This window comes from Salvelinus sp. IW2-2015, linkage group LG36, assembly GCF_002910315.2.
Source record: "Salvelinus sp. IW2-2015 linkage group LG36, ASM291031v2, whole genome shotgun sequence".
Classification (NCBI taxonomy): Eukaryota; Metazoa; Chordata; class Actinopteri; order Salmoniformes; family Salmonidae; genus Salvelinus; species Salvelinus sp. IW2-2015.
In genome coordinates this window covers 15,272,493-15,344,581 of record NC_036875.1, presented here as the reverse complement: position 1 = coordinate 15,344,581, position 72,089 = coordinate 15,272,493, and the positions used below count along the sequence as shown (strand labels likewise).

The following is a 72,089-nucleotide window of genomic DNA, read 5'->3' as shown; positions in this document are numbered from 1 at the left end:
ATTTCCTACTCATATTGTTGACTACAACATGTCTCCACACGCCTAGGTCTAGTCTATTTATTAATGGATTCAAGATAAGGTTGTTTTATTCGATAATAAGTGTGGTATTAAAAGTAGAATTGAATGAAATGCGTTTATAAAAGGCCACATTTTCCCGGATCCGAGGCTACTCAAAATGTTCCCCATGTGTGCAACTTCTGTAAGTGCCTCTACTCTAATGCTCTATGCCACTATGCAAATGTAATGATATGCATGCAATGCTTAATTATAAAGGTACTTTTTCCCTCAAGCGTTCTGGTAGCTCAGAGCTCCCCAGGTCACACCCCGATCATGCTCACTTTTTGATCCGGCACCTCCTGATTTACAAATGAAGCACTGGATATTGTGGACCACAAGTTGTATAATTGCCATGGTAACACTTGCTCTATTATAGGACAGTCCATTTTAGAAACAATTTCAAACTCTCTGCCATAAACCAACAGAGTAGCCTTCAATATGTTTTTACAATGCTCCTATTCTCTAAGGGAAAACGGGACGAGGACTCGCCCATTTACAACTTTTCCAACAACTCTAGTGTAGTAGCCCAAATACTTGTAAATGAGCATCAGTTCCATATGTTTGTGTGAACTATCAACTTGATTTAGGAGCACTCTGCAGTCGTCTTCCCTGGACCAAAGTGCTGGTCATCTGGTTGCTATTGATGCTCAATCGACCTTCTGGAGCTCCTGCAGTCTTGGCCTATAGCCTCTAGCTGTTTATACAGATGGTGAGATGGGGAGTGAGGATAAAAGCCACATACTTCCTTCTTTCATTTTGATTTCTGAAGGGTTTTTCTGAAGGGTTTGAGGGGAAGATATAGATAGGACTAGACACATTTACACAGTTTTCATTGATTTGTGTGCATGATGGTCGAACAACGTTTTGTGAATAGTCCGATGTCAGAATTTGAGTAAGAGTACTTTCAGTTGCTACTATACAGTAGGCTAAAATGACTCTTTCTTCTACCACCTGATTCCAGAACAAAAATTGGCTTGCCAGCGCTTATGGGCCTGGGATATGTTGCCAACTGAAAAGGTAAGTTGCAATCCCTTCCCTCTTAAAGTCAGCCATAGGCAGGCCCTTGAAACATCTTTCAAGGACTGTGGTGCCCAAACTCTAAACTTCTTCCTCTCCCTAAAACTCAGGAGGTTACAGTAATCCCTTCATGTGTTTTTAAGGACCAGGGTGTACTGAAGCTTCCCTGTGGCAGTTCGGAAATACCAATGGCTATTCAGGTAGAAAAAAAGCAGAAAATTCTTATTACATTGACCTTGACCTTGACCTTGTTCAGAAATACATCATGAGAGACGAAGTTGGGAAACTAACTTACTCGACAACATCTCTCCATTGCACTCTGTTCTGGAATATCTTTTCATTCTTGTTCGGGATGCCGAAACTTTTGGTGTCTGCTTCAAGCTCCCGTCTCCAGGTGTTTTATGGGTGCCCTCTCTTCCATTTCCCTGTTTGGAAAAGGGACCCTTAATTAATTAACTCTCTCATCATAGACTCCCCTTGTAGAGACCAGTGATATCTCTGGGAAGTCCACAAGTATACCCGTGTACGTCAATTTGATGTTATAAAGACCTAGAAGAAAGCATACCGACATTTCACTCTTTGGGAATAAGATTTTAAACATAACAACGCTTACTATAATCATAGACATTAATGGACATTTCTCTTTGACTGAGCCCCTCTTTGCGAAATAGAATGAACCCCAATCTGAAAATCACAGAATGTCGAGTTGCATCCCCAAAGAGCTAAGCAAGGCAGTCTGTTTCATATTAGGTCTTTGATCGTATCTCTTTGTCTTGGAGGGAAATAAACCACTTTTGATGTAGCATACGAGTGAGAAGTCAAGCTTCATATTTTCTAATGGTTCCTTCACGTCCCCCATAACAATGTCAGGAGCATGACTGACTGTATGTAGGGACAAGCCTGCTTTCTCCAGTTTGTTGCAACGACCTTTGGTCTACACAATGATTATATAGAACAAAGACTACCAGTACAACTGAAGGTATGTCATTTTACTTTGAATGATGGCTATAGAAATATATAGTCCCAGCTAAAAGTTTGGACACACCTATTCATTCAAGGGTTTTTCTTTATTTTTATTATTTTCTACATTGTAGAATAATAGTGAAGATATCAACACTATGAAATAACACATATGGAATCATGTAGTAATCAAAAAAGTGCTAAACAAATCAAAATATATTTGAGATTTGAGATTCTTCAAAGTAGCCACCCTTTGCCTTGATGACAGCTTTGCACACTCTTGGCATTCTTTCAACCAGGTTCACCTTGAATGCTTTTCCAACAATTTTGTAAGAGTTCCCACATATGCTGAGCACTTGTTGGCTGCTTTTCCTTCACTCTGCGGTCCAACTCATCCAAAAGCGTCTCAATTGGGTTGAGGCCGGGTGATTGTGGAGGCCAGGTCATCTGATGTAGCACTCTCCTTCTTGATCAAACAGCCTTTACACACCCTGGAGGTGTGTTGGGTCATTGTCCTGTTGAAAAACTAATAATAGTCCCACGAAGCGCAAATCATATGGGATGGCATATCACTGCAGAATTATGTTTTAGCCATGCTGGTTAAGTGTGCCTTGAATTCTAAATAAATTACTTACAGTGTCACCAGCAAAGGACCCCCACACCATCACACCTCCTTCTCCATGCTTCACGGTGGGAACCACACTTATCATCCATTCACCTACTCTGCATCTCACAAAGACACGGTGGTTGGAAGCATAAATTCAATTCAAAATTGGACTCATCAGACCAAAGGACAGATTTCCACTGGTCTAATGTCCATTGCTCGTGTTTCTTGGCCCAAGCAAGTCTCTTCCTCTTATTGGTGTCCTTTAGTAGTGCTTTCTTTGCAGAAATTCGACCATGAAGGCCTGACTCACACAGTCTCCTCTGAACAGTTAATGTTGAGATGTGTCAGTTACTTGAACTCTGTGAAGCATTTATTTGGGCTGCAATTTCTGAGGCTGGTAACTCTAATGAACGTATCCTCTGCAGCAGAGGTAACTCTGGGTCTTCCTTTCCAGTGGCAGTCCTCATGAGAGACAGTTTCATCATAGCGTTTTCAATGTTCTGGAAATGTTCCATATTGACTGACCTTCATTTCTTAAAGTAATAATGGACTGTCATTTCTCTTTACTTATTTGAGCTGTTCTTGCCATACTATGGACTGGATCTTTTAACAAATAGAGCTATCTTCAGTATACCACCCCATACCTGTCACAACACAATATTGGCTCAAACACATTAAGGAAATAAATACATTCCAGGTGTTACCTCGTTACCTCATGAAGCTGGTTGAGAGAATGCCAAGAGTGTGCAAAGCTGTCATCAAGGCAAAGGGTGGCTACATTAAATAATCTAAAATCTCAAATATATTTTGATTTCTTTAACACTTTCTTGTTACTACATGATTCCATATGTTTTATTTCATAGTTGTAATGTCTTCACTATTATTATACAATGTAGAAAATAGTACAAATAAAGAAAACCTCTTGAATGAGTAGGTTTGTCCAAACTTTTGACTGGCACTGTAGCCCTGAGGTGAAATCAGTTTAACTAATGATGAAAGGTGTTTTTGGGGTCATCTGGGTTCACTTAGTCACAGTGACACAAGCTGAGGCAATGTGGTTTATCAGGCATAGTGTTGCTGCATGTTGTGGCATGATGGTGAGCATGCTGTTGAACTCTAACCTTGCATGTGAAGGCTATCCAATTGACTCCACACACTATATCTCTATGACATACAATATTGATGGTCCTCAGCCTGCCTTAAACATCCACTCTAATCATTATGCACCCATATCTATGCCAAATCAACATGTATGTATTACAGAGAGAGCTGGGCTCCCTGATCCCATGTTGTGGAGGGTTGTTAAGGCCTTTTGTTATCCCTAGCTGCTCTCCTTTCGCTTGTTGATTGAGGTCGCCTCTGACAATAACATCAATGAGTATACGGACTCAGTCATGGGGTTCATCAGCTCGGCCCAACGTAATTACATCCGGTCGGATTTCGGGGGATATGGAAGAATACAAAAGGACAAGCTACGACGTGAGACAAGTGGCAAGGATTACAAACCATCACGGACTACAAAGGGAAAACCAATTGCGCGACGAACACCGATGCTTCTTTCCGAGACGAACAAAACACTTTCTATGCTCACTTCTTTCTATGCTCACTTTGAGGTAATCAACATCAACCCTCCTACGAGGGCCCCCGCTGATGTAGAGGAATGTGAGCTCTCAATCTCTTTGGCCAACGCGAGTAAGACTTCAAGCGTGTGAATACTCGCAAAGCAGCCGGCCTAGGCGGTATCCCCAGCCGAGTCCTCAGAGCATGTTCAGACCAACTGGCTGGAATGTTCACAGACATATTCAACTTCTCCCTGTCCCAGTCTGTGATCCCCACATGCTTTAAGATGTCCATCATTTTCCCTGTACCTGAGCAAATTGGGGAAACCTGCCTATCGCCCTGTAGCACTCACTTCTGTCATCATGAAGTGATTCGATAGGCAGGTCAAGGACCACATCAGCTCCACCTTACCTGACACCATGGACCCACTCCAATTTGCATACGGGCCCTATAGATCCACAGATGACGCAATCGCCATTTCTTTACACACTGCCTTATCCCACCTGGACAAGAGGAACACCTATGTGAGAATGCTGTTCATCGACTACAGCTCAGCGGGTCAACACCATAGTGCCTTCCAAGCTCGACACTAAGCTCAAGGCCCTGAGTATGAACACCTCCCTCTGCAACTAGATCCAGGACTTCCTGACAGGCAGCAGACCCCAGGTGGTGAGGGTAGGCAACAGCAACTCCGCCACGCTGACCGTCAGGGGTGCGTGCTCAGCCCCCTCCTGTAGGGGAGTACGCCCCTATTGTCATTAATGGGGCTGCAGTGGATAGGGTCAAAAGCTTCAATTTCCTCGGCACACACATCACAGATGACCTGATATGCTCCAATCACACCTCCGTGGTGAAGAAGGCACAACAGCGCCTCTTCTGACTCAGGCGACCGAAGAAATTTGACATGGGCTCTCGAGTCCTCAAAGAATTGTACATCTGCACAATTGAGAACATCTTGACTGGCTGCATCACCGCCTGGTGCGGCAACTGCACTGCCCTTAACCGGAAGACTCTACAGAGGGTGGTGCGGCCCAATATATCACTGGGTGCGAGCTCCTTTCCCTAAAGGACTTCTACTCCAGGAAGTGTCTGAGGAAGGCCGAAAGATCATCAAGGATTCCAGTCACCCGAGCCACGGACTGTTCACTCTGTTACCCTCTGGCAAGCGATATCGGATCACCGGGTCTCAGACCAACAGGCTCAGAGACAACTACCACCACCAGGCCATCAGACTGTTGAACAGCTGTCATTAAGATGTTGTAGATGTTGGCTCTAAGTGCCTTTCTTCAAAGTCTGACGTGTCCATCCCCCTACCTGTTAACAGTGATGGATTGATCACCCTCAGCGGGTCGTAAAAACCAGATGCATCTGGTTTTAAGGGGAAATGAAAAGATAGCTTTCGACGCGACTTCCGCTTTGAGACGTTAACAAGTCGACCCTCCATCTTAACTCCTCCTCCACATTTACTGGATTGGTTGAACAGTGCAGAAGAGAACCTCCAACAGTTTTTTTATGCTCGTCAGGCCAGAAAGAATGAAATACTGCCTCGTTAGGATATGGATAGATTTTATTTTATGTTTGGGTGACAACAACAGACTCACCTCTGCTTCTGCACATTAGAAGCCACGGTTCAAGTCCCCAATGCAGCTCTCTCTTTCTCCCGCTAAAATAGGAATTTGTCTGTGAGCTGTGAAGAGAACAATTAAAAAAAAAAAAAAAAAAAAAGGTCAGAAAAAACACATACGAATACATACAGTACAGATAATCACGTCGCAAACAAGATAAGAAAATGCAATTAGCTGGCAAATGCTCTACTCACCCCGGTCACTGAGCACCTGTCTGGCATACCAGACTCTGGCGTGGAGTAGTGAGTAGGGATTATTACTGGGGTTGGAGGGCGCCAGAGGAATCTGCCCGCACTAACGCCATGCCAACATGTCAACATGCCAACAGCCTCACAGCACGGCTTAGGGGCAGGCGCCGAGTGACAGCGAAACCACACCGCAGAACATAGCCTGGCACCATGCCACCATCGTCACTATGTCAATGCGAGGCATGTCTGTATGCGACTGCCTCCATAATTTATAGTTGTATTCCAGATTTACTGTAGCTGCAGTTGTGTGTAAGCATACAATGGTCTTGACTGACATAGCACCTATGTTTGTTTTCAAGGCAAATTATTGTTAATTAAAGGGCTGGTTCCAGGATGTCTACACCATAGAAATAGAACAGTTGGAATAGACAAAGCCTCTCAGACCATTCCAATTAGACTGCACCCTCATGGGTACTCTCAATATGGTTGACATGGTATTTATATTTTTATGATATACGCTGACACAATATTAGGCTCATATCTACTCTATGGGAGGTTGTGACTTACTGGCTACATGACTAGGGGGCACAAGACTGTCTGTAACTTGGAAACACTGGTGCAGATTAATATAGCTCGCCATCTTGTGGCAGAAAAGGAGCAAATAAAAGTATTGTGCAGAGCCACATGCTGTTTCACTTGCTAACAGTTGCAACCTGTACTGTTAGGCCTGCATGTAATGCTCTGCCTGTTTGTGTGACCTGGTGTTGTCGTCTATGTCAATGTTGTCTGTAAATGTTTATTATAAATATTGATTTGTCTTTTTAATTCAGTTCTCAAGATGCTAGACTTGAATAAGTGAACTGAACTGAGGTATCATGACCAATTTGTTGTATTGGACTGGTCTTCTCACACAAGTCAAAACCCCAAAACATGACCAAAGATTCAAAACAATGATAAGAAGTTATTGTTTCTGGCACGAGAACTGTCTCAAGATGAGGAACTGGCAACCAATCCAACTTGTAGTGCACTACAACTTCTCATCTGACATTTGTCACAACACACCATACTCTGTTCACAGACCCTAAACTCTGTGAACCTGGTTTATTTTAAAAACAGTTTAATATCTGTCTACAATTGTATCTACAGGGAGAAGCCTTTGCTGAATATGTGCTATGATCTCTGGTTCTGAGAAAAAGCTGAGAAGATTCTTATCTGAGCACTGAAACCGAAACTGTTATGATATGACAAGATGTGTTTGTGTAACAGAGTAAGTCACTCTCACCACCCTTCCTTTTTTCTCACTTTTAGAAAAACATGTTCATGTTTATAGTCCTGAATAACTCCAGTTCAATCGAGTACAGACTTAACTGGATGACAACAGAGACAGAATGCAATATGAATGTTATTGAATAGTTTGACATAGTCCTCGTCTCTGAGGAATGCTCCTCAGAGCCCGATGCTGATGACAGGTTGCCCTGTGCTGTGCAGCCATTACTCTGCTTGTGACAAAGTTGGTGTGCTACACGGTGGTGACCTGCAGCTTGTGTTTGTGTTTGTGCTTGCCATCTTATTGTTTTTAGTGTTTGTTTTCATGGGATTTTTTTAATCAACTACTTGATCGTCAGTCTTTAATCATGGCAACTAAGTTGTAGAGCTATGGACTGATCCTGATACTTTTAAGCATATTTGAAAGCACAAATGGACTCAGCTATGGAAACGCTGTGGGCAGCGGTATCCAGTATTATTGCATGGAGTTCCTGCAATAAACTTCCCTTTAGACTACTCTGCTAATCAACGGCTCAAGGAAAGCGGACGAGCTGATGGCTAACCTGCGCTACGCTACCTGCACGAGTACTAGGACTCCTGCATCCTGACAATCACTGAGAGCTGGCTGGACGATCGAGTGCCTAACAGCGAAGTGGAGCCGACTTGTTTTAACTATGATCAGACAGGATCGAGACTCTGCTACTACTGGGAAACATCACAATGATGGTGTCTGTTTACTTATCAGGGAACAGTGGTGCAAATCAATCATGGTAGGAGAGCACCTTTGCGCTCCAGACGTGGAACTGCTGTCTGTGTCCCTACGATCCTTTTACCTGCCCTGTTGTTTATATACAAGCAAACACAGCCAAAGCTTTGAATGAAATCTTTGATCTATCTCAAAAACTAGACTATCTCTCCTGATGCTCCCAAACGAATCCTCTGGGACTTTAACAGTTGCTCATTACGCAATACTTTATGTACATATGAAATGCCCCACGAGAAAAAATACATCACAAGACTTTTGCTATGGAAATATACCAAATGCATACTCTCCCACTATAAAGCTCACGCTGGGAGGCTCGGACCATAATGTTGCGTATCTACTACCAACTTACCAAAGACTCCTTGAAAGAGAGAAAGCTGTTGTTAATACTGTGCAGGTTTGGAACGAGGGTAGCATCACCCTTTTACAGGGTTGTTTTGACTGTACAATGTGAGACATTCTTGAGGAGACATCTTCTGATATAAATGAATTTCAAGCTACAGTATATGAAATTTTATGTGGATTTAGTAGTGCCCACCAAGACCAGCAAAATATTTCCTAATAATAAACCATGGGTGTCTAAAACATTGAAAGTGGTGCTAAATAAGAAAAAGTTAGTCATACAGAGGGTAATCCACAGGTAATGAAGGACCTACAAAAGAGGTTAAAAGACAGATCCAGATAGACAAAGATGCGTACGAACTCAGGGTTGAAAAGGTTCTCTCATCAGGCAATTCTAGAGTTGCCTGGCAGGGAATTAAAACCATGGCAAGTGCCCCCCCACAAGGGCGGGGCACTTACAAACACCTAGAGGGAGGTAAATGCCATGCTAAGGTCTTATTTGTTGATTTCTCCTCAGCTCTTAATACCATCCAGCCCTCCACCTTGGCCCAGAGACTAATAGACAATTTCTTATTGGATGGATGCTGTGGATCCTTGATTTCCTTAGCAACAGGACACAGCAGGTCAAGGTGGGACAGTGGATGTCAGCCAAGCGCACCACTAGCGTGGGATCTCCTCAAGGCTGTGTGCTTTCTCCACTGTGTTGTACGTCTTGTACACTAATGACTGTAAAAGCTCCGACCCTAGTAGACACCTGGTAAAGTTTGCAAACAACACAGCACTAGTCAGTTTACTCCAGGATGATGAGGAGGTGCATGGGCCAGTTTTGGAAGACTTTTTGACGTGGTGTGACGACTCTCAGTGCTCAATACCAAAAAGCCCAAAGAGATACACATTGATTTTAGGAAAAATGTAACATCTCCCCCACCTATTTTTGTTAAAGACAAGACATAGAGGTAGTGAAGGAGTATAAATACCATTTGCTGGTACCGAAATGCTAATGTCTTTCATAGAAATATTGTAAGAAAAATTGTTAGCTCTGCTAATAAGGTTCTAGGGGTCAAGCAGAAAGTTCTGGAGGTCATTAATGATATAAGAGCCTTCACAAAAGCCCACAAGGTACTAATGGTCCCCAGACATCCACTTTACCAGGAGTTTGAGCTACTGCCCTCGGGGTGACTTTACAGGGTACCAGAGCACAACATTGATAGAGTGTTCTGTTTTGTATAGTGTTCAGATTAACCATTGATCGCTCATGAATTCCACTTTTCTACCAGTATTTATTGTCTGTATAGTCCTTTGTCTGTCTTAAATCATGTGTTGTTATGTATGGACAGATCCACAACCAAAATGTCCCCATTATCTTATCTTACAGGGGGAATGGAAGCTTGTTGTGTGCAACAGTTTGGGGAAATTGAATGCAAGCATAACAATAATTTTGGACCTTGTTAAAACATGTCTAGCCTATATACCAATGGGTAACAGGGTTGATGTGTTGTGCTCGACACACTCAGTTTTCCAACACAAAACAACAGAAAATTGCCAAAAAGAGTACAACCGGGGCCTCTCGAGTGGCGCAGTGGTCTAAGGCACTGCATTGCAGTGCTAACTGTGCCCCTAGAGATTCTGGGTTCGAGGCCAGGCTCTGTCGCAGCGACCGAGAGACCCATGGGGTGGCGCACAATTGGCCCAGTGTTGTCCGGGTTAGGGGAGGGTTTGGCTGGCAGGGATGTCCTTGTCCCATCATCCACTAGTGACTCCTGTGGCGGGCTGGGCGCAATGTATGCTGATACGGTCACCAGGTGTACGGTGTTTCCTCTGACACATTGGTGCTTCTGGGTTAAGTGGGCATTGTGTCAAGAAGCAGTGTGGCTTGGTTGAGTTGTGTTTCGGAGGACGCACAGCTCTTGACCTTCGCCTCTCCTGAGTCTGTACGGGAGTTGCAGTGATGAGAAAAGACCGTAACTACTGATTGGGGAGAAAAAGGGGTAGCTCACCTGCTACACTATGATTCTGTATATTTCTTTAAAAAATATTGTATTAAAGTCAGTTCACGTAAACAGGGTTGACCTCAAATGAATCGTCTCATGAAATAAATAATTATCTTCAGAAATGACTTTGTCAATGCAACAAAATAACTGGGGCTTTACAATGACGGGGAAATGTTAAGGTCTTCCTTTAGAAGTTGGACAAACATGACATGGCGAAATGGGGTTTTTCAGAGAAAAAAACGAATTGAATTTAATGAAAACACACTACTCTTACGGAAAAACCATATGATTTCACATGTGGAAGATCACATGATTTCACATGTGATGATATTACTGGCTAGGAAAAACTCCCTAGAAAGGCAGGAACCTAGGAAGAAACCTAGAGAGGAACCTGGGCCTGAGGGGTGGCCAGTCCTCTTCTGACTGTGCCGGGTGGAGATTATAGGAGTACAGTACATGGCTAATGAAAGCCAGATTTCACAGGCCATGCCCTGCAGACAAAAATGTGTAGTTATGATACACAGTGCTTTTATGGACTAAGGAGTTTTTGTGGATAAAATAGAAACTGAATGGAGCTAAGCACAGGCAAATTCCTAGAGGAAACCTGGTTCAGTCTGCTTTTCACCAGACACTGGAAGATGAATTCACCTTTCAAACGGACAATAACATAAACCCAAGGCCAAATCTAGACTGGAGTTGTTTACCAAGAAGACAGGGAACGTTGCTGAGTGGCCGAGTTACAGTTTTGACTTAAATCTACTTGAAAATCTATGGCAAGACCTTAAAATGGCTGTCTAGCAATGATCCTCAACCAATTTGACAGAGATTGAAGAACTTTGAAAAGAACAATGGGCAAATGTTGCACAATCCAAGTGTGAAAAGCTCTTAGAGACTTACCCAGAAAGACTCACAGCTGTCATCGCTACCAAAGGTGCTTCTACAAGTATTGACTCAGGGGTGTGAATACTTATGTAAATATCATATTTCTGTATTTCATTTTCAATAAATTTGCTTCTTTTTTTAAAACATGTTTTCACTTTGTCATTATGGGGTATTGTGTGTATATGTGTGAGAAAGAAAATATATTTAATCCATTTTGAATTCAGGCTGTAACACAACAAAATGTGGAAAAAGTCAAGGAGTATGAATCATTTCTGAAGGCACTGTGTTTTCATGGGAATATAACCACAAAATGTATTTTTATGTGCACTACGTCATCATGCACAACCATTTATCCGCATCAAATCAATTGGAAGGAAACACATCTCTGGTGGGAAAATGTGCATATTGTTTTAATGCAGTTTTGAGAATATTTTCATGAAAATCTGTCACCAATTAGATGGAATCCTAGCCAGTGTATGTCAAAGTGTGTCAGAAAACACTGTATATTAAATCCCCATAACAATCTGTCTGTTTAAGTTAGAAATATCCACCGCATCTCAATCCACCTCATCTGTCGATGTCGGCCTTCGCATCTTTGGTGGAAGGTTTGCAAAGCTACAGAAGTGTTTGTCAGACCAGGAGACATCCCAAAAATCGATCTGGCCCCTCAATGGAAACATCTGACCCCTCTGTGGAAAGATGAGACTCTCACAAACACTATGATGTTCTCTGTTTTGCTCTAGGACATCCACAAGCTATTTAATAAATGAATGGAAGTATACACTGAGTTGTACAAAACATTAAGGACACCTGCTTTCCATGACATAGTGACCAGGTGAATCCTTGTGAAAGCCATGATCCCTTATTGATGTCACTTTTTAAATCCACTTCAATCAGTGTAGATGGAGGATATGGAAACAGGTTAAAGAAGGATTTTTAAGCATTGAGACAAGACATGGATTGTCTATGTGTGCCATTCATTAGGTGAATGGGCAAGACAAACATTTAAGTGCCTATGAACGGGGTATGGTAGTAGATGCCAGGCGCACTGGTTTGTGTGAAGAACTGCAACATTGCTGGGTTTTTCACGCTCAACAGTTTCCCGTATGTATTAAGAATGGTCCAGGAAGCTGTCCTTAATGTTTTGTGCACTCAGTATATCGACGTAGTTTAGTTCCAAAAAAGGGGGTTAAATATGGATTTAAAAAATATAGGATATAGGACAGACAATTCAAAACAAAAACTATTATGTTTGGAGGAAAAAGGGGGAGGCTTGCAAGCCGAAGAACACCATCCCAACCGTGAAGCACGGGGGTGGTAGCATCATGTAGTGGGGGTACTTTGCTGCAGGAGGGATTGGTGCACTTCACAAAATAAATGGCATCATGAGGGAGGAAAATTATGTGGATATATTGAAGCAACATCTCAAGACATCAGTCGGGAAGTTAAAGCTTGATCGCAAATGGGTCTTCCAAATAGACAATGACCCCAAGCATTCTTCCAAAGTTGTGGCAAAATGGCTTAAGGACAACAAAATCAAGGTATTGGAGTGGCCATCACAAAGCCCTGACCTCAATCCTATAGAAAATTTGTGGACAGAACTGAAAAGCGTGTGCGAGCAAGGAGGCTTACAAACCTGACTCAGTTACACCAGCTCTGTCAGGAGGAATGGGCCATAATTCACACAACTTATTGTGGGAAGCTTGTGGAAGACTACCCAAAATGTTTGACCCAAGTTAAACAATTTAAAAGCAATGCTACCAAATACTAATTGAGTGTATGTAAACTTCTGACCAACTGGGAATTTCACATTCTTAAAATAACGTGGTGATCCTAACTGACCTAAGACAGGGAATTTTTACTTGGATTAAATGTCAGGAATTGTGAAAAACTGAGTTTAAATGTATTTGGCTAAGGTGTATGTAAACTTTCCACTTCAACTGTATATGATCCTTGGTATGACCAGCTTAAAACAATTCCATATATTCGCTTAGTAGAACCCCCCACCCCAGGCTTAGACTCTGGGGGGTTAACAATTACAAGCATATCAATAACATGATGCAGCCACCACTATGCTTGAGAATATGGAGATGGTACTTAGTAATGTGTTGCATTGAATTGGCTCCAAACACAACACTTAGTATTCAGGACATATTGCTTTTATTTGCCACCTTTTGTCAGCTTTACTTTAGTGCCTTATTACAAACAGGATGCATGTTTTGGAATATTTTTTATTCTGTACAGGCTTACTTATTTGCACTCTGTCATTTAGGTTAGTATTGTGAAGTAACTACAATGTTTTTGATCCATCCTCAGTTTTCTCTTATCACAGCCATTAAACTTTGTAACTGTTTTAAAGTCACAATTAGCATCATGGAGAAATCCCTGACAAACCGCATGAAGAGCAGGGCCAACCTTCCTCTCTGGCCACTGAGTTAGGAAGGACGCCTGTATCTTTGTAATGAGTGGGTGTATTGATGCACCATCCAAAGTGTAATTAATAACTTTCCCATGCTCAAATAGATATTCAATGTCTGCTTTTCTTTTTTACCCATCTACCTATAACATTTTGGGAAAGACCCAGATGCAGACAGTGTCGAAGTAACAGAAGTTTATTACTAGAACAGGGGGTGTTGGAGAACCTGTCAGACGTTGAGCATTTGTTCTTGGGCAGAGCGGGAGAAGACGAGGATGTCGCCGAGGTAGACGGAGACGAACCAGTTCAACATGTCGCAGAGAACATCATTAAACCGAGCCTGGAACACAGCTGGGGCGTTGGTAAGGCCAAATGGCATGACCAGATACTCGTAGTGACCGCTGGCAGTGTTGAAGGCAGTCTTCCACTCATCCCCCTCTCGTATCCGCACCAGGTGGTAGGCGTTCCATAGGTCCAGCTTGGAGAACACGGTGGCCCCCTGGAGCGGCTCAAAGGCTGAGGAGATGACTGGTAGCAGGTAGCGGTTCTTCACCGTGATGTTGTTGAGGCCCCGGTAGTCGATGCACGGGTGCAGGGTTTTGTCCTTCTCCACAAAGAACCCTGCGCCGGCGGGGAGGCAGAAGGACGGATGAACCCTGCATCTAGGGAGTCCTCAATGTAGGTCTCCGTAGCCTTGGTCTCCGGACCCGACAGAGAGTACAGTCGTCCCTTGGGTGGAGTGGTGCCTGGGAGAAGGTCAATCCCGCAGTCATAGGGTCGGTGCGGTGGAAGAGAAGTGGCCCGGGCCTTACTGAATACCACCCGGAGGTCCTGGTACTCCGTGGGAATGGCGGAGAGGTCCGTGGCAACTTCCAAGCCCACAGGAAGACGTCTGCGCTGACTTCAGACGATGGGCATGGCAGAACAATATATACAATATATATATATCAATGATGTCGCTCTTGCTGCTGGTGATTCTCTGATCCACCTCTGCGCAGATGACACCATTCTGTATACATCTGGCCATTCTTTGGACACCTCGAAACGAGCTTCAACGCCATACAACACTCCTTCTGTGGCCTCGAACTGCTTTAAATTCTAGTAAAACTAAGTGCATGCTCTTCAACTGATTGCACCCTCCTGCCCGACTAGCATCACTACTTTGGACGGTTCTGACCAAGAATATGTGGACAACTACAAATACCTAGGTGTCTGGTTAGACTGTAAACTCTCCTTCCAGACTCACATTAAGCATCTCCAATCCAAAATTAAATCTAGAATGGGCTTCCTATTTCGTAACAAAGCTTCCTTCACTCATGCCACCAAACATACCCTCATAAAACTGACTATCCTACCGATCGTTGACTTCTGTGATGTCAGTTACAAAATAGCCCCCAACACTCTACTCACCAAATGGATGTAGTCTATCACAGTGCCATCCGTTTTATCACCAAAGCCCCATATACTACCCACCACCGCGACCTCTACACTCTCGTTGGCTGGCGCTCACTATAGAGCGCCCGTCCAGTGCTCTAACATTCAAGGGAATGGAGAGGGGCTGAGTGGGGATGCCCAGCTCGGATGCCAGGATAGCGTCCAAAAAACTATCATCGGCTCCAGAGTATTCGCCCCTTCTTGATGAGCCTGGTTTTTTAATGGGCAGGTAGATACGAAATGTCCCGTAGCTCCACAATATAGGCAGCTCTGGGTGTGGAGTCGGCGTAAGCGCTCAGCCGGAGTCAATCTAGCCCTGCCCAGGTGCCTGGACTCCAAAGGAGGCGAGTCGGCAGCCCTCTGTGATTCCCGAGAGAACTCGGAAATGTAGACTGGGATCACCGGGATTCTTCGGAGACGAGGTGGGAATCGAGCGCAAATGAGGGCGACAGGGCACAGATTCCCTCTCCCTCCTACGTTCTCGAAGCCGCCCATCGATCCGGATGGTCAAGGCTATGAGGGAGTCAAGGTCCATGGCATGGCCCCAGGCTGCAAGCTCATATTTGACCACCTCCGATAATCCGTGAAGGAACATGTCAAACAATGCTTCCGGGTTCCAGGCACTCTCAGCCGCCAACGTGCGAAAATCCATTGCGTAGTCTGCTACACTACGGAAGTCTTGGTATAGCTGGAGCAGTTTACGAGCAGCCTCTCACCCAGACAACGTAGAATCAAACACCTTCCGAACTTCCGCAATGAACTTCTCTGGACTAAGGCAGATGGCGGACTGTTGCTCCAACACCGCCGTAGGCCAGGCGGGTGCCCCTTCCCGAACATCAGCGTTATGACGTACGCTATCCTCATGCGGTCTGAGGGGAACGAAACGAGGGAGCACTGGGAGAGAAAAGCCCGGCAGGTTCCGGAATCTCCAGCATAGCGCTCCGGAGGAGGTAAGCGGGGATCTCTGGACACTGGAATAGGCTGGGAGATTACGGGTGTGACCAGCTGCCCAGTGGGGAATCCGCGGAATTGCTCCAGCAAAGTCTCAAACGCCTGGTCATGGCGTTCTGCCAGGGTATCGAGTCCCTCCATAAGACATTGCAGTAATTCCTCGTGTCCAATGGTGGCTCCTTGCAAGGAGACAGCATTGTGGAGCTGGTCTGAGTGCTGGGTCAGTCATGGACAGTTTGTACTATCACGTTTTAGGAAAGACCCAGATGCAGACAGTGTCGAAGTAACAAAAGTTTATTACTAGAACAGGGGGCAGGAAAAACGACAGGTCAAGGACAGGCAGAGGTCAGTAATCCAGATTATAGTCCAAAAGGTATAGAACGGCAGGCAGTCTCAGGGTCAGGGCAGGCAGAGGTCAATAATCCAGTGTGGTGGGACAAGGTACAGGACGGCAGGGAGGTTCAGGGCAGGCAGAATGGTCAAAACCAGGAAAATAGAAAACAGGAACTTTAGAAAAGACAGGAGCAAGGGGAAACGCTGGTAGGCTTGACAAACAAAACAAACTGGAAACCGACAGAGAACACAGGTATAAATACACAAGGGATAATGAGGGGAGATGGGAGACACCTGGTGGGGGGTGGAGACAAGCACAAAGACAGGTGAAACAGATCAGGGTGTGACACTACCAATAGGTGCCCTTCTTTGCGAGGCATTGGAAAATCTCCCTGGCCTTTGCGACTGAATCTCTGTTTGAAATTCCCTGCTCGACTGAGGGCCCTTACAAATAAATGTATGTGTAGTGTATAGAGATGAGGTAGTCATTCAAAAATCATGTTAAACACTATTATTGCACACAGAGTGATTCCGTGCAACTTATTATGTGACTTAATTAAACTCATTTTTACTCCTGAATTTATTTAGGCTTACCATAACAAAGGGGTTGAATACTTATTTACTGAATCAAGACATTTCATATTTTCATTTAATTCATTAATTAGTATACAATACAGATCACGGTCATAAATGGAGTCATTTCGCTCACATAACCACTTCCCTCTGTTTTGATAGATAAGACATTCATTATCAGATCATCACTTGACAAATATCAACATTTTCTAGCTCATATCAACTTGTCTTTTTTTACATTGACAAAGTTCTGAACACCATTACTTGAGCTGGTGGATCCGAATGTAAGTTAATCTATGTTTTTAAATGTGTTCATCTTATTTATGAATACAATCTTATTTTCTCTATTTCTACGTCACACGTCTGGTGACAAAGTAAAAGTTGGAAGATGAAGATTTATTTAACACACAATAGGCCTTGACATACATGTATGTTGTTTATATTTAGCAAGCATTGAAGCAACACATGAAAAACATTGGATTGGACCTATACTGTACAATAGAATCATCCACCCCCCCACCCTCTACTTCAGACCACCCACCCTACACACGCACACAAACACATACAGTGATTCCTTCTTTTAAAGTTGTGTCATACTGCGGCACACCCTGCGTGCTGCTGTAGCATTTTGTGGCATGTCATTTAATTCTCAGCCATTTCTTCTTTTACATTTACATTTAAGTCATTTAGCAGACGCTCTTATCCAGAGCGACTTACAAATTGGAAAGTTCATACATATTCATCCTGGTCCCCCCGTGGGGAATGAACCCACAACCCTGGCGTTGCAAGCGCCATGCTCTACCAACTGAGCCACACGGGACCTTTTACTGCAAGTTATTGCTAGTTTGACCACCAGAGGGCATCTTTGAGAACCATTTGATAGTATTCCGTATTGGCATTACCAGAGAATTTAAAACATTTTTTGTAGTAACATATGGGATTGATTTAAGAAATTTGGCTTAATTAATTTGATTAATATTCTGGTGTTTCCATTCAGAGAAAAATTGTCAGTTTGTAAATTCAGAACGTTTCGCTCTCGGAGAGCACACTGGACGTTCGGGCCGAGGAGTAGGGTTGATTTGAGCGATCTGGCCTTACAACGGCAGTCAAGCATCCAAGCTAACGTTGGCTAGCTACTTCCAGAGACAAATGAGACCACGCTGACCATTTTACTCACCCTAGCAGAGCTGGTAAGGCCGTCGTTTTGAAGTATTCGCAAAAAAACAGGCCTTATTTTAGTGCATTTTTCACCCTGCCAGCTCCTATTAGTTCTATTGAGCACCGTGGCAATAACTCGCCTTCCGAACGTTCTATTCCCAGCTTATTTTTTCAACGTCACAATGCCTGCTTCGCTATTTCTGGCAGTGAGACCTGCTCATGTTGTTTTATAAATGTAAACAACAAAATAAATGTAAACAACAAAAATAATATTCAAACTCTGCGGTCTTCCCATATTTTCCTATGGGGGAAATATAGGCATGTCTGTCTATTTCGTCAAATATCTCGCAATGTGTATATTTCGATTTTTTAAAAGTCGGTGTAACCGGTGTGAAATGGCTAGCTAGTTAGCGGGGTGCACGCTAATCGCGTTTCAATCAGTGACGTCACTCGCTCTGAGACCTGGAAGTAGTTGTTCCCCTTGCTCTGCAAGCGCTGCGGCTCTGTGGAACGATGGGTGACCTTGCTTCGAGGGTGGCTGTTGTCTATGTGTGCAGAGGGTCCCTGGTTTGAGCCCAGGTAGGGGCGAGGAGAGGGACGGAAGCAAAACTGTTACACAGGCACCATTTTAATCAGGAGAATCTCCTCTTTGTAATTATGCAAGTCTGGGCAGCGAGCTCGTTTGTCATCGATCGCTAGACCAGAAATAGTCAGAAGTTTTGACTTTTTCATTACGCAGACATAAGCACAGTTGATACCATCGAGGATGTTTACTTTCTATACAAGTCGTTTTTTTCCAGTTTCACCCGACGAACAGATTGTAGTGGTAAAATAAAAAGGGATACATTTTTTATGGAATTCTAAGCATCACTCCAGTCAAAACAGGCTCTGCGAACGTTCGATTCCATTAATTTGCTATGGGCTTACGCTAGTGTTCCAGTTTAGCCAACGTTCTTCAGCCGTTTTTCAGCCTTGGGTAAATGTTGATTCGTTCTATTGTCCAGCCTATAGATAGCCAGAGCGAAGTTATGAAAGCACCCGAATGTCCATTGAGAAAGCACAACGACGGCAAAACATTTAGCTAAGCTAAGAATGATGAGAATAATCAAGTCAATAAACGTTGGGTAGTTAGGTAGCCCATAGTTAATATACTGGCACGTTTGATGTATAACTACTAACGTTAGGTAGCTAGCTAACATAACGGGTACATATTGCTGTAATGATATGCTATGTTGTTCGTAAGGACAGCGTAGCTACCAAATTGTCAGCCAGTGTAAGGTAACTTATTTGAAAAGTCATTATTTTATTACATTGAGTAGCAAGCTACTCCTTGGTCGTTAGGGCAAATCTGGTCTGTGATAGGAGTTTTTTTTCACACCTAGCTCGGCTATTAGACTATTCTTTAGTAAAGGTTGAATAGTCTATTGTTCAGCTATTAGCCCTCCTCCCCAACTTGCAACAAATTGCTGTTCCCATCTCATTCCTTTCCCTCTTCCACGCGTCATCATTCTGCTCCTGTGTGACTCGCTTGTGGGCGTGCTGGCAGGATATGGCAGCATCTTAGGTTGTGCGTCAAGAATTCTGCATACAGTAGCACGTTTGTATGAAGGTGTGGTTATTCACAGGCAAATTGTCATATGCTATGGAGGTACATTTGTGTCTTTTTGTCGAGAGCAAAACCTTTTTTGTTGTTCTGAAAACAACTTTTTTCCGACACATAGGAAGTCAAAGCGCACACCTACGAAGATGGCATCTCAGGTAAGCAGCACTGGGCTGTATTGACATATCCTAAAAATGACATCTGCTGCTTTAGATTGAACGGTCATATCTCAGTTATTGTTTTCATATCTATAAAAAATAAGCTGTTTTCTTTACTTTCAGAGTGCTAGCTGACCAAGGGGTTGAACATTTAGATATTGTCAGATGGCCTGTTCCTCGGACATTGAACGTGGAAGCTTTATTGCTGGTAAAAGTGTCCATAACCAGAGGTAATTAAACTGTTCTGTGTTCTTTTCTCCATCTGTCTGTCTTGTTGTACATGGAACCTGTCTCACATGCATAAATATTTTTTTTTTTACTTAAGATGTCAGCTGCTAATTTTCAGATTTACGACACATAAACACAGCCATTTTCACTGGACCATCTGTTGCTGCCAAGTCATGATTTCCCTGGGGGTTAGCCTTGCAATAACCAAGTGGTGAGACACTGTCACGCTCGTCGTAACGTTGAAGAGAGGAGGACCAAGGCGCAGCGTGAAATGAATACATACTTGATTTATTTAACGAAGACGAAAATGAAGAACACTTGACAAACTAATACAAAACAATAAACGACGAACGTGAAGCTAATGAAAACTAGTGCTGACACAAACACTACACATAGACAATAACCCACAACCCACAATACAAAACAGGCTACCTAAATATGGTTCCCAATCAGAGACAACGCAAGACACCTGTCTCTGATTGAGAACCATATCAGGCCAAACACATAGAAATAGACAAACCAGACATACAACATAGAATGCCCACACAGATCACACCCTGACCAACCAAAACATAAAACATACAAAGCAAACTATGGTCAGGGCATAGCCCTCTATATTTAATTGTTTCAGATACACTCCGATAGGTGTCCGCGTCACATACAGTATCTTCTATTGACATTATCTTTTATTGTTTGTCCTCATGTGTCTGTTTTTCAGCATAAAGTACTCTGTAGCCACTTAGTGTGGACACCAGGTGAGACCACACACACAGAATAACAGTCTCTCTTCTTCACTTCATCCCTCTCCCCCTTCTCCCTAAATCCTCTAGGTTATATCAACTGTTTTGGTGAACCCCTCCCGCATCTGAACTGGCTGACACAGAGGGCACAGCATGATCATAGGTGAGATGTCACTTGGTTGGGTCAACAGGAAGTATTATTAAAGAGATGCTTACATTGAAATACAGACAGAGATGTAGTAGTCCCAGAGTTAATGATCCAAGGTCAGTTTTGCATTTCACCTCCTGATTTAAGATGACTGACCGTGTTAGATTAATCATGCTCTCTCGTCTGCAGGTATGTTTTGATGTGAGAGAGGAAGCCAGACCTGTCATCGCCACCTCACCCGCTCTTAAGAAAACCTTCGGGCCAACTGGGGGCCCAAGGCTGGTTAGGAGACACCGCAATTGTGATGAACTGAGAGAATATTAGGGTAGCACTGTAATTCATGAATCATATGCTGTCTGCCGCTGTTCTTACCTCTTTCCCGTTCTGTCTTCTACACCTCTCTACCCATCTCGTCTTTCTTCCTCGTTTTATAATGCACACCATATGTGCATTGAAGTACAGATTGAACTTTATATATTTAGCTTTATATATAACTTTATAATTGTTTGTTTGTTTAGTGTTTACTCCATGTGTAACTCTGTGTTGTTGTCTGTTCACACTGCTATGCTTTATCTTGGCCAGGTCGCAGTTGTAAATGAGAACTTGTTCTCAACCAGCCTACCTGGTTAAATAAAGGTGAATTTTTTTTTTAAATCATAATTATAATGCATTTATGTACTTATAACACCTGGATAATGAACTTCTTTCAATAAAGCGTTTCACATTCTCCACTGGTGGAAATTAAGTATCTCATTGAAATACTATCCTGTGTCCTCAGATTAATGCAGATGAAGGGAGTTAGATATGCATAGTTTTTTTTCTGTATATATGAATACAGAGTACATGATCAGTGAATATATTCAATGTACAGGCTACAATGTGTGAATCTCATGCGTGGTAATAACTACAGTACATGTGTATGTAGGACTTGCATCCTTGGCACAATAAAGTTATTATAGTCTACCTATCCATAGGCATCATTAATGCCATTCAGACTTGAAGTTGATACAACAACTATGGTAGCTGAGGTTCTTAGATTGGTATGAATATTAGTTCAGAACCTAACGTTTTAGATTGGCTACATACTGTAGCTAGCTACACATCCATAGGCATACAGTTATTTTTATCCTCCACTACACAATAAGCAAGTAAATAGTCAGCTAGCTATGTCACTTCAGCTGCATTGCAAGGCAAGCTTACACAATTGTACATTCAATTTGCAGTAAATGCTTTAGCTAGCTAGATTCTTTGCCTCCACTGTTTCACAAGACGACAGCCTGGATTGCTGGTTTTCTCAGGAGTCCCGCAAACATTAACTTCTCTAGAATAGGGGGCAGAGTTTTCACTTTTGTAAAAATAGCGTGCCCAATTTCAACTTCCTTCTACTCATCCCCAGAATATAAGATATGCATATTATTAGTAGATTTGGATAGAAAACACACTGAAGTTTCTAAAACTGTTTGAATCATATCTGTAAGTATAACAGAACTTATGTAGCAGGCAAAACCCGGAGGACTAACCATCATTTTTTTTTTTTTAAGTCACTGTCTGTTCAATGAGATTTCATTGGGAAGCCAGATTTCTAATTCCTCTGTTCTCAGTTCCTACTGCTTCCACTGGATGTCACCAGTCTTAGGAAATAGGTTGAGGTTATTCATTTGTGCAATGAAGAAGAAGGCCATCAGGAAGTAGAGTAGCGTCATGTGTACTGTTTGAGAGTTGCGCAAGACTAAAGAAAGTAGCGTTAGTTTGTTTATCTCCTGTATTGAAAACAGATAGACCCGTCTTCAATTTGATCGATTATTAACTTTTACAAATACCTTAAGTTGTACTACAAAAGTACTTTGAAATGTTTTGGCAAAGTTTAGAGGTAATTTTTGAGATATTTTGTAGTGACTTTGCGCAAATTGGAAGCTGTTTTTTTCTGGATCAACCGCGCCAAATAAATGGACAATTTGGATATATATGGACGGAATTAATCGAACAAAAGGACCATTTGTGATGTTTATGGGACATATTGGAGTGCCAACAAAAGAATCTCATCAAAGGTAATGCATGTTTTATATTTTATATCTGCGTTTTGAGTTGCGCCTGCAGGGTTGAAATATGCTACTCTCTCTTTGTTGACATTGTGCTATCATCAGATAATAGCATCTTATGCTTTCGCCAAAAAGCCTTTTTGAATTCTGACATGTTGGCTGGATTCACAACGAGTGTAGCTTTAATTTGGTATCTTACATGTGTGATTTAATGAAAGTTTGATTTTATATAATTTTTTGAATTTGGCGCTCTACATTTCCCTGGCTATTGGCCAAGTGGGACGCTACCGTCCCGCTATCCCAGAGAGGTTTTAAACAACATGAATTACAAATTCATTCTCCTAACACTAGCTAGCTGGCTAATGTTAGCTAGTCAGATAACTTGCTAAATAGCGAATTTTGTAAATTAACTTTATGACAAAAAAATATGCACAAACGTTTGTCTCTAAATTAACTAACATATTCCTCTCAATTGTACATTTTTTGCTTGACTCGTTATGACGTTATAACAACTTACATCTGGTTCCACCGTAATGTTTTGTCAGCCATCTTTGTTGAAGAACGCCACAAGGCAAGGGTGGCTCGCGTCAAAATTCGTCAATGGAGCCACTCGATATGATTGGTCATATAAAAACCTTGGGACCGAACAGCATAATGAGTGCTCTAACTCCCCCTTGTGATGGTCTGGAGCAATGAATCCATGACCCTGGGTACCTCTAAGTCCTGCAGTGCAAGCTCGCAACTTTTAAAGGAGGAACCACTGTACACACACATACGCACAACCCTAGAACATGAAAAACAAGTTTATCACCATGCGCCCATCCCTGACCATACGGTGTGAGGAACCAGTGAAACACAACTCTTCCACACCACCCCCTGATTACTGAAAACTTACAGGGTAACGGAGGTGTTCCTAGACCTTTGACTGGCCGTGCTGTAAGCCACCATCACCGTCTTGCTGATCCGCCCATGCTTGTGGAGCGTCACCAAGAGATTGTTCCGGAACTTCTGCCTGATGAAGGTATACAGCACAGGGTTGACAGCGCAGTGCATGAACGCCATCACCTCGGTGACATACAGTACCACACTCACCCTGTTCCGGAACTCACATGTCTCCTCGTCCAACTTGTCCACCGGCATGCTGATGTTGCGCGGCAGCCAGCATGCCACGAATGCCAGCACGACGGCCAGGATGACGCGCATGGCCTTGTGCTTCTGGCCGCCGTTCCGCACGCCACGGAACAGCGTCGCTGCAGTGCAGCTGTAGCAGACGACCATGGCCAACAGTGGCAGGAAGAAGCCCAGCACGTGGCGAATCACCCGCACACCCACCTGCCACCGGTCGCTGCACGCCGCGGACAGGTTCTCAAACTGTTGTTCTGCCCCTGAACAAGGCAGTTAACCCACTATTCCTAGGTCATCATTGTAAATAAGAATTTGTTCTTAACTGCCCTGCCTAGTTAAATAAAGGTTCAAATAAAAAAACAGATGGTCTGTTCATTGAGATCCTCTGGTTGGACAGCCTCCCGTTGGGAGCGCCACTGTCAACGAGAGAAGCCGCGCCCCCAGCCACACGTCTCCGCACACCAACCCCACCAGGTTAATATAGCTCGCCATCTTGTAGCAGGAAATGAGAATGTACAAATAGAAGTATTGTACATAGCCGCATGCTGTTTCACTTGCTAACAGTTGCAACATGTAATACTAGTAATACTACTACTGTTAGGCCTATATGTATTTTATATGGCTCTGTCTGTTTGTGTGACCTGGTGTTGTCATTTATGTCAACGTTGTCTGTAAATGTTTATTATAAATGTTGATTTGCTCAAGACCTGAATAATTGAACTCACATGTTGTATTGGACTGGGCTTCTTACTTAAGTCAAAAACCTCAAAACATGACCAAAGATTCAAAACAATGATAAGAAGTTATTGTTTCTGGCACGAGAACTGTCTCAAGAGGAGGAACTGGCAACCAATTCAACTTGTATTGTACAACAACTTCTCATCTGACATATGTCACAACACATCTTACTCTGTTCACAGACCCTACACATCATATTCTGTTCACTGACCCCAAACTCTGTGAACCTGGTTGATTTAAAAAACAGTTTATTGTCTGTCTACAGTTTTATCGACAGGGAGAACTCATTGCTGAATATGTGCTATGCTAAGGAGATTCTTATCTCACCACTGAAACTGAAATATTTGGTAATGATATGGCAAGATGTGTTTGTGTAACAGAGTAAGTCCCACTCAGCACCCCTCCCCTTTCCTCACTTTTAGAAAAACATGTTCATGTTTATAGTCATGAATAACTCCAGTTCAATCATTACAGGCTTAACTGAATGACAACAGAGACAGAATTCAATGTGACATTTTATTCAATAGTTAGGAGTAGGCCTCGTCTCTCAAGAATCCTCCTCAGAGCCATATGCTGATGACAAGTTGCCCTATGCTGGGAGCTCTGTCAGAGTGACCATCGGGTTCTTGGTCACCTCCCTGACCAAAGCCCTTCACCCACAATTGCTCAATTTGGCCGGACGGCCAGCTCTAATAAGAGTCTTGGTGGTTCCAAACTTCTTCCTTTTAAGGATGATGGAGGCCACTGTGTTCTTGGGGACCTTCAATGCTGCAGAAATGTGTTGATACCCTTCCCCAGATCTGTGCCTCACCACAATCCTGTCTCAGAACTCTACGGACAATTACTTCGACCTCATGGCTTCGTTTTTTGCTCTGACATGCACTGTCAACAGTGGGACCTTATATAGACATAGAGGGGTCAGACATTTTCATGAGAAGACCAATTTTTCGGGATATCTCCTGGTCTAACAAACACCGCTGTAGCTTTGCCACCTTCCACCGCAGATACGGAAGGCAGATATACACTATATATACAAAAGTATGTGGACACCCCTTCAAATGAGTGGATTTAGCTATTTCAGGCACACCCGTTGCTGAAAGGTGTATAAAATCAAGCACACATTCATACAATCTCCATAGACAAACATTGGCAGTAGAATGGCCTTACTTAAAGCTAAATGACTTTCAATGTCACCTTTCCAATAAGTCAGTTCTTCAAATTTCTGCCCTGCTAGAGTTGCCCCAGTCAACTGTAAGTGCTGTTATTGTGAAGTGGAAATGTCCAGGAGTAACAACGGCTCAGCCGTGTGGTAGGCCACACAAGCTCACAGAGTGGGACAGTCGAGTGCTGAAGCGAGTAGCATGTAAAAATCATATGTCCTTGGTTGCAACACTCACTACCGAGTTCCAAACTGCCTCTGGAAGCAACGTTGGCCCAGGAACTGTTCGTCAGCAGCTTCATAAAATGGGTTTCCATGGCCGAGCAGCCGCACACAAGCCTAAGATCACCATGCGCAATGCCAAGCGTTGGCTGGAGTGGTGTAAAGCTTGAATTACGATTCACCATCTGGCAGTCCGACGAACGAATCTGGAGCTGTGTTGGAATACTCATACTAACCGCACTAACCGTACTATTTGTGACGTAATTGAGTATGTAGTGTGCTTATTGGTCAAAGTATGGATATAGTTAGTATGCCAAAAGTTCCCAGATGTTGTACTAAATTCACCAAAATACGAAGTATACAAGCAGTGGGCACTATTTCCGTGCTTTTAGGGCCCATAATGCAATTCTTCATAAAATGGGTGTGATTTGAAGAAAATGGCGTTAAATATGCAGGCGAAGTGGATAAAAATGCATTGCTTTAACTAATTATGGCAAATGTTTAGAAAATGTTGAGCAATGTAATAAAGTAATGACTTTTCAAATAAGTTGCGTTACACGTTATGTTGGCTGACAATTTGTTAGCTACGCTATCCTTACGAACAGCATAGCATTACAGTAAGTTAGTTAGTTACCATCCTAACGTTAGTTGACTCCTAATATATCAAACTTGCCAGGCAGTATATTAACTATACGCTAACTAACTAACTACCCAACATTTATTGATTTGATTATTCACGTCATTCTTAGCTACGTGGTATAGTCGTTGTGAGTTCTCAATGAACATTGTTAATTCTGGCTATCTACTCCAATTGTAGAGCACTCTCGTGTGCCAGAGCGCAGAATAACTGATGGATTTATGAATGCTCAACACCCGTTGAATATGTCCGGTGTCAGAAAAAACAAGCATCATTAAATTGTTGCCAGGAGCACAGTTACAGTCACCAACGCTGTGGATACCATGAAAACAGCCTAACCAGCTCTGCTAGGGCAAGTAAAATGGTCAGAGTGAAGTGTTCTCTCATTTGTGTCTGGAAGTAGATAGCAAGTTAGCCAGTTAGCTTGGGTGCTTGACTGCTGTTTTGAGGTCAGAATGCTTGGATCAACCCTACTCCTCGGCCAGAGCATTCAGTGTGCGCTCTGAACGCTCCAAGAGCGAATTTACAAATGAACAATCTGACAATGCTCTGGATTTACCAATGCCCAGAGCGCATTTTGGCACTCCAGATTGAATTTATGAACACACCCGAAATTGTACAATTTCTAGCTAGTCATTTGTATTGCTAACAAGCTAGCAAGAGGTTGCATAGCAACAGCATCAACTTCTGGTAGCCAGGAAAAGCTCAAGTACGCTCAACTGAAACAATACCCATTCGTTTACAGTATACTAAAATGAACTAATAGTATATAGTATGTAGTATACACTCCTCTTAAGGATCCGCCCCTTTTTTTCAATTTTCGCCTAAAATGACATACCCAAATCTAACTGCCTGTAGCTCAGGACCTGAAGCAAGGATACACAATTTCTTGATACCATTTGAAAGGAAACACTTTGGAGTTTGTGGAAATGAATGTAGGAGAATATAACACATTAGATCTGGTAAAATATAATACCTAGAAAAACCACCATGCGTTTTTTTGTATCATCATCTTTGAAATGCAAGAGAAAGGCCATAATGTATTATTCCAGCCCAGGCACAATTTAGATTTTGGCCACTAGATGGCAGCAGTGTATGTGCAAAGTTTTAGACTTATCCAATGAAACATTGTATTCTGTTCAAATGTTGTATCAAGACTGCCCAAATGTGCCTAATTAGTTTATTAACACATTTTCCTAAATTTTCCTCCTCAAACAATAGCATGGTGTTTTTTCACTGTAATAGCTACTGTAAATTGGACAGTGCAGTTAGATTAACAAGAATTTAAGCTTTCTGCCAATATCAGATATGTCTATGTCCTGGGAAATGTTCTTGCTACTTGCAATCTCATGCCAATCGCATTAGCCTGCGTTAGCTCAACCGTACGGCGGGGCCCCCACTGATCCTGTAGAGGTATGTAGTATGCATTATGTTAGAATGTGTGTTTGAACACAGCTAGGGTTTAGCGGATGCCAGAAAAATGCTACCTGCCCGAATGCATAGTGCCAACTGTAAAGTTTGGTGAAGGAGGAATTATGGTCTGCAAATTCTCCAAAATTACATTGGAGGCGGCTTATGGAAGAGAAATGAACATTAAATTATCTGGCAACAGCTCTGGTGGACATTACTGCAGTCAGTATGCCAATTGTACGTTCCTTTAAATCTTGAGACACCTGTGGCATTGTGTTGTGTGACAGAACTGCACATTGTAGAGTGGCCTTTTATTGTCCCCAGCACAAATCAAATTGAATTTGTCACATGTGCCGAATACAACACCTTACCGTGAAATGCTTACTTTCAAGCCCTTAACCAACAATACAGTTCAAGAAATAGAGTTGATAAAATATTTACTAAATAAACTAAAGTTTAAAAAATGTAATCAATCAAAAAGCAACACAATAAATGTACATAACAATAACAAGGCTATATACAGGGTGCCGCTACCAAGTCAATGTGCGGGGGTACAGGATAGTCCAGGTCATTTGTAAAGTGACTATGCATAGATAATAAACAGTGAGTGGCAGCAGTGTAAAAACAAGATAGTCCGGGTGGCCATTTGATTAGTTGTTCAGTAGTCTTATGGCTTGGGGGTACAAGCTGTTAAGGAGCTTTTTGGTCCTAGACTTGGCGCTCCGGTACAGCTTTCCATGTGGTAGCAGAGAGAACAGTCTATGACTTGGGTGACTGGAGTCTTTGACAATTTTTTGGGCCTTCTCTGACACCGCCTAGTATATACTGTAGGTCCTGGATGTCAGAAAGCCCTGCTTTTTCGGCCCTCCTTTACCTATAGTCCACGATCAGCTCCTTTGTCTTGCTCATATTGAGAGAGGTGCACCTGTGATACAGTATGCACCTGTGTAATGATCACGCTGTTTAATCAGCTTCTTGATATGCCACACCTGTCAGGTGGATGGATTATCTTGGCAAATGAGAAATGCTCACTAACGGGGATGAAAACAAATTTGTGCCCAAATTTGAGAGAAATATGTTTTTTTGTGCATATCAAAACATTTCTGGGATATTTTATTTCAGAGCATGAAACATGGGATTAACACTTTACATGTTGCATTTATATTTTTGCTCTGTATATTTTTGGGAGACCAAATTGCTGTCGCGCAGATGGTGGAGTACACATTGGGAGAGGTGGGAACAGCCAGAGTTACCAGAAGCGGTATGGTATTGGTTTATTGTGTATCAGAAGAACAAAAGGAATGTGCATTGTGGCTCTGAAAATTATGGGAGTATGAAGTGGAAAGCTTTGACTTTCTGAGCAGGACACAGATAAAATGTGTCTTCCCTGGTGTCTCGGTGGAAATTGAGGCTCAACGTCTTAATTAAACACTGCATACCAGGAGTAGAGGAGGCATGTTGCTTGAACTGTATGACGGATGGAAGGAGGAAGGCTGTGCTATTGCTATTTGATGAACAGTTTCTCCATACACATGTACATTTGGGGTATATGAGATACGCGGTGAGTTTTTGTGAACAGACCATTGCAATGTTGGCCAAGTGGCAAGTGTGTGCAGACTGAGTATACTGTAGGGAAAGGGGGATCCCTAGTCAGTTGTACAACTGAATGTATTCAACTGAAATGTGTCTTCCGCATTTAACCCAAAACCCTTTGAATCAGAAAGGTGCGGGGGGGCTGCCTTCATCGACATCCACGGGGAACAGTGGGTTAGCTGCCTTGCTTAGGGGCAGAACGACATATTTTTACCTTGTCAGCTCGGGGATTCAAACCAGCAACCTTCCTATTACTGGCCCAACGATCTAACCACTAGGATACCTACCTGTATATGTTGTTGAAGAGTCAGTGGATACACGGTCCTGCAGTTCAAATCAAATCAATTTCTATTGGTCACGTACACATATTTAGAAGATGTTATTACGGATGTAATGAAATGCTTGTGTTCCAGTTGTGCCCTGTAAGGGTAAATGAGGTTGAAATAGCAAGAATCAGGGCTGCCCAGCAGGTCTTTTACAATATGTGGAGGCAGTGCAAATGTTTGAAAGAGTTAGTGGAAATGAGTAAGAAATGGCAATGGATGCCCTGCAGCCTACAGAAAATGTTATTAACCAGTTAAGGAATTTTAAAAAACAACTAAGGTACATTTTGTTGCGTTTTTGCTCGGGTGATAGACAGTACATGCCAAACAAACAAGAAATCGATGAAACTGGATATAATTGCGAATGCAGTTTAAAGGTTTTTGGATCTCCAGGGCTTCATAGCCAAAACATTGCAGGGAACACTGTTTGAAGAAGTATGGGTAGCTGCAGCCCAATGTGGTGACAGTAGTAAAGGCAAGTGGGTGTATGGAAAGCGAATCGGCTAATTGGGCAGCTTTGTTGCCCACTCAAGACCTGTTTTACGTGGCTGATTGGGCTGCACCACGAGTCGATAAGCCGGCGACCAGTGCACCCGTTTCCACTAGACAGCATAGACACAAGTCAAAGCATAGACACAAGTCAAAGCATAGACACAAGGTAAAGCATAGACACAAGTCAAAGCATAGACACAAGGTAAAGCATAGACACAAGTCAAAGTGCCTGCCAACTTGAGATGCATTCTACTGGGTATCACAGTTGTCTTTCCAGCCTGGCTGTAGCTAACGTGGCAATTTTTTTCCCCTTCCATTATTTTATTTCACGTAGGATAGCAGCCTATACAACAAATAACGGCCTCACACTCTAGTACAGTAGGTGGCTGTGTATGCACTTTGAAGTTGGTTGCGATTCACCAATACAAATTTTAAGGAGAAGAAAATCCATACGTGAGTGATTGCCGTGAAAGAAACAAAGGCTGCGGTTCAAACTCATAAAAGACACACCCTCGTCCACTTACCCTCGCCTAATGCCCTTGTGGGAATCCCCGTCACCATCTTGGAATGCGGTCCAAACGATTAGCCAAGCAAGGGAAGTTTGCAACGTAAGCCCCTCAGCCCTCATTGCGAGTGTACAATTATGTTCACTCCGGGGCCTGAAACTCCCCATAATTCAATTCGCGACGATTGTACATCCGCTAAGAAAAGTCCACCAAAACTTAAAAGCAACATCAATGGAGAAGTCAACATACAAGTGTAAGTAAAAACAAATGTAAAAAGGTTAAAAAAATTATGCTACTAATGCAGATGATGGCACAAATACGTCTTGTAAAAGTAATGATGTTTTTGTTTGGTAAGCTTTTGGAAATTGTAGAAATAAAACATTTTCCTTCTTCACAAGTTCCAGCTAGGCAGGCTAACGTTATTTAGCTATTTACTTTGCTATTAATGATTATATAGTTCATGTAAGTAGATATGCACTCATAATTGACTGTAGCGCATATAAAGCACCCACAAGCTACCGGTGGCTGAAAACACAATCATAGCGGGATGAACGTGACGAATTTCCAGGCAAGGACGGTCCACATAAAAATTATTCCTTCCTCCCTCCCTTGCCCCTTTTACTGCAAGTGTATATTCGTCAGACGTCATCAGAAGTGTCCTCTTAATTTGAGGGCTGAGGGGATAGGGTGTGTCTTTTAAGTGTTTGGACTGCAGCCAAAGTGTTAAACCAAGCGGGCTTGGTGACTAATTTGTTAAATTATAGTTTGTTAACTAGCTTATCATTATTATACAATTTTGTCAAGAAAGGTTGATGTTTTGTTTGTTTTTGTTTTGGAGCATGAAATCCGGTGGAGGTGGTTGAGCAACACTGAGCTGTGATTGGAGCAGAGATGGATGGAAAGGTAGGGGGGTTAGGACTTGAGGAGGACAGGATGGAGTGGAAATATGTGGAGGTAGAAAAGTGAGAGTAAAGCTTAAGAAGAAGCTCTCTTGTTGGAGGAGAGTAGTGATGAGGAAGGTTCGGTTCGCAGTGTTGTACTGAGAGAAGTGGAGCTCAAGATATTGGAGAAATTTAAGGACGAGGGTGGAGTCACGGCGGTGAATGAGATCGCATTGACTAGGGATTTGGACAGTAAAGTAGGAGAGGTTGTGTCTGCTAAAATTCTTCATGATGGAAGTTTGGTGATGGTGTGTATCAATGCTTAACAGTATGAGAAAGCACTCAAACTCAAGCAGGTATGTAAACATATGGTTGATAGTAGCATGCCGGATCAAACTGGATGGCAGTGGCTGAAGGGAGTTATTACAGGAGTTCCAGAAATTGATAACATGAAATAAATAAAATACTACTTGAAGGGGCAAAGTGTCTTCAGATGACACGAGATAGGAAGAAGGTGGATAGCCTGTCAGTGCTACTAAACTTTGAGGATCTGGTATAGCCAGAAAAAGTTAAGCTTGGGTATAGGAGTTACTATGTCAAATCAAATCAAATCAAATCAAATCAAATTTTATTAGTCACATACACATGGTTAGCAGATGTTAATGCGAGTGTAGCGAAATGCTTGTGCTTCTAGTTCCGACAATGCAGTAATAACCAACAGTAATCTAACCTAACAATTCCACGCTACTACCTTACATACACAACAAGTGTTGAATGGAAAGATATTCCACAAGATATATGGATGAGTGTGTTTACGAGACGGCCTGGCAATGACAGTAGATGGTTAGAGTACACGTATATACAATATGCAGACTGGTATGATAGGTATGTAACATAAATGCATAGTTTAATGCTAGTGGTACATTTAGTCATAAAGATGCAAAATGCAGTAGATAGATATGTACAGTATATACATATAGATGGGTAATGAGGGATCTGTAAACATAGTATTAAGTGGCATTGCTTAAAGTGGCTAGTGGTACATTTTATCATAATTTCCATCATTCCCTTTTTAAAGTGGCTGGAGTTGAGTCAGTATGTTGGCAGCGGCCGCTAAATGTTATGTGGGCTGTTTTAACAGTCTGATGCCTTGAATAGAAGCGTTTCAGTCTCTCGGTCCCTGCTTGATGCACCTGTACTGACCTCGCCTTCTGGATGATAGCGGGGTGAACAGGCAGTGGCTTGGGTGGTTGTTGTCCTTGATGATCTTTATTCCTTCCTGTGACATCGGGTGGTGTAGGTGTCCTGGAGAGGTAGTTTTGCCCCTGGTGATGCGTTCTGCAGACCTCACTCCTCTGGACATTACGGTTGTGGGCGGAGCAGTTGCCGTACACAGGCTGTACACAGCCCGACAGGAGCTCTCGATTGTGGATCTGTAGAAGTTGTGAGTGCTTTTGGTGACAAGCCGAATCTTTCAGCTCCGGTAGTGAAGAGGCGCTGCTGCGCCTCTTCCACAACGCTGTTCTGTGTGGGTGGACCAATTCAGTTTGTCCGTGATGTGTCACCGGGAACTTAAACTTTCCACCTTCTCCACTACTGACCCGTCGAGTGGATAGGGGTGCTCCTCTGCTGTTTCCTGAAGTCCACATCATCTCCTTTGTTTTGTGACGTGAGTATGAGTTATTTTCCTGACACCACACTCGAGGGCCTCACCTCTCCTGTAGCGTCTCGTCGGTTGGATCAATCCTACCGTAGTGTCATCCGCAAAACTTGATGATCGAGTTGGAGCGTGCATGGCCACGCAGTCGTGGGTGAAACAGGGAGTACAGGAGAGGGCTCAGACGACACCTTGTGGGCCCCAGTGTTGAGGATCAGCGGTGAGATGTTGTTTACCTACCCTCACCACCGGGGCGGCCCGTCAGGAAGTCCAGGACCCAGTTGCAGGCGGGTCGAGCCCAGGGTCTCGAGCTTGATGACGAGTTTGGAGGTACTATGGTGTTAAATGCTGAGCTGTAATCGATGAACAGCATTCTCACATGGGTATTCCTCTTGTCCAGATGGGTTAGGGCAGTGTCAGTTGGGTTGCGATTGCGTCGTCTGTGGACCTATTGGGTCGGTAGCAAATTGGAGTGGGTCTAGGGTGTCCGTAGGTGGAGGTGATATGGTCCTTGACTAGCTCTCTCAAGCACTTCATGATGACGGAAGTGAGTGCTACGGGGCGATAGTCGTTAGCTCAGTTACCTTAGCTTCTTCAGGAACAATGGTGGCCCTCTTGAAGCATGTGGGAACAGCAGACTGGGATAAGGATTGATTGAATATGTCCGTAAACACACCAGCCAGCTGGTCTGCGCATGCTCTGAGACGCGGCTGGGAATGCCGTCTGGCCTGCAGCCTTGCGAGGGTTAACACGTTTAAATGTTTTACTCACCTCGGCTGCAGTGAAGGAGAGCCCGCAGGTTTTGGTAGGGGGCCGTGTCAGTGGCACTGTATTGTCCTCAAAGCGGGCAAAAAAGTTGTTTAGCCTGTCTGGGCAAGACATCCTGGTCCTCGACGGGGCTGGTTTTCTTTTTGTAATCCGTGATTGACTGTAGACCTGCCACATACCCTCTGTGTCTGAGCGCTGTTAATTCGACTCGATTTTGTCTCTGTACTGAGACTTAGCCTGTTTGATTGCCTTGCGGAGAGAATAGCTACACTGTTTGTATTCGGTCATGCTTCCGGTCACCTTGCCCTGGTTAAAAGCAGTGGTTCGCGCTTTCAGTTTCACCGAATGCTGCCGTCAATCCACGGTTTCTGGTTTGGGAATGTTTTTATCGTTGCTGTGGGTACAACATCGCTCAATGCACTTCCTAATGAACTCGCTCACCAATCAGCATATTCGTCATATATGTTGTTGACGCGATGCGGAACATATTCCAATCCGCGTGATCGAAGCAGTCTTGAAGCGTGGATTCAGATTGGTCGGACCAGCTTGAACAGACCTGAGCGCGGGAGTCTGTTGTTTGAGTTTCTGTTTGTAGGCAGGAATCAACAAATGGAGTCGTGGTCAGCTTTTCCGAAAGGGGCGGGGGAGGGCCTTGTAAGCGTCGCGGAAATTAGTGTAGCAATGTCCAGTGTTTTTCCAGCCCTGGTAGCACAATCGATATGCTGATAGAATTAGGGAGTTTTGTTTTTAGATTAGCCTTGTTAAAATCCCCAGCTACGATGAATGCAGCCTCAGGGTGTGTGGTTTCCAGTTTACAAAGAGTCAGATAAAGTTCGTTCAGGGCCATCGATGTGTCTGCTTGGGGGGAATGTATACGGCTGTGATTATGATTGACGAGAATTCCCTTGGTAGATAATGCGGTCGACATTTGATTGTGAGAGTTCTAGATCAGGTGAACAGAACGACTTGAGTTCTTGTGTGTATTATGATGGTCACACCACTTCTCGTTAATCATAAGGCATACCCCCGCCCCTCTTCTTACCGGAAAGATGTTTGTTTCTGTCGGCGCGATGCATGGAGAAACCAGCTGGCTGCACCGACTCCGTTAGCGTCCCTTGAGTTAGCCAGTTTTCCGTGAAGCAGAGCACGTTGCAATCCCTGATGTCTCTCTGAATGCTACCGTGCTCGGATTTCATCAACCTTATTGTCAGAGACTGGACATTGGCGAGTAGTATGCTGGGTAGGAGAGCGCGATGTGCCCGTCTCCGAAGCCTGACACGAGACCGCCACGTTTTCCCCTTTCGGCGTCGCCCAGGGTCGCCGGCTGGGATCAGATCCATTGTATTGTGTGAAAGGCAAAACACTGCGATCCGTTTCGGGAAAGTCATATTCCTGGTAGGAACGATGGTGAGTTGACGTTAATCGTATATTCAGTAGTTCCTCCCGACTGTATGTAATRAAACCTAAGATTACCCGGGGTACCGATGTAAGAAATAACACGTAAAAAAACAAAATACTGCATATTTTCCAAGGAACGCGAAGCGAGGCTGCCATCTCTATCGGCGCCGGAAGTTGAGTACCCGAGCAAGCTTATGTGCAAGCTTACCATGTGCAAGCTTATGTTCCGAAACCATTGCGTTGCTATAACTGTCAAAGGTCTGAAAAGGCAAAAGGACATTTGCGAAGTGTGGGGGAGAACATGCATATTGTGGAGACGGGGTCCAGTTAAAGTGCTGTAACTGTGGGGGTGTCCATAGTGTGGCATATGGGTGGTTGTGCAGTGATGAAAAGACAGGTGGAAGTGCAGCAAGTGAGGAGTGAGCGTAAAATCTCATATGCAGAAGCAGTTAATGTAACTCACACAGAAACACCCGGGGCACCTAGAAGAGCAGGTACTCCAGGGCAGATCGGGATGCCGGTTGGGGGCGTGATGTAGGGAACAGAATGGGGGAGAACACAAGACTGGTAGTAGACATGAGGAAGGTTGTTACATTTGTGACAGCAGCAATCAATTGCTCAGAAAAACGACAATCTAGTACTAAGAAGATACAGATCATAGTGGAGCAAGCAGTGAAGTGTCTTGGGATCACAGGACTGATATGGGAAAATGTACAGGATGACCTCAATAAGACTGAGAATCAGTCCTGTCAGAAATAATGTATTGATTCATAATGGTGTTAATCCTTCAATGGAATGCGAGAAGTTTGATGGCTAATGGGAAAGCGTTCAAACAGTTTCTTGAGGAGTTACCAGACAAACCTAATGTAATATGTCTCCAGTAGACATGGCTTAAACCTACTCTAGATGTGGTTATACAAAGTTATGTTGCAGTCCATAGCGATACAGTGGCAGGGGGAGGGTGTGCTATCTTTATAAAGCAGGGGATCTCATATAGGAGTGTGGGAGACGGTGTTGAGCACGAGTATGTAGTGGTAGAGATGTGGTTGGGGGAATATGGTAATAGTGAAGTTTTACAACCTGTGTAAGACACTAGAGTTGATGGCCCTTGGGAATGTACAGTAGAAGATCAAGATAGGAGATGTGTAATGTGTTGTGGGGATTTTAATGCTCATAGTACGCTCTGGGAAGGGTTACAGACTGATGTAAATGGACAAGTGTTGGAGGAACTACTTGATGAAAAAGGGCTTGTGAATCTTAATGAAGATTAAGAACCAGGATTGGCCCAGTAACTGGGGGAACCAGGATTGGCCCAGTAACTGGAAATTAATGAATCTGCTCTGGATCTTACAATGATCACAAATTCAAGGGCAGACAGATGTAGTTGGGAGGTTTTGGAGGAATCTACATGGGGTAGTGATCACTATACTATCATGTGTACTGTAGGATTGAGGGTGCAAGATTCAGTAAGAAATGGATTGAGGAGATTGATATTTGGGAAAGCAGAATGGGGTCAGTTTCAGGAGTTGAGTGTATGTGATCCAACTGTTAAACTGAGTGTTTCATAAAAATGTACACACATAATGTCTGAGGGACATAAACTGCACTCTGTTCGTGGAACGACCCATAGACCTTTACAGCAGATTGATCCAATTGTGCAATTGAGGCAGGAAGTGAGAGGATGCAGTGGTCATTGAGGAATGAGGATGCAAGTAAACAAGGAGAAAAGATGGCAACATTTCAATGGAACACAGTTAGAGTCATGTTGGTGTGCTTTTGCAATACAGATCGCGGTCATAAATGGAGTCATTTTGCTCACATAACCACTTCTGTTTTGATAGATAAGACATTCATTATCAGATCATCACTTGACAAAGATCACAATTTTCCTGCTCATCTCAACTTGTTTTTTAGACATTGACAAAGTTCAGAACACCCTTATTTGAGCTGGTGGATCCTAATATAAGTTAAAATATGTTTTTAAATGTGTGCATCTTATTTATGAGTACAATAGCATTTTCTCTATTGTTGCAAGGGGAACACAAATACATCACACGTCTGTTGACAAATAAAAGTTGGAAGATGAAGATTTAATACACATTAGGCCTTGACATGTATGTTGCTTATACTTAGCAAGCATTGAAGCAACAATGCAACAATGCGGCAGGGTAGCCTAGTGGACTAGTAACCGAAAGTTTACAAGATCAAATCCCTGAGCTGACCAGGTAAAAATATGTCGTTCTGCCCCTGAACAAGGCAGTTAACCCACTGTCATTGGAAATAACAATTTGTTCTTATTAACTGACTTGCCTAGTTAAATAAAGGTAAAAATGAGAAAAAAACATTGGATTGGACCTAGGAAGTGAGAGATGCAGTGGTCATTGAGGAATGAGGATGCAAGTAAACAGAGCAAAAATATGGCAACATTTCAATGGAACACATTTAGAGTCATGTTGGTGTGCTTTTGCAATACAGATTGAGTCATTTCGCTCACGTAACTATTTCCCTCTGTTTCGGTAGATAAGACTTTCATTATCAGATCATCACTTGACAAATATCACAATGTTCCGGCTCTTCTCAAATAGTTATTTGTGGCATTGACAAAGAAAAAGTTGCAAGATGAAGATTTAATACACATTAGGCCTTGACATGTATGTTGTTTATACTTAGCAAGCATTGAAGCATCACATGAAAAACAATGGATTGGACCTATACAATAGAATCATCCATGCCCCCCCCCCCCCCCCCCCCCCCACACACACACACACACACACACACACACACACACACACACACACCTAGAACATGAAGAACAGTTTCTCGCCATGCCCGCACCCCTGACCATACTGTGTGAGAAACCAGTGAAACTCACCCCTTCCACACCACCCCCTGATTACTGAAAACTTACAGGGTAACGGAGGTGTTCCTAGACCTTTGACTGGCCGTGCTGTTGACTGAGCCACTGTGGTACGCCACCATCAATCTCTTGCTGATCAGCCCATGCTTGTGGAGCACCACCAAGAGCTGGTTCCGGAACTTCTGCCCGATGAAGGCATATAGCACGGGGTTGACGGCGCAGTGCAGGAACGCCATCACCTCAGTCACATACAGCGCCACGCTCACCTTGTTCTGGAACTCACACGTCTCCTCGCCCAGCGAGCCGCTCCGCATCAGCGTGTCTACCAGCACGCTGATGTTGCGCGGCAGCCAGCATGCCACGAACGCCAGCACCACGGCCAGGATGACGCGCATGGCCTTATGCTTCTGGCCGCCGTTGCGCACGCCACGGAACAGCGTCGCTGCAGTGCAGCTGTAGCAGACGACCATGACCGACAGTGGCAGGAAGAAGCCCAGCAGATGGCGAATCACCCGCACACCCACCCGCCACCGGTCGCTGCTCGCCGCAGTCAGGTTCTCAAAGCAGATGATCTGGCCTTCAAGATCCTCGGGTTGGATAGCCTCCCGTTGGAGTGCCACGGGCAACGAAAGTAGCCCCGCCCCCAGCCACACGGCCCCGCACACCAACCCCACCAGGTGGCGCCGCTGGGCCGGTGCCCGCGTGGCCTTCACGATAGCCAGGTAGCGGTCCACACTAATGCACGCTAACAGGAAAACCCCACAATAAAAGGCAGCATCCTGGAGGCCAGACAGGAACTTGCAGAGGAAGGTACCGAAAATCCAGTGGGAGTAGACATAGACGGCCCAGAAGGGGAGGGTCGAGGAGAAGAGGAGGTCAGCCATTGCTAGGTGCATCAGATAGACGTCTGTGGTGGTCCGGCCCCTGGCCATGCAGCATACCACGTAGATGACTACACTGTTACCCAGCACACTGAGGATGAACACAGCGATGTAGGTGATCATTAGACCAACACTGCTCAAGCCCAAGATAGAGACGTTACAAGGGACCCCCAGCTCGTCTATGGGAGGATAAGTGAAGTTGAGGAATTCAACGAAGAGAGAAAGGTCAACATCCATTTCTGGCATTTCCATGGGCTGCATGAAAAGAAAAAAAAAGTATATTGTAAACCCCACCAAAAATCCCTGTGTATTACATTTTGTGTTTAGCTATGTAGTTAGTGTTGCGTGTCTTTTTAGAATGACTAATTGTGCAATGAACTAGAGCTGGCCGATTTTGGACATCCATAACGCGATAAATTGCCTGAATTAATGCAATATGGATAAATAGAACAATACATTTATAGCATTAATGTGCACCACAGTTTTTTTAATCATTTAACTACCACTACTAGTTTGATGGTTGTAGCCATCAATTGTCCCATTAACAATCACCCTTATTAGCAAACTTATTTCATTTTAATTGTCCCAGCTCTACAATGTACTTGTTGTGTTATATGTTCAACTTACATACATTTGGCATAACCACAGGTGAAAAATATTATTTAATTGGAATGAAATTCAGGTTGAAATGAAATTAGTCTGACCCAGTTCAATAACTAATAAAGTAAAATCCTTACCTGGCTATACCTGTCCTCTTGACAGCTCAGAAAAGCAGCAGAAAACACTATCAGCAAGCAGAAGAGTGTCTGTCTCAGCGTCTCAGCACTTTTTTCTCTGAAACTAAAGCCTTTTCCTGTCTGTTACTCTCACACTAGACTGAGTTCCTATTGTGTATACCTCAACGAACAGTTTGAGATCAACAGATCAACGCTTACTACACCAGAATAACTGCTTTGCTTCAGGAAAAGTGAGTGGCCCTCGAACAGCAGTGCAATGTCATTCTGTAGGCTACATCACCCAATGCCATGACACATGGGAAGTAGACAGATCCACATAAGGTTTAGGCAAGCTACAGAGCTTATGATAGTGTGCCAAGGAGGTTGAGTAAAGAACTTCAGGTTGAGTAAGGGATGGCCTTTTCCAGTTTTTTCCATCATTCTGTCCCTTTCAATTTCAATCACTCAATGATCATTTCGATGCAGATTTCAGAATGCAGTGTCTATAATACGGTCACCTCATTGGTGATTAAATCTAAAAAAAGCTGACATTACTCCTCACTTTACATGTGTAACAGTACTCTTCTTGCGTTGTGTACAATCAATCATCGACACGAACTTGTAGCACCAGTCATGGAGATTTATTCTGACAGAAACAGCACAAAATTGCACGTCATGCAATGCACGGCTCACCATCCAACTCTGCACTCACGCACTGTACAAAATATACGAACTCCCCCCACCAGACACAGTAAGTTGCTAGCTAGTATTAGCTGGAATTCTCTACAACAAAATGCATAACAAATATGCACAAAAAAAACGCTAAATTGTATGTGTGGTGTTCTAATAACATTTGCAAACAAATTGATATAAATTGTACATTTAAATCATCACTTGGGAGTATAAAAATCACTTTTGACGTACAGTGCTTTGCAACCAACAACTTACCGCTGGTTTGGTGCTTGTTCACTGGGACGATTCTAACTGAAACATCCTCCCTCGTAAGCAAGCTACGCAAACCAGCCAATACGATGCCATGTTGAGAAGGTGAAGGCAAGACGAAACTAATACCAAAAACCTATTGGCTTAACAATAAAGTGGCAAGGGGAATCAATATAACCCTGTTACACATAGAGTTGCACATAGGTTCTAAACAATATACTTCTATCTGATATACTTCAACATTGTGCTCTACTGCAGGGGTGCTCAAAGTGGGACCCTGGGGTCCGTGGAGGTACTGCAGGGGGTCCGCAGCCAGATCTCAAAATATTATTTTATTTTTGTTACATTTCATTTTTTAAATAATATTACCAACAAGAGATTAAACAAATTCTGGCATCTGGTGGATTAAGTTTAGAGGGTGTAATGCAATACAATGTAATAAAGGTCCGACTCCGACAAGATGGCCAGAATTGGATCTCGCCAGTCACTGGCCCGACCAGTAACCTCACTGGCCCGACTAACCTCACTGGCCCGACCAGTAACCTCACTGGCCCGACCAGTAACCTCACTGGCCCGACCAGTAACCTCACTGGCCCGACCAGTAACCTCACTGGCCCGACCAGTAACCTCACTGGCCCGACCAGCATTTTTGCATTCCAGTTCAACATTTACCTGCTCTGTTGCAATCCACCAAAAGTCATGCTATCTGTACTACTATTGCGTCAAATCAGCCTCAAGTCCGTTGTGCAAGAGATGGTGGAGAGAGTAGAGGATGTGGCGCTGAGTAGAGGATGTGTCCCTTTGGAAGACAGGCCAAACTTGAGGGTGTGACACTTTGGGCAGAACATCAATGCCGCAGTTCCAAAAAATGAATGTCTGATGAAAAAATATAGAATCGTAAGCTAAGAAACATGGTACAAATGTGTAAAAAATTGTCCACTAACAGTATTCACATGAAGTGGCGAACCATCATTCATGTTTAGCGAACCACTTTTCTTGTCTTTTAAAAAAAAATAACCTTTTTGTGTGCATGTTATTTTGGCATTAATACATGTCACTTATCAGTTTTTAAACAATGTAAAAAAAAATATATATATATATTTGAGAAAATAAAGCTGCATACAAACTATTTTGCTTTCTTGAGTAAGGCAGCTCCAAAATACAGGTGTTTCAGCCTAGCTCAGTGCTTTCTGTGGTGGTGGGGCAGCCAGCGGAAAATACGGAGCGTAGGGGTTGGTAATGTTCTCTAGTTGTGCCATGATTGCCTCAGTGTTTTGTCACTCATGGGGGCACTACGTCACCGAAAAAAATACAGGTAGAGCTTGAAAATTCAAGCCTCTTGGGTGCTGCCATAGAGTTACATTAGAAGTGCCCATCCAAGAAGGCTCAAGGTCATTGGCAACCAATAAAATGATGTCAAATCATGTTATATCTACCGTAGCTTTGAGTGGACTGATCATGTCAACATCATACTTTCAAAATCTTAGCTAGCAAGCTAGCCGTCATCATCATGAATCAAGTCGACAATCTACTGGCAAGTAATTTTCAATTATGAAGAGAAATTATACATAAAACATATCAGTGCTCATCGGCCATTGGACATAAACATTACACAACAAGTTAGAATTCAACAAGTGGTTTGGAATGAATCAGTGGCTAACCGCAAGCATTGCAAAGCAATCACTAGCCTGCTATTCAGTGGAGTGGGTGTGTGGGCCAAGTCTGGGTATAAGGGTCTGTTTTCCAAGCTTAAAAGAATAAACATTCAATATTATGGGCCAGAAAAGGTTGAATACATTGGCCATGCTGTCGATCCAACATGACTTCTGATGGAATTTCAAGTCGGGAACTCGGGCCTCTTTCTAGAGCTCCGACCTGAAGATCACTGACGTCATGATTCAACTTTTTTTTTTTCCGAGTTCCCAGTTGTCTGAAAGCACCATAAATCCAGAGAATGACAGACTTTGATGACAAAATTTGCCCAAGAAGAACCGCTGAGCCACCTTCCTCTTCAAGTGAGCACAGAACAACAAGGTGAGTCCAAAAATGTATTGTATGCTGCTGCATAAATGATGTAATATGCCAGGGAGATATGTATAATGTAGCTAAGAAAGTAATACCAAGTGTATGCTGTGTAGTAAGCTGTTAGTAGCCCATGTGCCTCACTCTAATAATTTGGTCCCTTTCCTCCTCCTAACTTAGCCTACTGTTCTGACTTGGTGGTGCACATGTAGCCTACAGCCTGTTTTAGAGAAATGTCGTCATTGAATATTGTTATCAATGTCTGCTTATTTGCCCCCTTGATTTATCTTACGCTTCTGACTTGGTGTACAGGGAGATTTTACTGTAAGAATGGCCTATGTTCTGAATTCTGTCGCTGTACATTTCAAAAGTGCTGAACAAATAGGTATGGGTCAATGACGTACAGTGCATTCGGAAAGTACTCAGACCCCTTGACTTTTTCAAATTTTTCTTACGTTACAGTCTTATTTTAAAATGTATTATATTGTTTTCCCCCCTCATCAATCTACACACAAAACTCCATAATGACAAAGCAAAAACATTTGAAAAGGGAAAATAATTAAATTTGAAATACTTTTTATATTCCCTTGAGTGTTACCTATACACTTTAAAAAAATGTTTTTTATATGATTGTTAAATTGATCTACTAAAAAAAAGTCATTCGGTGCGACCATGAATAAAATAAAAAATATTCTGACCAATATTTCAAGCAAAGAGTAAAATATGAATATATACAGCAAAAAGTTTGGACACACCTACTCATTCCAGGGTTTTTCTTTATTTTCACTATTTTCTACACATGCAAAAAACTAGATGACGACTAGTTAACAGTTGTCATTTTGCGAATCAATACTAGAGACTATTGGTAAAATATGATTGAGTGAGGTTATTAAAACTTCTTAGGGATTGCCCCCTTTTTTTCAATTTTCGCCTAAAATGACCTACCCAAATCTATCTGCCTGTAGCTCAGGCCCTGAAGCAAGGATATGCATATTCTTGGTACCATTTGAAAGGAAACACATTGAAGTTTGTGAAAATGTGAATTGAATGTAGGAGAATATAACACATTAGATCTGGTAGAAGAAAATACAAAACAAAACCTCTGGTGTCCACAAGATGGCAGCAGTGTATGTGCAAAGTTTCAGATGGATAACTTCAAGTATGAGCAAACTACAAGACATCTAGTGTGAAGTCACCCAGGTACATTTGGGCAAATCGTGAAGGAGACATTTACATACACATTAGATTTTTCTGCAAGAATATTGACAAATCTGTATACTTGGACTTTGATTTAGCTTTTCCAATATTAGTAAACATATTATAAGTTCATTTGCAAAACACCCAGTTTTCATAACTTCATAACTCTCCATATTCTTATAATTTTTGTCCAAAAGGAAAAGGCTTGCTGTCGCACAAGGTTAGCAGCTACATTTTGCGACAGATACAGGTTTACCGTAAAGCCCAGCTCATTGGCTATCTAGCTAGCTTTGTTTGACCCCGATTGGTGCTTATTTTACAAAGATACAGTTGATCAAGTGAAGACCGCCCGCGTCATCGGCATGCCATGAAGGCGTCGCTCTCTGGCCAATTTTGGTGTCCTATAGAATATACTACACCCCTAATGATCTAGTGAAGTCTGGTTACGTTCTAGGATCTCTGAGGAATAAATACGAATGTGATTTGACTAGTTGAAACAACGTTTAGGGTTAGATTTTCACAGCTTAGTTTCTTTGCAAATTGAAAGAGTTGAAATTCAAAATTGATTGTGTATGCTATATGGACCTTTTTAGGATATGAAAAATGATTTGATCCAACAAAACGACACTTCATGTTATCTCTGGGACTCTTTGGATGAAAACTCAGAGCAATATTTCAGAATGTAAGTACACATTTCACCTTCAGAGTTGAATTTATCAAACCTATCGCGGTGAAAAAAGTGTTTTGTTGTTAGAAGCTATCGTCAAAAAATAGCATGGCATTTTTTCGCAGTAATAGCTACTGTAAATTGGACAGTGCAGTTATATTAACAAGAATTTAATCTTTCAGCCGATATAAGACACTTATATGTACCGACATTTGTTGTTTCTCTAAAATCTGCGATCGTGACACAAGGCGCTGCATGATTTACAACTGTCCCGCTGACGGGATGCCTATCCCTAGCTAACCCGTTACTCTTCTCTTAATACATGTTAGATACATGAGAGAAATAGTAGCTAGCTCGATATATACGCTATATACACTCGATATATACACTATATATACACTATGGTTTTATTTGGCCCCCAAAGTTTTCTGAGGGAGTTTAAAATATATATTTTTTGTTTTTGTACATAAAAGACTGGAAAAACACCAGAAAATCAGCTCCAATTGATTTTTATTTAAGAATCTATTAACGTATTCCCATGCATAATAGACACCTGATCGTATATAAATGTAAACAAGGTTCGAATTATTTTTTTATTCAATAATATTTGTTCTGCCTTCTTCCAGTCAATTTGCAGTCTACAAATTATTTGTAATTGCATTCCGGCCCCCCAACCATCCCCTTAAGAAAATATTGGCACGCAGCTGAATCTAGTTGATGATCCCTGGGATAAAGGGAATGGATGACTCCCCTTTTCTCTGTATGTTTTTGTTCTCTTCACCAGGATAGTGAGATGGGGGGGTCCAGGCACCAAAAGAAAAGTACTATCCGGTGAAACACTTCAGTTTTCGCTGTGCTGTGGTTTTTGGTTCGTTAACTTAACCATTTATTTTTCTAAGCTGTGCTCACATTCTATACATGGTGCATTTCTTTATAATTTTTTCTATGAGGGGGTAGGCATGCTCAACATGGCGTTCCATGATGCAATCAAAGGCACTAGATCTAAATAAGAGGACTCTTAGTCCTTACACAATGCCAGTTTTTGCCCAGAGGCTGCTAAGGTTTTTGTCAACGATGTCCTCCATTTCTATAAGATGATGACGTACTTGGTTATGGTGGCTTTTAGTCTTGCGGCATGCCTACTTTGCATTTGCCTGTTTTTTTTGTGATTTTGACAGCTTCTTTTCCAGGAGCTGCATTCTCTTATTAACATAACATCTGTATGAGATTAACTTTGTGATATTTTTGTTTCAATGTGTGTGCAATTAATCACTGTGTGCGCATCTTTAATTGCTATGAACTTTGTGGTTGGCTTACATATTTTTCTACTAAATCTGTTGCAGATTGAGGGGGTGGATTCATGCAATTTAATCTGGTAGGTACTGCCTCGGAGGAAAGTGTCTTCCGGAAAAGTATCATATGACTGAAATGTATTTTTATTGACAAAGATGGTCAATAATCAGAATAAAACACTCTTCAAAGTGCTCCTCGCACACAGCGTAACCCCCTTTCTTCAGGTCCTCAAAGGACTTCTGCAGACTGATGTCACTACGCCTGATGTTTCTCAGCCACATGTTCCTCCTGAGTAATTACAAAAGTGTGTTAGGTTTAATCTCACATTTTATTGAATTCAACTGGATGTTGGTCTATGCTTCAGGTCTCCTGTTTTATAGTTCATTTAGTAGTGTCGTGGTTTCTATAACATCTGTGGTAGAACATTGTAGTTTGTAGATAATAGTTAATGGTTATGTCCTCTATCCCTGTTATTCACCCTGATTGTTTTTAATAGTACTCTACAGTTAATTTAAAAAGCAGCCAAGTTGTTTTTTCTCTCTGTATGTGTAAGAGGAGTGTGACGTAGACTCCAGAAGTCATAAGAAAGGCAGCCTTTCTTGCTACTCCTGTGACCAGTACCCAAATGAGGACCTTACATTCTTACTGATCGTGTCCTGCTATAGTTAGTCGTGTATATGGACTCATTTCTTAATTCTGCAGACATCTGGGGTCTACGCCACACTCCTCTTCAATCAAAACGGACACTCCTCTCTGTGAGACACCACCTTAATAAACATTGCCTGATTAGCAACATCCCCAATAACAGAGAACATATTATAGAATAAAGACCCACACTTGATCCTGTCCTATGAAACATTACAATAAAGACCCACACTTGATCCTGTCCTATGAAACATTACAATAAAGACCCACACTTTATCCTGTCCTATGAAAACATTACAATAAGACCCACACTTTATCCTGTCCTATGAAAACATTACAATAAAGACCCACACTTTATCATGTCCTATGAAACATTACAATAAAGACCCACACTTTATCATGTCCTATGAAACATTACAATAAAGACCCACACTTGATCCTGTCATATGAAACATTACAATAAAGACCCACACTTTATCCTGTCCTATGAAACATTACAATAAAGACCCACACTTTATCCTGTCCTATGAAAACATTACAATAAAGACCCACACTTTATCCTATGAAACATTTTCAGCTGCTGCCTCTTAAACCCAACAGATGTTGTTGAAGCTCTGCTCTAATGCTACACATGGTGTATGTCTTTTTGTACCATTATCCTGTTGAGGGGATGCATGCACAATGTGATCAAATGCTCTACTTTCATGGTTTTGATATGTTCTATATGTTTCACCATGTTAACAGGCATTTAATAACTGTACAAACTTTTGAGTTTTGTCTATTTTCTGAAGATGCATATAATTATAGTAGACTATATTTTGTGGTATTCTTACTTAATATGATCATAGGGCAACAGAACATAAGTAATTGCCTATACAATGTTTTACAGACATCTACCATCATTTAAGAGGTACTTTATGGTGTTCTACAACTCGATAAATGACTTTGCAATGACCCAGTGTCACAAATGGCTTCTATTGATTGTGCAGCATACCCTGGGATGGCCTTGGATGTAATATGGCTGGGCACATTGGTAAACTAATGTTAGCTAGCCATGCTGCCTCATGCTAGTTGTGTTAAAACCAGCTGTAGATTTGTTTCATTACTGATATCGAGCATGTTTTATCTATCAGTGAACATTGCTTTGGTGAGTGATTCGATGGGTAGTCATGGATACAGCACTACTGATTACACAACCAACGACGTGTGCCTCGCCGTGCGATAATTACTCCAAATGCATCTTTATTATTTATTACATACTGTAATGACCTGACAAGATCATAAAGGAACAATTGTCCAGACAGAGGGTTGAGTTTACCAATTGACGGTTTATTAACCCAACTTTACACAGGCTACTGTTTGGCCGTAGCCCACGCCAAATAAACGAAAGATACCCCACAAGCCAACCGTGACCTTCTCTTGGGAAGCCCAGACGTAAGAGAGAGAACAATGGCTAAACCTGGTCTTAACTTCCAATGCTCCATCCCCCTGCTTAACCACCCTCCACGCCACTCCGCCAAACACCAGGATGCCCGGCATCAGAACATTCCAGGCATCCCCGTGATTGGCAGATAGCAGGTTGATTGGCATGTCGGACCCCGCGAACACTGGTAAGTACAACACAACCCACTAATAGCCTACCACATAACACACCGCTGTCTGTGTGGGTCACTACAATACCTTTCAACGTCTGTTGGAAACTGGAATTTCGCTCCCTTCCATTTTACAGTAAACAAGGTATTTATTGATGACATATGTTTCTTATTGTGAAAAAAAGTTGATTCACAGAAGTAGTACTAGTATTGAGGAAAACTTCCAAAGAAATCAATTTCTATCTTTTCAAGCCAAGTACGTATTTGTTTTTTGTGAATTAGCTAGCCAGCTAGATATCTACTTGGGACAAGCTAGCTAGCTACCGCCAAGAAGAGGATGAAGACCATTTGTGCCTTACTGAATATGCATGACGTTCATTAGGAAAACGGCCACTATCTAGTGCATTTTCTCCCACTGCCGGCAAACGCCAACCGGATGTCTCACATTTATACATCTGGGGAAATATCTGTCTCATCTATCTGTGTCAAAACTATTAAATAACACATATAGCCACCCTTTACCTTGATGACAGCTTTGCAAACTCTTGGCATTCTTTCAACCAGCTTCATGAGGTAGTCACCTGGAATGCATTTCAATTAACAGTTGTGCCTTGTTAAAAGTTAATTTGTGGAATTTATTTCCTTCTTGGGATAAAGGTGTTGTCACAAGGTAGGGTTGGTATACAGAAGATAGCCCTATTTGGTAAAAGACCAAGTCCATATTATGGCAAGAACAGCTCAAATAAGCAAAGAGAAACGACAGTGCATCATTACACTAAGACATGAAGGTCAGTCAGTCTGGAAAATTTCAAGAACTTTTAAAGTTTCTTCAAGTGCAGTTGCAAAAACCATCCAGAGCTATGATGAAACTGGCTTTCATGAGGACCGCCAGAGGAAAGGAAGACCCAGAGTTACCTCTGCTGCAGAGGATACGTTCATTACAGTTAACTGCACCTCAGATTGCAGCCCAAATAAATGTATTGCAGAGTTCAAGTAACAAACACATCTCAACATCAACAGTTCAGAGGAGACTGGCCTCCACAATCACCAGACCTCAATGGTTTTGGATGAGTTGTACCGCAGAGCGAAGGAAAAGTAGCCAACAAGTGCTCAGCATATGTGGGAACTCCTACAAGACTGTTGGAAAAGCATTCCGCATGAAGCTGGTTGAGAATGCCAAGAGTGTGCAAAGCTGTCATCAAGGCATCAAATATAAAATATATTTTGATTTGTTAATCACTTTTTTGATTACTACATGATTATATATGTGTTATTTCATAGTGTTGATATCTTCACTATTATTCTACAATGTAGAAAATAGTAAAAATAAAGAAAAACCCTGGAATGAGTAGGTGTCCAAACTTTTGACTGGTACTGTACATGGTCTCAAATATTCAACATTAAAGAATTATACGTTACAGTATAATATGTCTTTGTTTTTTCACTTTACACTGGATGACCCGTCAACTAAAACTTATGTTAATGACAATGCCTCCATGCAACGTAAAATCAATTAGAGGAAGTTTCAGTACCACTAATGATTTAGTTACGGGGGTGAGCGATAGAAGTCATGGTTACCTGCAGGAAGTCCCCAGAGTGCTGTGCATAGAGGAGAGCCAAGGTACTTGGAACATAGTGGACTCCTGTATCCCATCTCTGTCAGCTAGGCAAAGACCAACTTCCCCACCACATAGTGACAGTGGAGAGAGGGATGGAGAAAGAGTAAAAGTACAAAAACTGCCAGAGTAATCAAATCTGTATTTCAAATAGACTATCTCAAAGTGTGCAGTTAGTGGTTTACAATATTGGCTATTTAGTTTGGAGTTTGATCACTCCCCCTCACCCCATCTCAATCAAGGGCCTCTTCCCCAGTGAGGGCCTTCCGTGTCTGTTCTCCCCCTGCCTCTCCATCCTCTGCCAATCCCTCGCAGTCATGCTGGTCTTTCAAGTCCTCATTCCATACTAACCCCTTGATAACTTAGCTAGCTAGCTACAATGCTCTTGGTTAAATCAAACATACTAACTTTTATACGTGGTTAAATATTAACTAGCTAGCTGCTAGCTGACGCTAACCTAGCATGCCTAATCAATAGCCTGATTTAATAACAGAATATTGAAATCATAGTTGATTAGTTAGGTTCTTGACTGAAAAACATTCAATATTAATTTGAGAGCAGAGATTTTTGTTTTGTTTTGCAGAGATACTGTACTCTCACAAATACACTTCATTCCCACATGGATTTCACCTCTCTCACCAAAAAAGATTTGCTCTCGCAACTGTAATCGTTTACTATAATTTTATTACAGGTGAAAATTACACCAGTAGATTTTTTGCCCCTGGCCAAATGGGCCAATGAGTGGAAAAAAAGTTAACATTGGATACTGGTAAAATTATTAATCTACAAGTTATGCTCTTAACCTGGCAACATGGGCCTGGGAGGCTCACAGGGATATTGATATCCACAGTATTCCACCAATTATACATTTTTCAACTCAGTACTTATTGTAATTCCCCCCTTTTGTTGTTGTTGCATAGATGCACTGTAATTTAAGCTGTAAAACTGCAAAGTTCTCTCTGCCTCATGGTAAAATGTGTAGAATTCCAGGAAATTAGCTTGAAAACAGATTGGTTCTCTCCGATGCCAAGGGATGGGCCTTCCCAGGCCAGAGACTTGGTTTGTCTAGCCCTGCACTGCCAAAGTCATAGTAAAACTCCTTGTATGCTATTTTTATTTAACTCAAGTTGTGTTCTGATTATGAGGGGGTCCCCGATTCATTTGCTATCACAAAAGGGGTTCCTCGGGGTCCCAAGCCGCAAAAAGTTTGAGAACCCCCTGCTCTACTGTACAAGCAGATGCCACAGGTTAAATGCTCTGTGGGAGCTAAACTCCAGCCCTCCAGGTGGCGATATAACGCCTTATCCTGATTTCAGCTAACCCATTTCCTAACGAGGCAGAAGCTTCCTGCTTCTGGTTGTAAACAGAAAGGAGTTGCAGCTGGCTGTGGTCATCCACACTTTTACAGTAGCTGTATGTATTTACAATATAATATATGATAGAATCTCCGAGACTTGAAAAGAGGGACAGATGAAGGTGGAACAGATCTATAAATTGGAGTAGCAGAGTTTGGTGGTGTGTACAGTGTGTGTATGTATAGGCAGCAGCATGGCCAGTGGACAGCTGTACAGAGGGAGCGTTAATGTGTGTGTGTGTGTGTGTGTGTGGTGTGTGTGTGTGTGTGTGTGTTGTGTGTGTGTGTGTGTGTGTGTGTGTGTGTGTGTGTGTGTGTGTGTGTACAGGCGGCAGCATGGCCAGTGGACAGCTGTCTAGAGAAGAGGCGTTGGCGTGTGTGGGGTGCAGACACGCGTGTCACATATTGCTCTATGCAGACACAGAAGCTCAGCTGTTCGAAGAAATCCCCATCAGACACATCATACTGGTGAGAGAGCAGGATGTGTGCGTGCACGTGTTAGTAATCTCCACAATCAGAACCAAATCTCCTGGGCACACTGGTCGGTGGCCAGCTATATTTTGCCTGTCATGAGAGACTAGTGTTAGTTACTTCATTTATCTCCCTCCACAGATGCAGATGCGTTTCGATGGTCTGTTGGGTTTCCCTGGCGGGTGAGTGATGTCATACAGAGAATATTACTCTAGACTAGTGGAAGGGACGGATTGGGATTCAGAATACTGTATATGTGCTCTGACATCTGACCTTTGACCTCAGTCTCGTTGACCCGTCAGAAGAATCCCTAGAGGAGGGCCTGAGCAGGGAACTGTGGGAGGAGCTGGGCTTCTCACTGTCAGTCACCGTGGAGGATCATGTGTCTTCCTGCCACAACCCTTCCTCCTCTTCCTCTCACCTCATTACTCACTTCTATGCCCGGAGAATGGAAGAGAAAGAGATCAGGGAGGTCGAAAAGGCAGCTGCTAGCACAGCAACAGACCATGGCCATGAGGTAGCATTTGTGTGTACAGTATGTGTTCATTTGTCTTTCCGGCATTCCTTGCATCCTATCTCCCCGCTACCTTCTCAACCCCTCCTATCTTCCAGGTGATGGGGATGGTCCGAGTTCCTCTCTATACACTAAAGGGAGGAGGAGGAGGGCTTCCCTCGTTCTTGTCCCACTCCTTTATTGGGAACTCTCGATCTCAGCTGGAGGACGCTCTAGTGCGCTTCGGCCTGGTGACACCCGAGGAGCTACAGACAGCACTCACACACGCAGAGCAGAGGAGAAAACAACCTTGGGGGGGGGCAGCCTAATCACACACACAATGTAAGAAATTACATTAAATATTACTATTTCCTGTTAGTATGTTACACACAGTTCTGTATTATCAAATTGTATAACTTACTCTATATACAGTTGAAGTCGGATGTTTACATACACCTTAGCCAAATACATTTAAACTCAGTTTTTCACAATTCCTGACATTTAATCCTAGTAAAAATTCACCTGTCTCTAGGTCAGTTAGGGATCACCATTTTATTTTAAGAATGTGAAATGTCAGAATAATAGTAGAGAGAATTATTTATTTCACCTTTTATTTCTTTCATCACATTCTCAGTGGGTCAGAAATGTAATACACTCAATTAGTTTTTGAGCATTGCCTTTAAATAGTTTAACTTGGTCAAATGTTTTGGGTAGCCTTCCACAAGCTTCCCACAATAAGTTGGGTGTATTTTGACCCATTCCTCCTGACAGAGCTGGTGTAGCTGGGTCAGGTTTGTTGGCCTCCTGCTCGCACACACTTCTTCAGTTCTACACCACACATTTTCCATGGGATTGAGATCAGGGCTTTGTGATGGCCACTCCAATACCTTGACTTGTTGTCCTTAAGCCATTTTGCCACAACTTTGGAAGTATACTTGGTGTCATGTCCATTTGGAAGACCCATTTGCGACCAAGCTTTAATTTCCTGATGATGTCTTGAGATGTTGCTTCAATATATCACATACTTTTCCTACCTTATGATGCCATCTATTTGTGAAGTGCACCAGTCTCCTGCAGCAAAGCCACCCCACAACATGACGCTGCCACCCCGTGCTTCACAGTTGGGATGGTGTTCTTCGGCTTGCAAGCCTCCCATTTTCCTCCAAACTATACGAAGGTCAGCATGGCCAAACAGTTCAATTTTTTGTTCATCAGACCAGAGGACATTTCTCCAAAAAGTTATTCTTTGTCCCCATGCGCAGTAGCAAACCGTAGTCTGGCTTTTTTATTGGTGTTTGGAACAGTGGCTTCTTCCTTGCTGAGCGGCCTTTCAGGTTATGTCGATATAGGACTCGTTTTACTGTGGATATAGATACTTTTGTACCTGTTTCCTCCAGCATCTTCACAAGGTCCTTTGCTGTTGTTCTGGGATTTATTTGCACTTTCGCACCAAAGTACGTTCATCTCGCTCAGGAACGTGTCTCTCTCTCTGTATGACGGCTGCGTGGTCCCATGGTGTTTATACTTGCGTACTATTGTTTGTACAGATGAACGTGGTACCTTCAGGCGTTTGGAAATTGCTCCAAGGATGAACCAGACTTGTGCAGGTCTACATTTTTTTTTCTGAGGTCTTGGCTGATTTTATTTTATTTCCCATGATGTTAAGCAAAGAGGCACTGAATTTGAAGGTAGGCCTTGAAATACATCCACAGGTACACCTCCAGTTGACTCAAATTATGTCAATTAGCCTATCAGAAGTTTCTAAAGCCAAGCTGTTTAAAGGCACAGTCAACTTAGTGTATGTAAACTTCTGACCCACTGGAATTGTGATACAGTGAATTATACGTGAAATAATCTGTCTGTAAACAATTGTTTGGAAAAATTACTTGCGCTGTCATGCACACAGTAGATGTCCTAACTGACTTACCAAAACTTTGGTTTGTTAACAAGAAATGTGTGGAGTGGTTGAAAAACGAGTTTTAATGACTCCAACCTAAGTGTATGTAAACTTCCGACTTCAACTGTAGCTGGCAAATAGCTTAGCATTAGCTCATTATAATCAGAACAACCTAAAAAAAAATTTTTAGAAAAATTACTTGTGTCATGCACAAAGTAGATGTCCTAACCGACTTGCCAAAACTATAGTTTAACAAGACATTTGTGGAGTGGTTGAAAAATGAGTTTTAATGACTCCAACCTAAGTGTATGTAAACCTCCGACTTCAATCTATAGCCTCCATGTTAAATAATGTAATGTACACAATTAGCCACTAGATGGCGGACAGAACAAGGTAACTCCTGGGCCTGGTTTCCCAAAGGCATCTTAAGGCTAATAAGTTCATCGTTAGAACCTTCGTAGGAGCATTGTTAAATCTCCGAGCTGTTTCCCCAAATCCATAGTTATTTACATTACACTTTTAAACACTCGTAATTTAACGCCTGCTTAAGACCACTCGTAGAACAGCTAAGTGGGTCATTAGAGGTTGTTTGCCCTTCCGTGTCACTTTATACAAAAGATCTCTGCTAAACATCGAATCACATGGTTTATCCACCTCTGTGACTGCCGATAACTTCAGAAAGAAGTTGACTTCGAAAACAAAGTTGCCAATGTCTTTGCAATTGTCTACAAACAAGCAATGTACAGAGTATACCAAACATTAGGAACACCTTCCAAATATTGAGTCCCCCCCCCCTCCTTTAGGTGGTGGGACCATTCTTGATACACACAGGAAATTGTTGAGCATTAAAAACCCAGCAACATTGCAGTTCTTGACAGAAACCGGTGCACCTTGCACCTACTACCATACCCCGTTCAAAGGCACTTAAATATTTTGTCTTGCCCATTCAACCTTTGAATGGCACACATACAGTGGCTTGCCTTACAACCTGGAATTAAAATAGATTTTTGCGGGATTTGTATCATTTGATTTACACAACATGCCTACCACTTTGAAGATACAAAATATTTTTTGTGAAACAAACAAGAAATCACACACACAAAAAAACTTGAGCATGCATAACTATTCACCCCCACCCCCCCCATCAAAGTTAATACTTTGTGGAAACACATTTTGCAGCCATTACAGCTGCAAGTCTCTTGGGGTATGTCTCTATAAGCTTGGCACATCTAGCCAGTGGGATTTTTGCCCATTCTTCAAGGCAAAACTGCTCCAGCATCTTCAAGTTGGATGGGTTCCACAGATTCTCAATTGGATTGAGGTCTGGGATTTGACTAGGCCATTCCAAGACATTTAAATGTTTCCCCATAAACCAGTCGACTGTTGCTTTAGCAGTATGCTTAGGGTCATTGTCCTGCTGGAAAGTGAACCTCCGACCCAGTCTCAAATCTCTGGAAGACCGAAACAGGTTTCCCTCAAGAATTTTTCTATATTTAGCGCCATCCATCATTCCTTCAATTCTGACCAGTTTCCTAGTCCCTGCCGATGGAAAAACATCACCACAGCATGATACTGCCACCACCATGCTTCACTGTGGGGATGATATTCTCAGGGTGATGAGAGGTGTTGGGTTTGCGCCAGACATAGCGTTTTCCTTGATGGCCAAAAAGCTACATTTTAGTCACATCTGACCAGAGAACGTTCTTCCATATGTTTGGGGAGTCTCACATGCCTTTTGGCGAACACCAAATGTGTTTGCTTATTGTTTTTCTTTAAGCAATGGCTTTTTTCTGGCCACTCTTCCGTAAAGTCCAGCTCTGTGGAGTGTACGGCTTAAAGTGGTCCTATGGACAGATACTCCAATCTCAGCTGTGGAGCTTTGCAGGTCCTTTAGGGTTATCTTTGGTCTCTTTGTTGCCTCTGATTAATGCCTGGCCCGTGAGTTTTGGTGGGCGGCCATCTCTTGGCAGGTTTGTTGTGGTGCCATATTCTTTCCATTTTTTAATAATGGATTTAATGGTACTCCGCGGGATGTTCAAAGTTTCTGATATTTTTTTATAACCCAACCCTGATCTGCACTTCTCCGCAACTTTGTCCCTGACCTGTTTGGAGAGCTCCTTGGTCTTAATGGTGCCGCTTGCTTAGTGGTGTTGCAGACTCTGGGGCCTTTCAGAACAAGTGTATATATACTGAGATCATGTGACACTTAGATTGCACACAGGAGGACTTTATTTAACTAATTATGTGACTTCTGAAGGTAATTGGTTGCACCAGATCTTATTTAGGTGCTTCATAGCAAAAGGGGTGAATACATACGCACGCACCACTTTACCGTTTTTTATTTTTGTATAATTTTTTTAAACAAGTATTTTTTTTCTCACTTCACCAATTTGGACTATTTGGTGTATGTCCATTTCATGAAATACAAATAAAAATCAATTTAAATGACAGGTTGTAATGCAACAAAATAGAGAACGCCAAGGGGGATATATACTTTTGCAAGGCACTGTACACAATTCATGTCTCAAGGCCAAAAAAATAATTATTTAACCTGTCTCCTCCCCTTCATCTACACTGATTGAAGTGTATTTAACAAATGACCATAGCTTTCACCTGGTCAGTCTTATGTCATGGAAAGAGCAGGTGTGCTTTATGTTTTGTCCACGAAGATGCTTCAAATGAATACCAGGATGACTGCTTTAAAATATAAATACAGGCTATAGGTCTATTTCAATCATATTGAAATACATTTCATGTTCAATCAATTGAGTTCTATTTTTCTACTTGTAGGTTAATGTCTGTAATTTGTCTCAATATAGTTCATGATGTGTAGCCTAACGTGCGCAATGACTTGCCAAATTTTCATTTAGTGCATTATAGAGTAAGCATTAGAATTAGACAACTGAATATTTGCAGCCATAGGTGATATCTTTCTAGGAGCTGATCCATTGTCGGTATTGAGGAATAATTATAATATTAAGGTAAGATTTGAATGGAAAAAGCTGATCCGAGAGCAGCATTGCCTTTCTTTCAATCCTATCAGTATCGACACATGCCTGAGCGAACGTTGTAGGAATGATGCAACGTTGGCCAGTGGCGCAGTGGTCTAACACACTGCATCTCAGTGCAAGAGGCATCACTGCAGTACCTAGTTTGAATCCAGGCTGCATCACATCCGGCCGTGATTGGGAGTCCCTTAGGGCGGTGCACAATTGGCCCAGCGTCGTCCGGGTTTGGCCGGCATTGTAAATAAGAATGTTCTTAACTGACTTGCCAAGTTAAAAAGGTTAAATACATTTAAAAAATAAACACTCATAAGCCTAAATTCAATCACTATCGGGAGACCGGGCCTTGGTCAAGAAAGGCAGAGAAAAGTGCCTGCTCTGTATTAACACGGTGCACTAGAGCCAGCAGTGGAGGAGTACTGAGAAAAGGTTTACATTAAATTCCTCCACACTTTGAAAGACAACAGCAGTGAGTGTCAACACTCTGAAATGCTGCAGATCTGCAACAGTGGAGAGATCCTTCTCCAAGCTGAATTTGACTACGCCTCATCTTGGTGGTCAAAATGGAGAGTCGTAAAGAAAGGGCGAGGGGCTGGGATTGTTTGTGTGTTTAGCGCTAGAATGAAAAAATAAAAGACAATTGTACAATTTAGTGGTTTTATTAGTCAAACTCTGCAGCCAAATCAGCATCTGTGGAATATCCACTGATGTTTGTAGTGTGTAAAAAAACAATAACAAATGTACCCTCATACTGTAAGTCAGTGCAGCCATTGGTGGGTCCTAGAGCTCATCATGTTCATAGACATTGTATTCCTTCACCGTTATCAATCCATCTCTATCGTGGTCACTCTTCTGGAACACATCATTCACCATTCTCTCATAGAAGGAGTCTTCACGAGGTTTACTACCATCTCTCTCATACTCCACCTTGAAGTAGAATGTCATCTACAAAACAACAAACAAAACATGGGTTAGTCCTCCTCTGAACAATGGACAATGTAATTGAAGACATGATGCATGACCACCCCAGACTAACATTGTTCAGAAGGCTGTCTTCTTCCGTTTCTTTGCTCAGACTTGTGAATATAGATGAACTAGCATACCTCATCCCTAGTGAGAACCTTGTCGTCATCCAGGTCTATATCTCTGAAGGACTCCAGGCTGCGTGGCCCTTTGGACACGGAGTAGAGCTCCACTTCGAAGATCAATGTAGCATTGGGTGGGACAGGACCTAGTAAACCAGACCAATTGTTAAGTTTTATTTCTTATTCTTTATTTTTACTGCATTGTTGGTTAGGGCTTGTAAGTAAGCATTTCACTGTATGGTCTACATCTGTTGTATTCGGCACATGTGACAAACAAAATTTGATTTCATTTGAAATACATTACAGCAAAATTCTCCCCAAAGTGAAAACAAAATAGTAACATCCAAACACAATGGCAACACTCTTTGGACTGACTCACACAGAAACACAACTGCAAACATTTAATACTGTAATGACATCAATGTTTTCAGACGGAATAACTTCATATCCAATTTGACATTTCTAGTTTATTCGCTATAGTAATTAAACCATGTCTTTCTCCATTCCAGCAGTCATAAATGTTAATATAATAGTTCATGCCATGGCCATACCAAGAAACATGCAAAATATTTCAACACACGGCATGCATTCATGGTAGCTACTCCCTCTACAAGAAAATTGATACAATAAAGAGTGGACCAGTTGTAATCCTAATCGCATTCCAAGCCACCACTGTTAAAGATTTGAAACATGCATGCAAAGCTGCTGTTTGAGTATCAGTTGTATGCTGTGAATGCACCATATGCCCAACATGCTTACATGCCAAGAGGAAGCAGTGCAGTGTACACTGTCAGGGGAGGAAATCCTTCAAAAAAACTGCTGTGGAAATAAGACACAATAAGCAAAAATGAAGAAATAGGTGTTAGTTCAAGAAGATTGAATGAATGTCCCTTGAAATTGTATTAAAGTAGTGAATTCTTTATGTAAAATGTTGGCTTTAATATGATATATTATTACATTTCATATCACATGAAACCACACAAATCCATATATGGGTTTGTATATATATTAGGGAGGTGTGCCCCTTTCTGTCCAAGGAGGTAATTTTTTGACCATATTTCTGTCCATGAAGGCCAGGGGACTGCTTTTGGCTCAAGAGGCAAAGGTGCTGTATGGCCTCACATTAATGGCTCAAATATTGCACATATGATTATTCTACCCCCATCTTACCTTTTCCTTTTTCTCCAAAGGCTAGCCCAGGTGGAACAGTGACTTTGCGTTTCTCCCCAGCACACATGTCATTCAATGCCATGTCCAGGCCCTTGATGATTTGTCCGACTCCCAACACAAACCACTGAGGATGTCCAGCTTTGTCTGAGCGGCTGAAACACAAACAGGAAAATGGATAGATGCATTAGGTGCACTCAACTCATGGTACAGTAGGTCTACATAACACAGTATTGAGTTTGTCACTGTCTTACCATGGTATTGTCCTGAAATAATAGGCACATTCATTCACTTTTAATGAGCCATGGGCTTATCTGCTTAATTTGAGAGGTTACATGTCAGGGCCATCCCAAAGTGGATGGGTTGTCTTTTGGTCTAGAAATCCAGGATTGTGGCTTTACACTGTCACTGGATATCTGTCTACAAACTTTTGATAGAATAATTATGCATTTACCAGCTCATGTCTGTTGTCATTGATGGATCTGATCAGTAGAAAATTATTACAAATTGTTTTATCAAATAGTTTACTACCAAAATCGAGCCTTTCCTGGCTCCCTCATTATAAAACTCACATGGTGTGCAAATCCATTTGTTTTAACAAAAGTATTACATTGTTGATGCCATTTTATATGTAAATCTGGGACACTTACCTACAGTAGAACTGAGAACCGTCTTTAGCAAGATACCCATCGTAGTGTGCATTCATTAGGTCTCCCTTTTTGCTCTTTTTTGAGCAGTCCTCTGGCGTGAATAACACCTCTATCTTCACATCATCGATTGAGGCAACTGCAACTGTAACATCAACAACGACATTATAAATCTGTAGACATAAAAATAAGTAAAGCACAAGAGATTTCGGCAGCAGCATCATCATCATGTCAACAAACTGTATGCGTGGCACCAAAGTTTCGCTAGGAGCGCAAAAAACGTCACTTCTGGTATGCAAGTGACCACCTTCTTCTTCTTCTACTATGGTATAATGGCGGTCCGTAAAGAAACGTTTACGTGCATGCCGCCACCTACTGTTTTGGAGTGTACGATCAATCAGGGTTTGCCTAATAGAGCCCCACAATTGTGTCATAATATCCATAAAACCTAGCGGTCAACAGAGAAATGGTTCCAATCGTTTTTCCACCATTAATTTTTCGCATAGGGGATTTTAGAAAAACTTAAAATAAGGACTGTGTTTCGTGTAGGCTTACCCTGGCGTGACATTATAATAAGCATGTAAATCTCTCTCGGACATGGTTACTTGTATCAATATATTGGTCTCTATTTACTCTCAGTTTCAAAAATGCTAATTACCTTCAAAGTAGACATTATGAAAAACTACAAATCCCTGAAAGCTCCTGCACGTCTTCTTTAGTTGACACCTTTGCTAACAGGTATTGTGTCAATTTAAAACTTGTACAAGACAGTACACTGAATTGTCCATTTAAAGAAATGTAGCCAATTTATCAATTTAGCTAACATGAGATAGTTAATCCAGAGATTCTTACATTTGCCTCGATTCAGCTGTATCATCCAGATCATCATGGCATTTGTAGTTCTTTATGATAGTTACATTAGCAGATAATTAGCGTCTAATTTTTTTTTTTTTTGGGGGGGGGGGAAATACAGGCGAATATATTGAAAAAGTCACCTTGTCCTAGAGAGATTTACATGGTCACCAAAACATCAGGCCACGGTAAGACTACATGAAACAGACCTCATTTTAGGTGTTTATAAAATCCCATATGGAAAAAATGAATGGTGGGAAAACGATTGGAACCATTTCCCTGTTTGACCGCTAGGTTTTAATGGATATTATGACTCATACTGTGGTACTCTATTCTGTAATACTAAACAAATAAATCCCTATTAACTACCCTCCCCCTCCCCCATCCCCAAAACCCTCCCAACCACTTCAAATGTTCCCTCTATCATGCTGAGACATTCCATCCTTAGGATTATTCAACTTTTCAAAAATCATGTCGACAGTAACATCTGTTACCCTTAATAACTCTCTTGCCATCTCCACAAAAATCTTTAACCTGGCACTTATGCTTTCCACAATCCGAGTCCTGTTGATAACCTTTCCAATGAAAGCTATGAAGTAAATGTTTTTTACTATAAAGTGTCCTTTGACGCAGCACATTTATGGGAGCAAGATTTCTGAACAGGTCTCGAAACCAAGTCAGGACTAGTAGAAGCACCAGTTCTGACAGTAGGTCCACTTACTACAGGAGCAGCCATGGTAGCTCCATCAGTCCACCTAATAGTTCCACCAATCTCTCTTACAGCCTCTGCATATGAGACAACATGAGTGATTCTATATCTCTAGGCCTGCCTAGCCTCTCTCTGCCCTTACAAAAATGAATTTATTGTTGCAAACTTCCCGCAAGTTTGTGGCAAATTTTCTACAAACTACATTGTGTGCCACAAAATGTTGCCAGAAGTGGTACATTTGCAGCAAACCTTTGGCAACAATAATATGTATTGCAGCTAATGGCAAACAGTTTGCCAGAGATTTTTTTCTGACAAACAAATCTCTCGAGATTCTATTTTAATCTGTGGTAAACCTGTGGCAACAATATGTATTGGTACTAGTGGCAAAGAGTTTAACAGAAGTTGTTTCTGGTGAACACACAAGTTCCAACACCAGTAACAGTTGACTACCAGTCAAGAGGAGAAGAAAAATCAGTTGAAAATGGAAACCAAGTAATCTACCTAGCTCCAAAGTTGTCCAGTGAGTGTCTAATTTATTGATTTAAGGTCCTAATAAACTTTAACTTTTGTTGGCTAGTTGATGCCTGGTTAGAAATGTCATGTTTTATGGGATAGAGTGAAACACATGTTGTTGCTGTATCAGTTTCAGCCAATCTGTCAGTGCCACTGACTGGCTAGCTGGCTCACTTTAGCTATCATATTTTTGCATATTTAATTGGATAGCTAGCTATCAAACTAATGATTTTCTGGATATTTTAAACTCAGCTTTTTTGTTGATGACATTGCTGTCTTTTAATACCAATATGCATGTCAATATGCTACCTTAGCTGTTCAGTAAATTATCATGTTAGTAAGCACAACAACTAAGGTACCAACAGAGACGGTCCTGACCTCCCTGGGGCCCTAAGCAAAATTCTGCTAAGGGGCCCTCCTACCTGACCCTTGAGCCATGTAAACCATTTGCCATTTCCACACAGTCACACCTGAAACTTACAATCCCCCCTCCTTTAAAACGGTTTTCTCCATCTGTCGGTCTAAGAATAAGTCAACCTATACAGAACAGAATGAGGTATAAACAAACAATATTTATTGAATGAAATATTTCCGATAGAGTCTTAAGATAAGTGAATATTAACATTAACATAAATAAGAAATTGTAGAAAATATAAAATGTAGAAAATAATAAAATATAACACTGAGCTTTGGCTCTGCTGCCTGGTAATTAGTCCCAGTCGTCACAATATTATACAATTAGCTGTGTCTATACATTGTAAACATAGGCTTATAGGCTATAGCTACAGCTATATGTCTCAAAATAGTCAAATAAAACCTATAAAGCTGTGTGATTACAGAAAGTATGTCACATAGTTAGTTAAGCAGTCATTTACACAAATTCACTTTTGCCATAGAATCTTAAATGTTACTAAGTGGGTAAACATTTTAATGTTTGGTGGTGACTAATGTCAGGTGTACAGTCCAAGATAATGGAGAAGTACTTTGAGTCTCTTACTTGTGTCACTATTGCTTCCAGAATCTTGTCACTCACAATCTGTATCAGCTCATTCTGTGTGCGTTTCCACAGGTAATGAACATGTCTCTCCATCTTTAATTTTGCTGAGATTACTTTCCATAACGGTGTCAAATTTTGCCAGTAATTCAACCTCTTTTAGGAAGTTTCCATTATCTGGTTGGAATAGTTTGTCTGATGAACCCATGAATACTAGGTTTCTTTCAGCCAGAGACTGGGTGATACTTATTAAATGTGTAAGGCCATCCCACCATCTCTTTCTTTCAGCCTCCAAAATTGTCATTTGTATCTGGTCAAGAGTCTGTCCCCGACTTAGAAGCAGATCAAGTTCTCTCCACTTAATCATATTGTTTGTGTGTTCAGCACTACCCTCATTGTGTTTCAGAATGGCATTGATATTTGACCAGTCATTCACACCTTCCTTTATTATTTTGTAGTCTTTTGTAGAAAAGAGCTTACAGCAAAAACAATACACAGCGTTGTTTTTGATTGAGTATGAATGCCACCTCCTGGTAATCTTTTCACATTTGACAGCTGTCTCTGTAATAAGCCTGAATGGAAACCTATTCTAGACTTGTCTTTAGGGAAAGAAAAACCCAGTCCTGGTTTGAATGGACATCTGCGCACTAACTAAGACCTCATAACGTCTGATAAGACTGGGGGCCAATCTGATGGGTCATTTGGTGGAACAGCAACTGTTCTATTAGTATCTGATTCTTGCTGTACACCTCTGGTTGTGCTAGTACTGGCTGAGACTGCCTGTACTTCACCTGGGTCTGTGTTAGTACTTGCTGAAGACGGCTGTATTGGGTCTGTGTTAGGATTTGCTGAAGCCAGCTGTACTGGGTCTGTGTTAGTACTTGCTGAAGCTGCCAGTACTGGGTCTGTGTTAGTATTTGCTGAAGCCGGCTGTCCTGGGTCTGGTTTTGTCTTGCCGTGAAGCGGGCACCTATTCCCCCTCAGGAGACTGAAAAGATTTGGCATGGGTCCTCAGATCCTCAAAAGATTCTACAGCTACACCATCGAGATCATCCTGACTGGTTGCATCACTGCCTGGTATGGCAACTGCTCAGCCTCCGACCGCATGGCACTACAGACGGTAGTGCGAACGGCCCAGTACATCACTGGGGCAAAGCTTCCTTCCATCCAGGACCTCGATACCAGGCAGTGTCAAAGGAAGGCCCTAAAAATTGTCAAAGACTCCAGCCACCCTAGTCATAGACTGTTCTCTCTGCTACCACACGGCAAGTGGTACCAGAGCACCAAGTCTAGGACCAAGAGGCTGCTAAACAGCTTCTACCCCCAAGCCATAAGACTCCTGAACATCTAGTCAAATGGCTACCCAGACTATTCACATTTCCCCCCCTCCCCTCTCCACACCATTGCCGCTCTCTGTTGTCATCTATGCATAGTCACTTGAATTAACTCTACCTACATGTACATACTACCTCAACTAACCGGTGCCCCCGCATATTGACTCTGTACCGACAACCCCCTGTGTATATTGTTATTTTATTTTTTACTGCTGCTCTTTAATTACTTGTTACTTTTATCTCTTATTCTTATCCGTATTTTTTGAAACTGCACTGTTGGTTAGGGGCTCGTAAGTAAGCATTTCACTGTAAGGTCTACACCTGTTGTATTCGGCGCATGTGACTAATAACATTTGATTTGATTTGATTTAAACAGCAAAATACATGTATTTTAATTAAATACATTACAAGTACATCACAAGTATTTTGTAGTTTATTTTGATGCATTGATCTTTATGGAACTTTGTATCAGTATTTTGTAATTTTTGCCCATCCCAGAGAATAGATTTGAATGAGCAGAAATAGTGGCAAAGTGTGACTATTGAAACTAGGCTTTCAGTGAGGGGAAAAACACTTTTTTGTCTTATCAAACTCCAAAATCAAGAAAATAACTGAAACATACAGCATAGCATCACTTATGTTTGGGACTTGATAAGGAATTCTAAAGTCTGGTTCGGTACAGGACAGGATCAACAGTCCACAGGATCAAATCAAATTTATTTATATAGCCCTTACATCAGCTGATATCTCAAAGTGCTGTACAGAAACCCAGCCTAAAACCCCAAACAGCAAGCAATGCAGGTGTAGAAGCACAGTGGCTAGGAAAAACTCCCTAGAAAGGCCAAAACCTAGGAAGAAACCTAGAGAGGAACCAGGCTATGAGGGGTGGCCAGTCCTCTTCTGGCTGTGCCGGGTGGAGATTATAACAGAACATGGCCAAGATGTTCAAATGTTCATAAATGACCAGCATGGTCAAATAATAATAATCACAGTAGTTGTCGAGGGTGCAGTCAGAACCTCAGGAGTAAATGTCAATTGGCTTTTCATAGCCGATCATTGAGAGTTTCTCTACCGCTCCTGCTGTCTCTAGAGAGTTGAAAACAGCAGGTCTGGGACAGGTAGCACGTCCGGTGAACAGGTCAGGGTTCCGTAGCCGCATGCAGAACAGTTGAAACTGGAGCAGCAGCACGGCCAGGTGGACTGGGGACAGCAAGGAGTCATCAGGCCAGGTAGTCCTGAGGCAGGGTCCTAGGGCTCAGGTCCTCCGAGAGAGAGAAAGAAAGAAAGAGAGAAAGAGAGAATTAGAGAGAGCATACTTAAATTCACACAGGACACCGGATAAGACAGGAGAAGTACTCCAGATATAACAGACTGACCCTAGCCCCCCGACACATAAACTACTGCAGCATAAATACTGGAGGCTGAGACAGGAGGGGTCAGGAGACACTGTGGCCCCATCCGATGATACCCCCGGACAGGGCCAAACAGGCAGGATATAACCCCACCCACTTTGCCTAAGCACAGCCCCCACACCACAATAGGGATAGCTTCAACCACCAACTTACCATCCTGAGACAAGGCCGAGCATAGCCCACAAAGATCTCCGCCATGGCACAACCCAAGGGGGGCGCCAACCCAAACAGGAATGGGCAGTAGGCCTAGGCTACACGATTAGGCTAATTATTTAGTAAGCAGTTTTATAGAATCTTTATATTTCCGCTTAGCTCATCCTTCTCCCAACAGTTGCCTGCCCAGCTGATAAAGGCCCATCTAAACCTACACATAAACTATAAAGGCTATAAAAACTAATTTCATACATATGCAGAAATGTATCTTCTGCCTTTCTCATCAACCTCCAACACATACTTTGAGGCAGATTCTCCTGAATGGAGATCAATTTGGGGTTAGGGTAATGTGGGGTATCTAGCCCACCGGGTTAACTGCTCCCACCGCTGTAATTCTCACAGAAACCACTTTATGTCACCCCCACAAAACATTCAACACATTCCCTGGCTGCCACTACTCTTGCTCAACTAAAAATGTTATCTGTCTCTTCTAAATTTTTAAGTCACTCAAACAAATTGATTCTGAGGTAAGTTGATCAAATGTTTCGTCATTTAGAAAAGTAATATACAGTATACAGTGCCTTCAGAAAGTATTCACAACCCTTGACTTTTTCAATATTTTGTTGTGTTACAGCTGGAATTTAAATAAATTATTATTATATATATTTTTTAAATCTAAGCTCGATGTCCACGCCCCCTCGGAAATCAATTAGCATAATATTCTGTTTTTTTTGCATTGGATGCGTCTCAATCCACCGCATCCGCCTATGTCGCACTTCCGCATCTGCAGTGAAAGGTGACAGAGCTAGAGTGGTGTTTGTCAGACCATGAGGCATCACGAAAATCGGTCTTCTTACAAAATCATCTGTAGCGTCAGAACAGTTTGGCCTACGAACTATTATGACCCCTCTGTGGAAAGGTGAGACTGCTTTAGAACGCCCACAGGCCTCACAAGACTCGTCTGAAGGTCCCAGGTACCAGTTCAAAAAATTTGTGGAAGTATATATGGAGACTGTTTAGTGCCAAAAATAAGGGGTTAAATACATGTAAAAATATATATATATTTCCAGATTTTTCGTATATCTCTCAGATATAGGACAGACACTTCAGAACAAACTCCCTTTTAGATTTTTTGGGGGGACTATCGGTTGTTCGATGTCGTGAATCTGTTATTCAATGTGTCCGCATGGGCCAAAAATAATTTTTCATCAAATATTTTTTTCTATTTTTACTGCTACTTCAAGGGGTCTTAAAATTCTAAATCAAATAGCTAAATAATCCTTGGTATGACCTTCTTAAAACAATTCCATATAGCTTAGTAGAACCCCCTCCAGTTTAGACAGGGTTTAGACACTTATGGGTTAACTTGAGATTAACTTGAGATTGTTTTGTCACTGGCCAACACATAATACCCCATAATACATAATAATACCCCATAATGTAAAGTTTTACAAATAAATAAAAATTGTAAAGCTGAAATGTCTTGAGTCAATAAGTATTCAACCCCTTTGCTATGGGAAGCCTAAATAAATTCAGGAGTCAAAATTAGCTTAACAAGTCAAATAATAAATTGCATGGATTTTTGATTTACCCTGTACCCCACACATACAGTATGATTATCTATTAAGATCCCTCAGTCAAGCAGTGCATTTCAAACACAGATTCAACCACAAAGATCAGGGAGGTTTTCCAATGCTTAGACTCGCAAAGAAGGGCTCATATTAGTAGAAAAATTAAAGACATTGAATATCCCCTTGAGCATGATGAAGTTAATTACACTTTGGATGGTGTATCACTACAAAGTACAGTCATTCTTCCTCACTCAGTTGCTGGAAAAGAAGGAAACCACTCAGGGATTTCACCCTGAGGACAATGGTGACGTTAAAACAGTTAAAGAGTTTAATTGCTGAAGTAGAACTGACAAAAAATGTGGCAAAGAAATTAACTTTGTGTCCTGAATACAAAGCGTTATGTTTCGAGCAAATCCAACATAACACATCACTGAGTACCACTCTTCATATTTTCAAGTATGGTGGTGGCTGTATAATGTTATGGGTATGCTTGTCATCAGCAAGGACTATGGAGTTTTTAAAGATACAAATAAACAGAATAGAGCTAAGCACAGGCAAAATCCTGATTCAGACTGCTTTCCAACAGACACTGGGAGAAAAATGAACCTTTCAGCAGTACAATAATCTAAAACACAATCTACACTGCAGTTGCTTACCAAGACGACATTGAATGTTCCTGAGTGTTCCTGAGCCACCTAGTGGACAATATTTAAATTGCACCTGGGCTGGAATAATACATTATGGCCTTTCTCCTGCATTTCAAAGATGATTGTATTATCTTTTACCAGATCTAATGTGTTATATTCTCCTACATTCCTTTCACATTTCCACAAATTTAAAAGTGTTTCCTTTCAAATGGTAACAAGAAAATGCATATCCTTGCTTCAGGGCCTGAGCTACAGGCAGTTAGATTTGGGTATGTCATTTTAGGCGAAAATTGAAAAAAGGGCATATCCTTAAGAGGTTTAATTGAGTTACACAGACATTTTTTATACTTTAAGATTATTTGGACATGATTTGGCGTGAAAATGAGAAGCGGTACCTTTCATCAAAACTCATCATAGTGAGGATATTAATAGTGAGATGTGCAATGCCATTTTGTTTCAAAATTGTATTTATTTCATTAAAATAAGACACCTACAGTAGACTTTAGCGTTTAAGAGTTAATTACAACAACAACAAAAAAATCAAGATTTAATTTGTAAACTAAATTTTAACACATTCATCTCCGGGGGGGCAGTTACCCCATGGGGGGGCATTTTGGAAAAACACCCCTTTTCTAAAAACAACATTTTGTTAAATAACAACAAAAGTGTAAACTGTAGACACCTATTTCCCTTCATAGTTTGTCTGCCTAAGCATAACCATCACCCACATACCACATTTTATCCAAATGTTGCTTTTTTTGTGTCAGCAATTGGACATTGTTCTTAGGGGGAGCTACTTACCCCACGTTACCCCAAGTGCCTTGCTCGACAGGCACAAAGGCAGTTGTTCTATGAGGGAATAGGGCTCATCTCAACTCTCCAAACTGGCTTCCTCTACTCCTTTTCTTTGTCTGCACTTATAAAATAAATTGAGATGTAAAAGCAACTCCCCATTTGCTTACTACCATATTCTTTCATCCATCCTGTTGTTTCGTTTTAGGATTTGTGCCAATTCTGCGAATAGACAAGGAGAGGAAACCACTTCAGACTATTGAGATGCACTCATTGATTCAATGCTCGGACTCATTTTAGACTGTGTGTATGCAATCCCTTCCACAGCACCAGTGTCTCGAACTCCGAAATGGTCTGGCAGTCGTGGGCACTCGAGAAATGACGTCAATGCAAACTTCTCTGAAATAGACGCGTTCAATATTACTTGCCCCATATAATTGTGATTACTATTGAACACTTATTTATTTTTTTGTCGGTGTGACTTTAAACGATAGTTTATTCACCCGATGACAGTCGTCGCCAATTGGACACCTAAATGATGGACTCAAGAAGATAGGCTACATTCTACAAGCGGTCTATCCTCCAACAACTTTGAAACTTTGAAACAATAATTTTGGTAAGAAAATATCTCTGTCTATTTGTTTTTTTTCTTCTTCTTAATAATATATTTATTTGTGTTYACAGGAATAACAAGCTTAGATATGTCCCTTCGGTGTTTCTTTACCATTTTAAGTTGAATATAGAAAATAACAATTTAATGCGTGGTTACAAGAAGAAACGTTTCTAAGGACATGATAGGTTTTGTCAGAGCTGCGGCAATAAAACAGCTTATTATTCTCTAGTCATATATTTCTCTCGAGCAATGTCTGTCTGGTCTGAGCACAGTTATACAGTTACAGGCTACCATTTATATATAATTGTATAGGCTACAGGGAATAGTGAAGTCATGTCTCCTGCTGTAGAGGCAGTAGCCAAATGGGCTATTATATATTTTCCAAGTCTTTCATATACCCTAGCCCTAACAAAATATAAGAGCTTGAACATCATACTCCGTCACTGTAAAAACAAGTCTTTAGGATGTGAACACATAGCTCAACATTTTTCTGTAACACATTTTCAACATGTCAAGGCATTTAGAATATCAATGAAAATGAGTCACAGTGTTTGGATTGTAATCACAAGTAAATACCAGAACATGTTAACTCACTGTAAAGATTTTTACACACATGAACATGTTTATTCAGCACAAGGCGTTTAGGTGTTAAACACAAGACACTTGGGTTGCTGTTCGAAGGCTGTATTTGAACATTTCCCAGTATGCCTTTTGAGTGAATGTGAGAGATATCAACCCATGCCTGTGTTTGTTAGTGACAGAGACATCATTGTTGCATTCAATACTTTAGTATGTAATCATTCACAACCTTCAATAACTGCTATTTTGATTTCACAACCAAGACCATTTAAACTGGAACAACTATCTCAGGAACAGGTGCAATAAATCCCTTACAGATTGGATTAGTTTAGAAAAATTGTACAGTATAAGATGAATCAATCAATGTGCTTGAGGAAAGATAGATGTAAAAAAAACTATCAACCTGCAACAAAGCATGCTGGGAAATATGATATTGAGGCCCCTCCAACATCTTTTTGGCTCAGAGTTCATGGAAATTAACTTAACACAGTCGAGTAACAACACCATGCGTTTTTAAAAGATTTCTTGAATCAAATGTCCTGTTCGGTTGTGCTGAAATGTAGGTAAGGTGACAGACATGCCGAATAAATGCCTTATCAGCTTATTACAGTTTATTGTCTTAGCCTGTCATAACCCAAAATGTTGTATTACTCCATTGTTTATGTTTTTGTTGTCTTCTCTAACAAAAAAAGATACAGCTTCAAAATGTGTTTAAAACTATCATTGCAATCTTATGGACATGCCAGCCCATCTCCCATAGCTTGCCAAAATTGTCTGGGTCAGACATTTTTATTACACATTGTTCCTTTAATTCTGGTGGGGGTGAAAAACTGTTTCAGTCATCTCTCTCCCCCTCCCTCTCCCCCTCCCTCTCCCCCTCCCCCCATCCCCAGGGAGATGGCGAGTGACGACCAGGTGGCCATCTTGACGGATGACGAGGGGTATCAGAAGAGGAAGTATGTCCTGGCAGAACCCTTCAACACCCTGTCCAAAACCTTGGATCAGATAGCAGCAGGTGCGGGCCCCACCGCTGCCTCCCAAGGTCCAGCATCACCCCCGACAGACACACCTGCCACCCCCAGCAATGACTGCCTGGAGAGGAACTGCGTGCAGATCGACAACCACTTACTCATCTCCAAGGTCTTCTACTTCTTCTTCTATGCGGCCTATGGGTCCCTGCACCCGTTGCTGTCTGTCTACTACAAGCAACTGGGCATGACGCCCAGCCAGAGCGGCCTGCTGGTCGGGATTCGGTACTTCATAGAATTCTGCAGCGCCCCCTTTTGGGGGGTGGTGGCGGACCGCTTCAAGAAGGGCAAGGTGTTGCTGCTGTTCTCCGTCTTCTGCTGGTTGGTGTTCAACAGCGGCATCGGCTTCATCAAGCCTGCCTCCATGACCTGCGTGGAAAGGAAACCTACAGTCGTGTCC

The 72,089-nt window shown here is 42.1% G+C and overlaps 4 protein-coding genes, 1 long non-coding RNA gene and 1 pseudogene across 6 annotated transcripts in view; 3 read left to right on the top strand and 3 right to left on the bottom strand.

The window, feature by feature from the left end:
* The first annotated feature begins 20,750 nt into the window (after positions 1-20,750).
* LOC139023800 (uncharacterized) lies at positions 20,751-21,638 on the top strand. Its single transcript, XR_011475003.1, has 2 exons — positions 20,751-21,012; positions 21,187-21,638. It is a non-coding gene; the product is annotated as an uncharacterized lncRNA (long non-coding RNA).
* Positions 21,639-23,927: 2,289 nt separating this feature from the next.
* Positions 23,928-24,653, bottom strand: LOC111959230 (C-X-C chemokine receptor type 2-like; annotated as a pseudogene).
* A 14,063-nt stretch (positions 24,654-38,716) lies between these two features.
* Positions 38,717-40,679, bottom strand: LOC111959829 (C-X-C chemokine receptor type 1-like). Its single transcript, XM_023981636.2, has 2 exons — positions 40,421-40,679; positions 38,717-39,938 (listed from the first exon to the last, which is right to left on the bottom strand). The coding sequence occupies exon 2, from the start codon at positions 39,933-39,935 to the stop codon at positions 38,850-38,852; it is 1,086 nt and encodes a 361-aa protein (XP_023837404.1). The 5' UTR covers positions 39,936-39,938; positions 40,421-40,679; the 3' UTR covers positions 38,717-38,849.
* Positions 40,680-51,718: 11,039 nt separating this feature from the next.
* On the top strand, positions 51,719-53,334 carry zgc:103759 (U8 snoRNA-decapping enzyme). Of its 2 annotated transcripts, none has more exons than XM_023981550.2 (5): positions 51,719-51,786; positions 52,056-52,195; positions 52,340-52,380; positions 52,484-52,715; positions 52,811-53,334. In XM_023981550.2, exons 2-5 carry the CDS (start codon positions 52,064-52,066, stop codon positions 53,018-53,020), a joined length of 615 nt encoding a protein of 204 aa, XP_023837318.1. In that variant the 5' UTR covers positions 51,719-51,786; positions 52,056-52,063; the 3' UTR covers positions 53,021-53,334. The 2 variants fall into 2 exon arrangements, with proteins under 2 accessions (XP_023837318.1, XP_023837317.1); XM_023981549.2 differs by having other exon boundaries at positions 51,729-51,888.
* Positions 53,335-58,233: 4,899 nt separating this feature from the next.
* Positions 58,234-60,774, bottom strand: fkbp7 (FKBP prolyl isomerase 7). Its single transcript, XM_023981731.2, has 4 exons — positions 60,496-60,774; positions 59,849-60,000; positions 58,697-58,824; positions 58,234-58,538 (listed from the first exon to the last, which is right to left on the bottom strand). Exons 1-4 carry the CDS (start codon positions 60,720-60,722, stop codon positions 58,374-58,376), a joined length of 672 nt encoding a protein of 223 aa, XP_023837499.1. The 5' UTR covers positions 60,723-60,774; the 3' UTR covers positions 58,234-58,373.
* An 8,962-nt stretch (positions 60,775-69,736) lies between these two features.
* mfsd6b (major facilitator superfamily domain containing 6b) overlaps positions 69,737-72,089 on the top strand; it is a 10,998-nt gene continuing 8,645 nt past the window's right edge. The window contains exons 1-2 of the mRNA XM_023981333.2: positions 69,737-70,085; positions 71,555-72,089. The exon at positions 71,555-72,089 is cut by the window's right edge and continues 1,091 nt beyond it. Of these exons, the coding sequence (XP_023837101.1) occupies positions 71,559-72,089 (531 nt within the window). The 5' untranslated portion in view covers positions 69,737-70,085; positions 71,555-71,558. The remainder of the gene's footprint in view (positions 70,086-71,554) is intronic.

Excerpts from the sequence above, each read along its gene's own strand:
- zgc:103759 (XM_023981550.2), top strand. The coding sequence starts at position 52,064 with ATGGCCAGTGGACAGCTGTCTAGAGAAGAGGCGTTGGCGTGTGTGGGG. Across the intron at positions 52,196-52,339 it reads CCATCAGACACATCATACTG|ATGCAGATGCGTTTCGATGG; the intron begins GTGAGAGAGCAG and ends CTCCCTCCACAG. Across the intron at positions 52,716-52,810 it reads CAACAGACCATGGCCATGAG|GTGATGGGGATGGTCCGAGT; the intron begins GTAGCATTTGTG and ends CCTATCTTCCAG.
- fkbp7 (XM_023981731.2), bottom strand. The coding sequence starts at position 60,722 with ATGATGATGATGCTGCTGCCGAAATCTCTTGTGCTTTACTTATTTTTA. Across the intron at positions 58,825-59,848 it reads CTTTGGAGAAAAAGGAAAAG|GTCCTGTCCCACCCAATGCT; the intron begins GTAAGATGGGGG and ends CTGGTTTACTAG. Across the intron at positions 58,539-58,696 it reads AGGTTCTCACTAGGGATGAG|ATGACATTCTACTTCAAGGT; the intron begins GTATGCTAGTTC and ends GTTGTTTTGTAG.
- LOC111959829 (XM_023981636.2), bottom strand. The coding sequence starts at position 39,935 with ATGGAAATGCCAGAAATGGATGTTGACCTTTCTCTCTTCGTTGAATTC.